The 66,543-nt window shown below is 39.5% G+C and overlaps 2 protein-coding genes and 3 non-coding genes across 7 annotated transcripts; 1 reads left to right on the top strand and 4 right to left on the bottom strand.

Moving 5' to 3' along the window:
• The first annotated feature begins 8,705 nt into the window (after positions 1–8,705).
• LOC130963865 (small nucleolar RNA R71) lies at positions 8,706–8,813 on the top strand. The gene has a single exon (XR_009079982.1). It is a non-coding gene; the product is annotated as a small nucleolar RNA R71 (small nucleolar RNA).
• A 7,954-nt stretch (positions 8,814–16,767) lies between these two features.
• LOC130964818 (small nucleolar RNA R71) lies at positions 16,768–16,875 on the bottom strand. Its single transcript, XR_009080889.1, has one exon. It is a non-coding gene; the product is annotated as a small nucleolar RNA R71 (small nucleolar RNA).
• Positions 16,876–36,199: 19,324 nt separating this feature from the next.
• On the bottom strand, positions 36,200–37,021 carry LOC130962715 (uncharacterized). The gene is made up of 2 exons (XM_057888890.1): positions 36,819–37,021; positions 36,200–36,737 (listed from the first exon to the last, which is right to left on the bottom strand). The coding sequence occupies exons 1-2, from the start codon at positions 37,019–37,021 to the stop codon at positions 36,200–36,202; spliced, it is 741 nt and encodes a 246-aa protein (XP_057744873.1).
• A 7,238-nt stretch (positions 37,022–44,259) lies between these two features.
• LOC130962250 (pentatricopeptide repeat-containing protein At4g28010-like) lies at positions 44,260–49,247 on the bottom strand. Of its 3 annotated transcripts, none has more exons than XR_009079767.1 (3): positions 48,866–49,247; positions 45,060–48,732; positions 44,260–44,841 (listed from the first exon to the last, which is right to left on the bottom strand). XR_009079767.1 is itself a non-coding variant. In XM_057888410.1 (2 exons), exon 2 carries the CDS (start codon positions 48,255–48,257, stop codon positions 46,107–46,109), a length of 2,151 nt encoding a protein of 716 aa, XP_057744393.1. In that variant the 5' UTR covers positions 48,258–48,732; positions 48,866–49,247; the 3' UTR covers positions 44,260–46,106. The 3 variants fall into 3 exon arrangements, 1 of the variants encoding a protein (XP_057744393.1); XR_009079768.1 differs by having other exon boundaries at positions 44,260–45,289; positions 45,924–48,732; XM_057888410.1 differs by having other exon boundaries at positions 44,260–48,732.
• Positions 49,248–53,392: 4,145 nt separating this feature from the next.
• On the bottom strand, positions 53,393–53,496 carry LOC130965036 (small nucleolar RNA R71). Its single transcript, XR_009081094.1, has one exon. It is a non-coding gene; the product is annotated as a small nucleolar RNA R71 (small nucleolar RNA).
• Positions 53,497–66,543: the final 13,047 nt, after the last annotated feature.

Below are 66,543 nucleotides of genomic sequence, written 5' to 3'. Positions count from 1 at the left end.
AATTAACAGAATATTTTATTAAACAAAACAGAATATTCAATCAAGTGTTAGATATATTCGTTTTGTTTAATGGAATATTCCATTAACTCCAATATTTTTGTCACGATAAAGACTTAATTATAAAATCTAATATGGTATAGAGATCCAATTGAAAAGAAAAATATATAAAGATCTAACTAAAAATTCAGTGAAACTTTAGGGACCAATAAAATAATTAAACTTTAATTTTATATTAAGTCGATTCAGTTTAACTCAATTAGTTTTCTGGTCAATTTAAGTTGGATTGAATTATTTAAAAATAGTCAAATAGACCACACGATATATTAAAGTACGTTCAAGTTTAATCAAACCCAGCCCAAACTGACCCATATACACTATCTACATGTACTAGCTAACTTTGACTAAATTATTATTAGAGAAAAATCCTAAACGGCCCTTGACAGTTACCTTGAAAGACAAGGAGACCCTAACAAAAAAAATATTCAACCCGGTCCCTGAGATTTACTTTTATGGGACTTATTAGTCCCTGTGACAGTGTTTTTTTTTTTGTAAAGAGACTAATCAGTCCCATAAAAGTAAAGTTCAGGAGGCGAATTTGGTGTTTTTTTTTGTTGGAGATCTCGTAATCCTTTCGAGGTAATTGTCAAGGCCGGGTTGTGTATTCACTCTTATTACTAGTTATATTTTATAAATTACAAGTAAATTTTTAGATTCACCTTTGAAATTTGTCTCGAGTTTTAAATTTATCTTAAAATTTTTCATTTCTTAATTTGAACTCAAATTTTTTATTTCATGGCTGAATTAATTTTTTGAATAATTTTTTCATTAATATTATACTGATGTGACACGTTAATGTAGACAAATAGTATAAAGTGGTAAAAAATAATTCGATCATGTGTAACGGGATAATGATGTGTAGGCTAGTGACATAAACAGTAGTACAATCTTTTTCTAAATGATTCAATTTAGTATCTAAAATTAGATATTATATATCCAATTAGTCCCTATACCAATCTTTCTAATTTTTTGAAAAATTCAAAATTTTTTAATATTTTTTTAAATTCTTAATTTCTCATCTATTTTTCACAAAAAACTTTAAATAAAATCCTTGTCACATAATAGAAAAACTATTTCAAAAATTTATAATACAATAAATTCTTTTATAAAAAAATAACTTATATATTAAAAAATTATGTCATCCACCATCCACGAATCTTCATTTTCAACCCCACCTTCACAAAAAATCATCAACACAGCAAAAATACAAAATCATCCTTCACTTATTAAAATACGTGACATTGGAATTCGTCCGTCCAATTACTTGAATAAAAGGTTATATAGTGAGCTGTTGTGGAAGTCAGAATACTCATGTCGTCCATGTCTCCCTTACAGTGTTAAGGTGGATTGTTGCAAAAAAAAAAGTGCTAGAAAAAATAGATCCTCATGCTTCAAAACCACATCGTTTTCTGGTGAATCCTAACTCTTCAAATTAACGGAAATTCTAGTGTAGTCGTTATAACTTAGGATGTTGAATTATTTTTCATATGACCAATGAAAGAGGATCATCGATCACAAGACAAGGTGCAGTATCATCGACCATTTATACTGTGCAAGTAGGAGAGGAGAAAGATAACATTACTTCAAAGTGCTTATGGGAATGTATGTCATATTGTACAAATAAAAAATAACTATCAACCCGAACAAATTGTTCTTTGGTTGCCCTTCTATAAGGTGAGATCAGTATGTTACTTATTAAATAAAATTGATTTAAGTATGTGTTTTGTTTTTGTTCATTTTACTACAACCAAAACTTTCATACCACTACAATTTTTTTTTGTGCGGCTTGATAACTACGTTGGCAAAATTGGGGGCATAAAAAGGTCATTCGATGACAATGATAGTGAAGATGTGAAATTGTGAAAAACTATTTTGGCAAGAATCAATTGAAGAAGAGGCTAGCTAATCTGGAGAAAAAGTTGGTATTTTTAGAGACGAAAAGAAACTTTAATGTGTGAGAAATAGTTGTTGGTTTTATTGCTGTACGTGTTGTTGCTTTTGTCGTTAAGGGTTGGAAGGTGAGAAAAAAATTTGATGAGAAAAATAGCCCATTATAAAATTTGTTGTAACGAAAAATGCTTATAATGAATTTGTGACCTACGCGTCAAACCGTTCTACGATGGACACCTCCTGGTATGCGAGTGTAGCATGTTTGACAAAGTTTTTTGGGCTTTTCCGTCATGTGTCGAGGCCTTCAAGCATTGCAAGCCATTTGTATCTGTGGATGGCACGTATGTAACACCCTACCACACAAACCTTTACGCTTAAGTCGTAGAACAGAGGTGGTGTGGTATTATGACCTCTAAAATCAAACGTATACATGTAATAGCAGAAAGATTGTAGTATGATAGGAGCTGGTGCGCGAAATTGTGAACAATACTTTTCACAATTCTCATAATCCCCGGTCATGAACTCCAAAAACTTGGTGGTTCAATTCCATGGCATTACACAACTTCGCACAACTAACCAGCAAGTGCACTGGGTCGTCCAAGTAATACCTTACGTGAGTAAGGGTCGATCCCACGGAGATTGTTGCTATGAAGCAAGCTATGGTCATCTTGTAAATCTTAGTCAGGCAGACTCAAATGGATATGATGATGAACGAAAATAACATAAAGATTAAGATAGAGATACTTATGTATATCATTGGTGAGAGCTTCAGACAAGCGAATGAAGATGCATTCCCTTCCGTCTCTCTGCTTTCCTACTGTCTTCATCCAATCCTTCTTACTCCTTTCCATGGCAAGCTTATGCAAGGGTTTCACCGTTGTCAGTGGCTACCTCCCATCCTCTCATTGGAAATGTTCAATGCACCCTGTCACGGCACGGCTATCCATCTGTCGGTTCTCAATCAGGCCGGAATAGAATCCAGTGATTCTTTTGCGTCTGTCACTAACGCCCCGCCCTCAGGAGTTTGAAGCACGTCATAGTCATTCAATCATTGAATCCTACTCAGAATACCACAGACAAGGTTAGACCTTCCGGATTCTCTTGAATGCCGCCATCTGTTCTCGCCTATACCACGAAGACTCTGATCTCACGGAATGGTTGGCTCGTTTGTCAAGCGAGCACTCGGTTGTCAGGCGATCAACCATGCATCGTGTTATCAGGAATCCAAGAGATATTCACTAGAGCCTCGTATGCTTGTAGAACAAGAATGGTTGTCAGTCACCTTGTTCATGAGTGAGAATGATGATGAGTGTCACGGATCATCACATTCATCAAGTTGAAGAACAAGTGATATCTTGGATAAAGAACAAGCGGAATTGAATAGAAGAACAATAGTAATTGCATTAATACTCGAGGTACAGCAGAGCTCCACACCTTAATCTATGGTGTGTAGAAACTCCACCGTTGAAAATACATAAGAACAAGGTCTAGGCATGGCCGAATGGCCAGCCTCCCAAAGAGGGTTCAATCATAAAAACATGATCAAAAGATTTCTAGACAATAGTAAAAGGTCCTACTTATAGAAAACTAGTAGCCTAGGGTGTACAGAGATGAGTAAATGACATAAAAATCCACTTCCGGGCCCACTAGGTGTGTGCTTGGGCTGAGCAATGAAGCAATTTCGTGTAGAGACTCTTCTTGGAGTTAAACGCCAGCTTTTATGCCAGTTTGGGCGTTTAACTCCCATTTGGGTGCCAGTTCCAGCGTTTAACGCTGGGATTTCTTGAGGTGACTTTGAACGCCGGTTTGGGCCATCAAATCTTGGGCAAAGTATGGACTATCATATATTGCTGGAAAGCCCAGGATGTCTACTTTCCAACGCCGTTGAGAGCGCGCCAATTGGGCTTCTGTAGCTCCAGAAAATCCACTTCGAGTGCAGGGAGGTCAGAATCCAACAGCATCTGCAGTCCTTTTGAGTCTCTGGATCAGATTTTTGCTCAGATCCCTCAATTTCAGCCAGAAAATACCTGAAATCACAGAAAAACACACAAACTCATAGTAAAGTCCAGAAAAGTGAATTTTAACTAAAAACTAATAAAAATATACTAAAAACTCAACTAAAACTACCAAAAACATACTAAAAACAATGCCAAAAAGCGTACAAATTATCCGCTCATCACAACACCAAACTTAAATTGTTGCTTGTCCCCAAGCAACTGAAGATCAAATAAGATAAAAAGAAGAGAATATGCAATGAACTCCAAAAACATCTATGAAGATTAGTATTAATTAGATGAGCGGGGCTTTTAGCTTTTTGCCTCTGAACAGTTTTGGCATCTCACTCTATCCTTTGAAATTCAGAATGATTGGCTTCTTTAGGAACTCAGAATCCAGATAGTGTTATTGATTCTCCTAGTTAAGTATGATGATTCTTGAACACAGCTACTTATTGAGTCTTGGCCGTGGCCCAAAGCACTCTGTCTTCCAGTATTACCACCGGATACATACATGCCACAGACACATAATTGGGTGAACCTTTTCAGATTGTGACTCAGCTTTGCTAAAGTCCCCAATTAGAGGTGTCCAGGGTTCTTAAGCACACTCTTTTTGCCTTGGATCACAACTTTATTTCTTTCTTTTTCTTTCTTTTTCTCTTTTTTTCGGTTTTTTTTTTCGCTTGCTTCCCTTTTTTTTTTGTATTCACTGCTTTTTCTTGCTTCAAGAATCATTTTTATGATTTTTCAGATCCTCAGTAATATGTCTCCTTTTTCATCATTCTTTCAAGAGCCAACATCCATGAATCACAAATTCAAAAGACATATGCACTGTTCATGCATACATTCAGAGAACAAAAGTAATGCCACCACATCAAAATAATTAAACTGCTATAAAATTCAAAATTCATGCAATTCTTTTTCTTTTTCAATTAAGAACATTTTTTTTAAGAAAGGTGATGGATTCATAGGACATTCATAACTTTAAGGCATAGACACTAAGACACTAATGATCACAAGACACAAACATAGATAAACATAAAGCACAATTTTCGAAAAACAGAAGAATAAAGAACAAGGAAATTAAAGAACGGGTCCACCTTAGTGATGGCGGCTCTTTCTTTCTCTTGAAGATCCTATGGAGTGCTTGAGCTCCTCAATGTCTCTTCCTTGTCTTTGTTGCTCCTCCCTCATGATTCTTTGGTCTTCTCTAATTTCATGGAGGATGATGGAGTGTTCTTGGTGCTCCACCCTTAGTTGTCCCATGTTGGAACTCAATTCTCCTAGGGAGGCGTTTACTTGCTCCCAATAGTCTTGTGGAGGAAAGTGCATCCCTTGGGGTATCTCAGGGATCTCATGATGAGAGGGGTCTCTTGTTTGCTCCATCCTTTTCTTGGTGATGGGCTTGTCCTCATCAATGGGGGTATCTCCTTCTATGTCAACTCCAACTGAATAACAGAGGTGACAAATGAGATGAGGAAAGGCTAGCCTTGCCAAGGTGGAAGACTTGTCCGCCACTTTATAGAGTTCTTGGGCTATAACCTCATGAACTTCCACTTCTTCTCCAATCATGATGCTATGAATCATGATGGCCCGGTCTAGAGTAACTTCGGACCGGTTGCTAGTGGGAATGATTGAGCGTTGAATGAACTCCAACCATCCTCTAGCCACGGGTTTGAGGTCATGCCTTCTCAATTGAACCGGCTTGCCTCTTGAATCTCTCTTCCATTGTGCGCCCTCTTCACATATGACTGTGAGGACTTGGTCCAACCTTTTGATCAAAGTTGACCCTTCTTGTGTAAGGATGTTCATCTCCTTGCATCATAGGCAAGTTGAACGCTACCCTCACACTTTCCGGACTGAAATCCAAGTATTTCCCCCGAACCATAGTAAGATAATTCTTTGGATCCGGGTTCATACTTTGATCATGGTTCTTTGTGATCCATGCATTGGCATAGAACTCTTGAACCATCAAGATTCCGACTTGTTGAATGGGGTTGGTAAGTACTTCCCAACCTCTTCTTCGGATCTCATGGCGGATCTCCGGATATTCACCCTTTTTGAGTGAAAAGGGGACCTCGGGGATCACCTTCTTCAAGGCCACAACTTCATAGAAGTGGTCTTGATGCACCCTTGAGATGAATCTATCCATCACCCATGACTCGGAGGTGGAAGCTTTTGCCTTCCTTTTCCTCTTTCTAGAGGTTTCTCTGGCCTTGGATGCCATAAATGGTTATGGAAAACGAAAAAGCAACGCTTTTACCACACCAAACTTAAAATGTTTGCTCGTCCTCGAGCAAAAGAAGAAAGAAGAGAGTAGAAGAAGAAGAAATGAGGGAGAAAGGGATGGCTATGTATTCGGCCAAAGAAGGGGAGAAGTGGTGTTTAGGTTGTGTGAAAATGAAGGAGTGAAGAAGGGTATTTATAGGAGAGAGGGGAGATGGGGTTCGGCCATTATGGGTGGGTTTGGGAGGGAAAGTGGTTTGAATTTGAATGGAAGGTTAGGTGGGGTTTTATGAAGGATGGATGTGAGTGGTGAAGAAAAGATGGGATTTGATAGGTGAAGGGTTGTTGGGGAAGAGGTATTGAGGTGATTGGTGAATGGGAGAAGAAGAGAGAGGGTGGTGGTGGGGTAGGTCGGGGTCCTGTGGGGTCCACAGATCCTGTGGTGTCAAGGAAAAGTCATCCCTGCACCAAATGTTGCTCAAAATCACGTTTTGAGCCATTTCTGGCGTTAAACGCCGGGCTGATGCCCATTCCTGGCGTTTAACGCCAGGTTCTTGCCCTTTTCTGGCGTTTAACGCCAGTCTGGTGCCCCTTTTTGGCGTTAAACGCCCAACAGCTAACCTCACTGGCGTTTAAACGCCAGCAGCATCTTCCTCCAGGGTGTGTTATTTTTCTTCCTGTTTTTCATTTTGTTTTTGCTTTTTTCATTGATTTTGTGACTTCTTATGATCATCAACCTACAAAAAAGATAAAATAACAAAAGGAAATAGTTAATTATAAAACATTGGGTTGCCTCCCAACAAGCGCTTCTTTAATGTCATTAGCTTGACAGAGGACTCTTATGGAGCCTCACAGATACTCAGAGCCATGTTGGAACCTCCCAACACCAAACTTAGAGTTTGAATGTGGGGGTTCAACACCAAACTTAGAGTTTGGTTGTGGCCTCCCAACACCAAACTTAGAGTTTGACTGTGGAGGCTCTGTTTGTCTCTGATTTGAGAGAAGCTCTTTATGCTTCTTCTCCATGGTGACAGAGGGATATCCTTGAGCCTTAAACACCAAGGATTTTTCATTCACTTGAATGATCAGTTCACCTCTATCAACATCAATCACAGCCTTTGCTGTGGCTAGGAAGGGTCTGCCAAGGATGATGGATTCATCCATGCACTTCCCAGTCTCTAGGACTATGAAATCAGTAGGGATGTAATGGTCTTCAACTTTTACCAAAACATTCTCTACAAGTCCATGAGCTTGTTTTCTTGAGTTGTCTGCCATCTCCAATGAGATTCTTGCAGCTTGTACCTCAAAGATCCCTAGCTTCTCCATTACAGAGAGAGGCATGAGGTTCACACTTGACCCTAAGTCACACAGAGCCTTCTTGAAGGTTATGGTGCCTATGGTACAAGGTATGGAAAACTTCCCAGGATCTTGTCTCTTTTGAGGTAATTTCTGCCTAGACAAGTCATCCAGTTCCTTGGTGAGCAAAGGGGGTTCATCCTCCCAAGTCTCATTTCCAAATAACTTGTCATTTAGCTTCATGATTGCTCCAAGGTATTTAGCAACTTGCTCTTCAGTGACATACTCATCCTCTTCAGAGGAAGAATACTCATCAGAGCTCATGAATGGCAGAAGTAATTCCAATGGAATCTCTATGGTCTCATTTTGAGCCTCAGATTCCCATGGTTCCTCATTGGGAAACTCATTGGAGGCCAGTGCACGCCTATTGAGGTCTTCCTCAGTGGCGTTCACTGCCTCTCCTTCCTCCCAGAATTCGGCCATGTTAATAGCTTTGCACTCTCCTTTTGGATTTTCTTCTGTGTTGCTTGGGAGAGTACTACGAGGGAGTTCAGTAATTTTCTTGCTCAGCTGACCCACTTGTCCTTCCAAATTTCTGATGGAGGACCTTGTTTCATTCATGAAACTTTGAGTGGTTTTGATTAGATCAGAGACCATTGTTGCTAAGTCAGAGGTATTCTGCTTAGAACTCTCTGTCTGTTGCTGAGAAGATGATGGAAAAGGCTTGCCATTGCTAAACCTGTTTCTTCCACCATTATTGTTATTGAAACCTTGTTGAGGTTTCTCTTGATTCTTCCATGAGAAATTTGGGTGATTTCTCCATGAAGAATTATAGGTGTTTCCATAGGGTTCTCCCATGTAATTCACCTCTTCCATTGAAGGGTTCTCAGGATCATAGGCTTCTTCCTCAGATGAAGCATCCTTAGTACTGCTTGGTGCATTTTGCATTCCAGGCAGACTTTGAGAAATCAAATTGACTTGTTGAGTCAATATCTTGTTCTGAGCCAATATGGCATTCAGAGTGTCAATCTCAAGAACTCCTTTCTTCTGACTAGTCCCATTGTTCACAGGATTCCTTTCAGAAGTGTACATAAATTGGTTATTTGTAACCATCTCAATTAGTTCCTGAGCCTCTGTAGGCGTCTTCTTCAGATGAAGAGATCCTCCAGCAGAGCTATCCAAAGACATTTTGGATAGTTCAGAGAGACCATCATAGAAAGTACCTATGATGCTCCATTCAGAAAGCATGTCTGAGGGACATTTTCTGATTAATTGTTTGTATCTTTCCCAAGCTTCATAGAGGGATTCTCCATCCTTCTGTCTGAAGGTTTGGACTTCCACTCTAAGCTTACTCCATTTTTGAGGTGGAAAGAACTTTGCCAAGAAGGCATTGACTAGCTTTTCCCAAGAGTCCAGGCTATCTTTAGGTTGTGAGTCCAACCATATTCTAGCTCTGTCTCTCACAGCAAAAGGGAATAGCATCAGTCTATAGACCTCAGGGTCTACCCCATTAGTCTTGACTGTGTCACAGATTTGCAAGAACTCAGCTAAAAACTGATGAGGATCTTCCATTGGAAGTCCATGGAATTTGCAATTCTGTTGCATTAGAGAAACTAATTGAGGCTTAAGCTCAAAGTTGTTTGCTCCAATGGCAGGGATAGAGATGCTTCTCCCATAGAAGTTGGGAGTAGGTGCAGTAAAGTCACCCAGCACCTTCCTTGCATTGTTGGCATTGTTGTTATTTTCGGCTGCCATGTGTTCTTCTTCTTTGAAGAATTCGGTCAGGTCCTCTAAAGAGAGCTGTGCTTTGGCTTCTCTTAGCTTTCGCTTCAAGGTTCTCTCAGGTTCAGGGTCAGCTTCAACAAGAATGCCTTTGTCTCTGCTCCTGCTCATATGAAAGAGAAGAGAAAAAGAAAATGTGGAATCCTCTATGTCACAGTGTAGAGATTCCTTGAGGTGTCAGAGGGAACGAAAAATAGAAGAAGGAAGTAGAAGAATTCGAACTTGATTAGATAGAGTTCGAATTGTGCATTAAGAAGGAGTAGTGCTCCATAAATAGAAGGATGTGGGAAGGAGGGAAGAGAATTTTCGAAAATTAATTAAAAAGATGTCAAAAACATTTTAAAAATTGATTAATAATTTTCGAAAATTGAAAGTGGAAAAGAAATCAAGTGATTTTTGAAAAAGATTTTGAAATTAGAAGTTAAAAAGATTTGATTGAAAACTGATTTTGAAAAAGATGTAATTAAAGAGATATGATTGATTTTTAAAAAAAAAATGTGATTGAGAAGATATGATTTGAAAATAATTTTAAAAAGATTTGATTTGAAAATTAGTAACTTGGCTATCAAGAAAAGATATGATTCAAACATTAAACCTTTCTCAACAGAAAAGGCAACATACTTGAAATGTTGAATCAAATCATTAATTGATAGTTAGTATCTTCAAAAATGGAAAGAAATTGATTTTGAAAAAGATTTGATTGAAAAATTGATTTGAAAAAGATTTGATTTTGAAAAGATTTTGAAAACTAAAAAAAATTGATTTGAAAAACAAAATCTTCCCCCTTGTGCCATCCTGGCGTTAAACGCCCAGAATGGTGCACATTCTGGCGTTTAACGCCCAAAATGCACCCTTTTTGGGCGTTAAACGCCCAACCAGGTACCCTGGCTGGCGTTTAAACGCCAGTCTGTCCTTCTTCACTGGGCATTTTGAACGCCCAGCTTTTTCTGTATAATTCCTCTGCAGCATGTTCTGAATCTTCAATTCTTTGTATTATTGACTTGAAAAGACACAAATTAGAAAATATTTTTGGATTTTTAATAATTAAAATGCAATTAAGAATGAAATAACAATGCATGCAAGACACCAAACTTAGCAGTTTGTATACTACTGACACTATATGAGACACATAAACACTCAAGCCAAAAGAATTCAAAGATCAGAGTAAGAAATCATCAAGAATTACTTGAAGATCCTTAAGACACATGAATATATGCAATTGACACCAAACTTAAGATGAGACTAGTGTCTCAATAAGGAACATAACATATTTTTGGTTTTTATGAAATTTTTTTGATTTTTTTGTGTTTCTCGAAAATTAAGTGGAAAAAGATATCAAAATTCTTAATGAGAATTCCAGGAATCAGTGCAATGCTAGTCTAAGACTCCGGTCCAGGAATTAGACATGGCTTCACAGCCAGCCAAGCTTTCAAAGAAAGCTTCGGTCTAAAACACTAGACATGGCCAAAGGCCAGCCAAGCCTTAGCAGATCACTGCTCCAAAAGCATGATTGATAAAAATCAACAAGCTCTTGTGATGATAAGTTGAAACCTCGGTCCAATGAGATTAGACATGGCTTCTCAGCCAGCCAGATTTCAACAAATCATCATGAAACTCTAGAATTCATCTTCAAGAATTTCGAAAAAAAAATACCTAATCTAAGCAACAAGATGTACCGTCAGTTGTCCAAACTGAACAATCCCTGGCATTGTTACCAAAAGCTTGCTCAAAACTTGAACAATCCCCGGCAACGGCGCCAAAAACTTGGTGCGCGAAATTGTGAACAATACTTTTCACAATTCTCATAATCCCCGGTCATGAACTCCAAAAACTTGGTGGTTCAATTCCATGGCATTACACAACTTCGCACAACTAACCAGCAAGTGCACTGGGTCGTCCAAGTAATACCTTACGTGAGTAAGGGTCGATCCTACGGAGATTGTTGCTATGAAGCAAGCTATGGTCATCTTGTAAATCTTAGTCAGGCAGACTCAAATGGATATGATGATGAATGAAAATAACATAAAGATTAAGATAGAGATACTTATGTATATCATTGGTGAGAGCTTCAGACAAGCGAATGAAGATGCCTTCCCTTCCGTCTCTCTGCTTTCCTACTGTCTTCATCCAATCCTTCTTACTCCTTTCCATGGCAAGCTTATGCAAGGGTTTCACGGTTGTCAGTGGCTACCTCCCATCCTCTCATTGGAAATGTTCAACGCACCCTGTCACGGCACGGCTATCCATCTGTCGGTTCTCAATCAGGCCGGAATAGAATCCAGTGATTCTTTTGCGTCTGTCACTAACGCCCCGCCCTCAGGAGTTTGAAGCACGTCACAGTCATTCAATCATTGAATCCTACTCAGAATACCACAGACAAGGTTAGACCTTCCGGATTCTCTTGAATGCCGCCATCTGTTCTCGCCTATACCACGAAGACTCTGATCTCACGGAATGGTTGGCTCGTTTGTCAGGCGAGCACTCGGTTGTCAGGCGATCAACCATGCATCGTGTTATCAGGAATCCAAGAGATATTCACTAGAGCCTCGTATGCTTGTAGAACAAGAATGGTTGTCAGTCACCTTGTTCATGAGTGAGAATGATGATGAGTGTCACGGATCATCACATTCATCAAGTTGAAGAACAAGTGATATCTTGGATAAAGAACAAGCGGAATTGAATAGAAGAACAATAGTAATTGCATTAATACTCGAGGTACAGCAGAGCTCCACACCTTAATCTATGGTGTGTAGAAACTCCACCGTTGAAAATACATAAGAACAAGGTCTAGGCATGGCCGAATGGCCAGCCTCCCAAAGAGGGTTCAATCATAAAAACATGATCAAAAGATTTCTAGACAATAGTAAAAGGTCCTACTTATAGAAAACTAGTAGCCTAGGGTGTACAGAGATGAGTAAATGACATAAAAATCCACTTCCGGGCCCACTAGGTGTGTGCTTGGGCTGAGCAATGAAGCAATTTCGTGTAGAGACTCTTCTTGGAGTTAAACGCTAGCTTTTATGCCAGTTTGGGCGTTTAACTCCCATTTGGGTGCCAGTTCCAGCGTTTAACGCTGGGATTTCTTGAGGTGACTTTGAACGCCGGTTTGGGCCATCAAATCTTGGGCAAAGTATGGACTATCATATATTGCTGGAAAGCCCAGGATGTTTACTTTCCAACACCGTTGAGAGCGCGCCAATTGGGCTTCTGTAGCTCCAGAAAATCCACTTCGAGTGCAGGGAGGTCAGAATCCAACAGCATCTGCAGTCCTTTTGAGTCTCTGGATCAGATTTTTGCTCAGATCCCTCAATTTCAGCCAGAAAATACCTGAAATCACAGAAAAACACACAAACTCATAGTAAAGTCCAGAAAAGTGAATTTTAACTAAAAACTAATAAAAATATACTAAAAACTCAACTAAAACTACCAAAAACATACTAAAAACAATGCCAAAAAGCGTACAAATCATCCGCTCATCAGGAGCCTTGAAGAATAGGGGAAATAAAAATCGCAAAAATAAAAGCACAACGCTCAAAGAACGAGTTCACTTGCGTGCTAAAAAAACTATAACTATTAAACATAAGATAATAAAAGTAGGAATAGAGTGCCAAAGATACAAAATAGCAAGCTCCTAACTCAGCCCGCGAAGTCAAGACTGGCCAGAGAATATTTACACACACACACACACACACACACACACACACACACACATATATATACATATCCAAAACCCAAAAGTACATAACAAAATCCTGCCTCTTCATAAGCCTCTAAGAGGACCAAAAAGAATAGGTTATGCGGAGAGAAAGAGCTAAGTACATATATATATACATCAATGTACACAAAACAACCCAGTAACCACTTCGCCTCAGGTATCCATATGCCTAGTGAGATGCCTCTCGACCTGCATCTGAAAAATAACAACATAGTATGGGATGAGAACCGAAGGTTCTCAGGATGGTAAAGATACCACACATATAATATATAAGGTCCTGCGAATGTGATGAGCGGATAATTTATACGCTTTTTGGCATTGTTTTTAGTATGTTTTTAGTAGGATTTAGTTAGTTTTTAGTATATTTTTATTAGTTTTTAGTTAAAATTCACTTTTCTGGACTTTACTATGAGTTTGTGTGTTTTTCTGTGATTTCAGGTATTTTCTGGCTGAAATTGAGGGACCTGAGCAAAAATATGATTCAGAGACTGAAAAGGACTGCAGATGCTGTTGGATTCTGACCTCCCTGCACTCGAAGTGGATTTTCTGGAGTTACAGAAGCCCAATTGGCGCTCTCTCAACGGCGTTGGAAAGTAGACATCCTGGGCTTTCCAGAAATATATGATAGTTTATACTTTGCCCAAGATTTGATGGCCCAAATCGGCGTTCAAAGTCACCTTCAGAATTCCCAGCGTTAAACGCCGGAACTGGCACCAAAGTGGGAGTTAAACGCCCAAACTGGCACAAAAGCTGGCGTTTAACTCCAAGAAAAGTCTCTACATGAAAATGCTTCAATGCTCAGCCCAAGCACACACCAAGTGGGCCCGGAAGTGGATTTTTATGTCTTTTACTCATCTTTGTAATTCTTAAGCTACTAGTTCCCTATAAATAGGACCTTTTACTATTGTATTTTCATCTTTTGATCACTTGAGATCTCTAGATCATCTTTGGACGTCCTGTTCTTAGATTACTGGAGGCTGGCCTCACGGCCATGCCTAGACCTTGTTCTTATGTATTTTCAACGGTGGAGTTTCTACACACCATAGATTAAGGTGTGGAGCTCTGCTGTACCTCGAGTATTAATGCAATTACTATTGTTCTTCTATTCAATTCCGCTTCTTGTTCCAAGATATCACTTGTTCTTCAACTTGATGAATGTGATGATCCGTGACACTCATCATCATTCTCACCTATGAACGTGTGACTGACAACCACCTCCGTTCTACCTTAGATTGGGTGAATATCTCTTGGATTCCTGATACACGATGCATGGTTGATCGCCTGACAACCGAGCGCTCGCCTGACAACCGAGCCAGCCATTCCGTGAGATCAGAGTCTTTGTGGTATAGGCTAGAACTGATGGCGGCATTCAAGAGAATCCGGAAGGTCTAACCTTGTCTGTGGTATTCTGAGTAGGATTCAATGATTGAATGACTGTGACGTGCTTCAAACTCGCGATTGTGGGGCGTTAGTGACAGACGCAAAAGAATCACTGGATTCTATTCCGACATGATCGAGAACCGACAGCTGGATAGCCGTGCCGTGACAGGGTGCGTTGAACATTTCCACTGAGAGGATGGGAGGTAGCCACTGACAACGGTGAAACCCTTGCATAAGCTTGCCATGGAAAGGAGTAAGAAGGATTGGATGAAGACAGTAGGAAAGCAGAGAGACGGAAGGGACAAAGCATCTCCATTCGCTTATCTGAAGTTCTTACCAATGAATTGCATAAGTATCTCTATCTTTATCTTTTATTCATATTTCATCTATAACCATTTGAGTCTGCCTGACTAAGATTTACAAGGTGACCATAGCTTGCTTCATACCAACAATCTCCGTGGGATCGACCCTTACTCGCGTAAGGTTTATTACTTGGACGACCCAGTGCACTTGCTAGTTAGTTGTGCGAAGTTGTGTTTATGCCATGGTATTGAGCACCAAGTCTTTGGAGCCATTACTAGGGATTATTTGAGTTGTGAAAAGTAGTGATCACAATTTCTTGCACCAAGTTTTTGGCGCCGTTGCCGGGGATTGTTTCGAGTATGGACAACTGACGGTTCATCTTGTTGCTTAGATTAGGTATTTTTCAGAATTCTTAAGAGTGAATTCTAGTGTTTCAAGGTGATGATCTTACCATCACCAAAGCTGATTGATTCTCATCAATTTAGCTCTTGAATGCAATGTCCTGCTGAAGCTTGGCTATCCATGTCTAAATCCTTTAGACTAAAAGCTTTAGACTAACATTGCATGATTCCTGGAATTCTCATTAAGAATTTTGATACCTTTATTTTCTTTTCCACTTAATTTTCGAAAAATCCAAAAAAATTACAAAAACAAAAAAAACCAAAAATATTTTATGATTCTTGTTTGAGTCTAGTGTCTTATTTTAAGTTTGGTGTCTTGCATGCATTGTTTATTTGATCTTGGTTCTATTTTCAAGTCAATAATACAGAGAACTGAAGATTCAGTACATGCAGCAGAGGAATTATACAGAAAAAGTTGGGCGTTCAAAACGCCCAGTAAAGAAGGCAGACTGGCGTTTAAACGCCAGCCAGGGTGCCTGGTTGGGCGCTTAACGCCCAAAAAGGTAGTGCATTGGGCGTTAAACGCCAGAATGTGCACCATTCTGGGTGTTTAACGCCAGGATGGCACAAGAGGGAAGATTTTGTTTTTAATGCAAATTTTTTTCAGGTTTTCAAAATTTTTCAAAATCAAATCTTTTTCAAATCATATCTTTTCAATCAAATCTTTTTCAAAATCAATTTCTTTCCTTTTTCAAAGATACTTGCTAACAATTAATGATTCGATTCAACATTTCAAGTATGTTGCCTTTTCTGTTGAGAAAGGTTTAATGTTTGAATCATATCTTTTCTTGTTAGCCAAGTCATTAATTTTTAAAATCAAATCTTTTTAAATTGTTTTTCAAATCATATCTTTTCAATCATATCTTTTTAAATTCTAATTTCAAAATCTTTTTCAAAAATTACTTGATTTCTTTCCCACTCTTGGTTTTCGAAAATAAATTAAAGTTTTTCAAAATGTTTTTAAAATCTTTTTAATTTAATTTTCGAAATTTCTTCCCCTCTTCTCACATCCTTCTATATATGGAGTACCACTCCTCCTCAATGCACAATTCGAACTCTATCTGACTAAGTTCGAATTCTTCTACCTCTTCCTTCTAATTTTCTTTTTCTCTGACACCTCAAGGAATCTCTATACTGTGACATAGAGGATTCCATATTTTCTTGTTCTTTTCTCTTTCATATGAGCAGGAGCAAAGACAAAAGCATTCTTGTTGAGGCTGACCCTGAACCTGAAAGGACCTTGAAGCGAAAGCTAAGAGAAGCTAACGCACAACTCTCTGTAGAAGACCTAACAGAAATCTTCAAAGAAGAAGAACCCATGGCAGCCGAAAACAACAACAATGCCAACAATGCAAGTAAGGTGCTGGGTGACTTTACTGCACCTACTCCCGACTTCTATGGGAGAAGCATCTCTATCCCTGCCATTGGAGCAAACAACTTTGAGCTTAAGCCTCAATTAGTTTCTCTAATGCAACAGAATTGCAAGTTCCATGGACTTTCATTGGAAGATCCTCATCAGTTTTTGGCTGAATTCTTGCAAATCTGTGACACTGTCAAGACTAATGGGGTTGACCCTGAGGTCTACAGACTTATGCTATTCCCTTTTGCTGTAAGAGACAGAGCTAGAATATGGTTAGATTCACAACCTAAAGAAAGCCTAAACTCTTGGGAAAAGCTAGTCAATACCTTCTTGGCAAAGTTCTTTCCACCTCAAAAATTGAGTAAGCTTAGAGTGGAAGTCCAAACCTTCAGACAGAAGGATGGAGAATCCCTCTATGAAGCTTGGGAAAGATACAAACAATTGATCAGAAAATGTCCTTCTGACATGCTTTCTGAATGGAGCATCATAGGTATTTTCTATGATGGTCTGTCTGAACTATCCAAGATGTCTTTGGATAGCTCTGCTGGAGGATCTCTTCATCTGAAGAAGATGCCTACAGAAGCTCAAGAGCTAATTGAAATGGTTGCAAATAACCAATTCATGTACACTTCTGAAAGGAATCCTGTGAACAATGGGACAAGTCAGAAGAAAGGAGTTCTTGAGATTGATACTCTGAATGCCATATTGGCTCAGAACAAAATATTGACTCAGCAAGTCAATTTGATTTCTCAAAGTCTGTCTGGAATGCAAAATGCACCTGGCAGTACTAAGGATGCTTCATCTGAAGAAGAAGCTTATGATCCTGAGAACCCTTCAATGGAAGAGGTGAATTACATGGGAGAACCTTATGGAAACACCTATAATTCTTCATGGAGAAATCATCCAAATTTCTCATGGAAGGATCAACAGAGACCTCAACAAGGTTTCAACAACAATAATGGTGGAAGAAACAGGTTTAGCAATGGCAAGCCTTTTCCATCATCTTCTCAGCAACAGACAGAGAATTCTAAGCAGAGCCACTCTGACTTAGCAACCATGGTCTCTGATCTGATCAAAACCACTCAAAGTTTCATGACTGAAACAAGGTCCTCCATTAGAAACTTGGAGGCACAAGTGGGACAGCTGAGCAAGAAAGTTACTGAACTCCCTCCTAGTACTCTTCCAAGCAATACAGAAGAAAATCCAAAAGGAGAGTGCAAGGCCATCAACATGGCCGAATTTGGAGAGGAGGAAGAGGCAGTGAACGCCACTGAGGAAGACCTCAAGGGACGTCCACTGGCCTCCACTGATTTCCCCAATGAGGAACCATGGGAATCTGAGGCTCAAAATGAGACCATAGAGATTCCATTGGACTTACTTCTGCCTTTCATGAGCTCTGATGAGTATTCTTCCTCTGAAGAGGATGAGTATGTCACTGAAGAGCAAGTTGCTAAATACCTTGGAGCAATCATGAAGCTAAATGACAAGTTATTTGGTAATGAGACTTGGGAGGGTGAACCCCCTTTGCTCACCAAAGAACTGGATGGCTTGTCTAGGCAGAAATTACCTCAAAAGAGACAGGATCCTGGGAAGTTTTCAATACCTTGTACCATAGGCACCATGACCTTCAAGAAGGCTCTGTGTGACTTAGGGTCAAGTGTAAACCTCATGCCTCTCTCTGTAATGGAGAAGCTAGGGATCTTTGAGGTACAAGCTGCAAGAATCTCACTAGAGATGGCAGACAATTCAAAGAAACAAGCTTATGGACTTGTAGAGGATGTTCTGGTAAAAGTTGAAGACCATTACATCCCTGCTGATTTCATAGTCCTAGAGACTGGGAAGTACATGGATGAATCCATCATCCTTGGCAGACCCTTCCTAGCCACAGCTAAGGCTGTGATTGATGTTGATAGAGGTGAATTGATCATTCAAGTGAATGAAGAACCCTTTGTGTTTAAGGCTCAAGGATATCCCTCTGTCACCATGGAGAGGAAGCATGAAGAGCTTCTCTCAAAGCAGAGTCAAACAGAGCCCCCACAGTCAAACTCTAAGTTTGGTGTTGGGAGGCCACAACCAAACTCTAAGTTTGGTGTTGAACCCCCACATTCAAACTCTAAGTTTGGTGTTGGGAGGTTCCAACATTGCTCTAAGTATCTGTGAGGCTCCATGAGAGCCCTCTGTCAAGCTACTGACATTAAAGAAGCGCTTGTTGGTAGGCAACCCAATGTTATATTTTATCTATTTTCCTTTGTTATTTTATGTTTTCTGTAGGTTGATGATCATAAGAAGTCACAAAATCAATTGAAAAAGCAAAAACAAAATGAAAAACAGGAAGAAAAATAGCACACCCTGGAAAAAGAACCTACTGGCGTTTAAACGCCAGTAAGGCTAGCAGATGGGCGTTTAACGCCCAGTCTGACACCATTCTGGGCGTTTAACGCCAGAAAGGGGCACCAGACTGGCGTTAAACGCCAGAAAAGGGCAAGCACTTGGTGTTAAACGCCAGAAATGGGCACCAGCCCGGCGTTTAACGCCAGAATTGGCTCAAAACGCATTTTTGCATGCCATTTGGTGCAGGGATGACTTTTCCTTGACACCTCAGGATCTGTGGACCCCACAGGATCCCCACCAACCCCACCACCCTCTTTCTTCTTCACCCATTCACCAATCACCTCAATACCTCTTTCCCAAAAAAACCCTTCACCTATCCAATCCCATCTTTCTCTTCACCACTCACATCCATCCTTCATAAAACCCCACCTACCTCACCATTCAAATTTAAACCACTTTCCCTCCCAAACCCACCCATAATGGCCGAACCCTACCCCTCCCCTCACCCCTATATAAACCCATCTTCACTCCTTCATTTGCACACACCTTAACACTACTTCTTCCCCCTTTGGCCGAAAAATAAGCCTCCTCCATCTCCTCCATTTTCTTCTTCTTCTACTCTATTCTTTCTTCTTTTGCTCGAGGACGAGCAAACCTTTTAAGTTTGGTGTGGTAAAAGCATTGCTTTTTATTTTTCCATAACCATTTATGGCATCTAAGGCTGGAGAAACCTCTAGAAAGAGGAAAGGGAAGGCAAAAGCTTCCACCTCCGAGTCATGGGAGATGGAGAGATTCATCTCAAGGGTGCATCAAGACCACTTCTATGAAGTTGTGGCCTTGAAGAAGGTGATCCCCGAGGTCCCTTTCAAACTCAAAAAAGAGTGAATATCCGGAGATCCGACATGAGATCCGAAGAAGAGGTTGGGAAGTTCTCACCAACCCCATTCAACAAGTCAGAATCTTAATGGTTCAAGAGTTCTATGCCAATGCATGGATCACCAAGAACCATGATCAAAGTGTGAACCCGGACCCAAAGAATTGGCTTACAATGGTTCGGGGGAAATACTTAGATTTTAGTTCGGACAATGTGAGGTTGGCATTCAACTTGCCCATGATGCAAGGAGATGAACATCTTTACACAAGAAGGGTCAACTTTGATCAAAGGTTGGACCAAGTCCTCACTGACATTTGTGAAGAGGGCGCCCATTGGAAGAGAGATTCAAGAGGGAAGCCGGTTCAATTAAGAAGGCACGACCTCAAGCCCGTGGCTAGGGGATGGTTGGAGTTTATCCAACGCTCAATCATTCCCAGTAGCAACCGGTCCGAAGTTACTATAGACCGAGCCATCATGATTCATAGCATCATGATTGGAGAGGAAGTGGAAGTTCATGAGGTTATAGCCCAAGAACTCTATAAGGTGGCGGACAAGTCCTCTACCTTGGCAAGGCTAGCCTTTCCTCATCTCATTTGTCACCTCTGTTATTCAGTAGGAGTTGACATAGAAGGAGACATCCTCATTGATGAGGACAAGCCCATCACTAAGAAAAGGATGGAGCAAACAAGAGACCCCTCTCATCATGAAATCCCTGAGATGCCTCAAGGGATGCACTTTCCTCCACAAAACTATTGGGAGCAAATCAACACCTCCCTAGGAGAACTGAGTTCCAACATGGGACAACTAAGGGTGGAGCACCAAGAACATTCCATCCTCCTTCATGAAATTAGAGAAGATCAAAGAATCATGAGAGAGGAGCAACAAAGACAAGGAAGAGACATTGAGGAGCTCAAGCACTCCATAAGACCTTCAAGAGGAAGAACAAGCCGCCATCACTAAGGTGGACCCGTTCTTTAATCTCCTTGTTCTTTATTTTCTTGTTTTTCGAATTTTCATTCTTATGTTTATCCATGTTTGTGTCTTATGATCATTAGTATCTTAGTGTCTATGCCTTAAAGTTATGAATGTCCTATGAATCCATCACCTTTCTTAAAATGAAAAATGTTCTTAATTGTAAAAGAGAAGAATTGCATGAACTTCAGATTTTATAACAGATTAATTATTTTGATGTGGTGGCAATACTTTTGTCTTCTGAATGTATGCTTAAACAGTGCATATGTCTTTTGAATTTGTGGTTCATGAATGTTAAAATTTTTGGCTCTTGAAAGAATGATGAAAAAGGAGACATGTTACTGAGGATCTGAAAAATCATAAAAATGATTCTTGAAGCAAGAAAAAGCAGTGAATACAAAAAAAAGGGGAGAAAAACGAAAAAAAAAAAGAAAGAGCAAGCAGAAGAAGCCAACAGCCCTTTAAACCAAAAGGCAAGGGTAATAAAAAGGATCCAAGGCTTTGAGCATCAGTGGATAGGAGGGCCTACAGGAATAACATCCTGGCCTAAGCGGCTAAACCAAGTTGTCCCTAACCATGTGCTTGTGGCGTGAAGGTGTCAAGTTAAAACTTGAGACTGAGCGGTTAAAGTCGTGATCCAAAGCTGGACACCTCTAATTGGGGACTCTAGCAAAGCTGAGTCACAATCTGAAAAGGTTCACCCAATTATGTGTCTGTGGCATGTATGTATCCGGTGGTAATACTGGAAGACAGAGTGCTTTGGGCCACGGCCAAGACTCGTAAAGTAGCTGTGTTCAAGAATCATCATACCTAACTAGGAGAATCAATAACATTATCTGGATTCTGAGTTCCTAAAGAAGCCAATCATTCTGAATTTCAAAGGATAGAGTGAGATGCCAAAACTGTTCAGAGGCAAAAAGCTAAAAGCCCCGCTCATCTAATTGATACTGATCTTCATAGATGTTTTTGGAGTTCATTGCATATTCTCTTCTTTTTATCTTATTTGATTTTCAGTTGCTTGAGGACAAGCAACAATTTAAGTTTGGTGTTGTGATGAGCGGATAATTTATACGCTTTTTGGCATTGTTTTTAGTATGTTTTTAGTAGGATTTAGTTAGTTTTTAGTATATTTTTATTATTTTTTAGTTAAAATTCACTTTTCTGGACTTTACTATGAGTTTGTGTGTTTTTCTGTGATTTCAGGTATTTTCTGGCTGAAATTGAGGGACCTGAGCAAAAATCTGATTCAGAGACTGAAAAGGACTGCAGATGCTGTTGGATTCTGACCTCCCTGCACTCGAAGTGGATTTTCTGGAGCTACAGAAACCCAATTGGCGCGCTCTCAACGGCGTTGGAAAGTAGACATCCTGGGCTTTCCAGAAATATATGATAGTTCATACTTTGTCCAAGATTTGATGGCCCAAACCGGCATTCAAAGTCACCTTCAGAATTCCCAGCGTTAAACGCCGGAACTGGCACCAAAGTGGGAGTTAAACGCCCAAACTGGCACAAAAGCTGGCGTTTAACTCCAAGAAAAGTCTCTACACAAAAATGCTTCAATTCTCAGCCCAAGCACACACCAAGTGGGCCCGGAAGTGGATTTTTATGTCTTTTACTCATCTTTGTAATTCTTAAGCTACTAGTTCCCTATAAATAGGACCTTTTACTATTGTATTTTCATCTTTTGATCACTTGAGATCTCTAGATCATCTTTGGACGTCCTGTTCTTAGATTACTGGAGGCTGGCCTCACGGCCATGCCTAGACCTTGTTCTTATGTATTTTCAACGGTGGAGTTTCTACACACCATAGATTAAGGTGTGGAGCTCTGCTGTACCTCGAGTATTAATGCAATTACTATTATTCTTCTATTCAATTCCGCTTGTTCTTGTTCCAAGATATCACTTGTTCTTCAACTTGATGAATGTGATGATCCGTGACACTCATCATCATTCTCACCTATGAACGTGTGACTGACAACCACCTCCGTTCTACCTTAGATTGGGTGAATATCTCTTGGATTCCTGATACACGATGCATGGTTGATCGCCTGACAACCGAGCGCTCGCCTGACAACCGAGCCAGCCATTCCGTGAGATCAGAGTCTTTGTGGTATATGCTAGAACTGATGACGGCATTCAAGAGAATTCGGAAGGTCTAACCTTGTCTGTGGTATTCTGAGTAGGATTCAATGATTGAATGACTGTGACGTGCTTCAAACTCGCGATTGTGGGGCGTTAGTGACAGACGCAAAAGAATCACTGGATTCTATTCCGACATGATCGAGAACCGACAGCTGGATAGCCGTGCCGTGACAGGGTGCGTTGAACATTTCCACTGAGAGGATGGGAGGTAGCCACTGACAACGGTGAAACCCTTGCATAAGCTTGCCATGGAAAGGAGTAAGAAGGATTGGATGAAGACAGTAGGAAAGCAGAGAGACGGAAGGGACAAAGCATCTCCATTCGCTTATCTGAAGTTCTTACCAATGAATTGCATAAGTATCTCTATCTTTATCTTTTATTCATATTTCATCTATAACCATTTGAGTCTGCCTGACTAAGATTTACAAGGTGACCATAGCTTGCTTCATACCAACAATCTCCGTGGGATCGACCCTTACTCGCGTAAGGTTTATTACTTGGACGACCCAGTGCACTTGCTGGTTAGTTGTGCGAAGTTGTGTTTATGCCATGGTATTGAGCACCAAATCTTTGGAGCCATTACTAGGGATTATTTGAGTTGTGAAAAGTAGTGATCACAATTTCGTGCACCAGAATGCAAGAGGCAGTCCTAGAACGCCGACACTCAGATTACAGAGCTTAAAGTATTAAACAGAAGCCATAAAAGGTGGTTTTCTAAGAGTATCTAAACCTAACTTAACTTAACCTTAAATCTAAGTTCCATATTGTAATTCCTCCATCCCTCCATCTCTGTCAGCATTTCACATACAGATAAACAGAAAATGCAAACACAGAAGGTTATACTGCAGATAACAAATATACATATAGTATGGCAAGTACACTTAGACACACCCAGTTAATGCACAAACAAGCAATTCAAGTAATATGCATATGATGCATGCCTGTCCTATGGTTGATGAGGCTCATCTGTCAGTTATCCAGCCAACCCGACAAGTCTGAAAACCTTAGACTGTCCCTCGACGTGCATCCCCAAGAGTATATGCATAGCTTTTTCTCAAATAATCAATATTGCTCAATGGGGGTTACATTCCCGAAAATTTATAGTGTCCGGTCACCCTTACGTCGTATGGTCAATAGAGTATCGAGTTTTCAACCTGGTACACGTGGTGGCAAGTCACGACACTTTATCCAAGGAACCTTGTATATCAGATCATTAAATCATTCAAGCCAAGTTTTATACATAATCATTCATTTGATTATCAAGTCAAGTATCATAAATGATCGTCCATAACATTTCATAATCAATTCATCACTTCTCAGTTTTACTCTATCTCCAAGTCATCCCCATTCCCTAACTTCATCTGATTATCAGGTGTAATACTACTATTCACGACTAAAGGAATGAAAATAGAGGTTTGAAATACAGTTTAAAATGTTAAAAGGCATTTTGCTTAAATAGGGTCCACATGTACGCGTGACTCACGCGTGCGCGTGGAGATGTAAAACTGCAGCTCGCGCGCGGCGTCTCTTTGTCATGCGTACGCGTGGGTGTAAACCTCATGTCACACGTGCGTGTAGGTCACGCGTGGACATGAGAATTGTCAAAAGTGAAGTCCCTGAGGGGAACCATGTCACCAAATCCGGCCTCAGCCGAATACGGGGCGATGACGTTAGGTGGAGGAAGGGTATGACTCACTCGCCGAGGTAGTAGAAGACGAGGCCTCTGAAGAATAAAAAAAATTCATGCTTAAAAAAAAATTCAGCCAGATACTAGTTTTTTTGTTTAGTAATTAGATCAGCTTAACGTGATACACAACACATTGCATATTAACTAAACCCTACTTAAGCACATGCTTCGATGTTTCTTGCCTACACATGTCTCTAAATTACATATTCCATATTAACTAAACCCTAACTAGAACGTTATAAATACTAACAACCTAGCACAAGTAAAACAGAGTTTCAAACTAATAATTATGTCATAACAATCTTGCACAAGCAAATAGAGTTCTAAATTCCTCCTACAGACCTATCCCTAAACCATTTAACTACATTCTGTCTCTTCAGGACTACCCAAACAATGGCCACATAATTAGATTAAACATACAAAACACAACTAACCTTGAATTCGGTCGTCCCGACGTAATGTGATATCTCGTTTAGCCTGTTGATGTCTCCATCGTTCCCCACCTGGCACGTCATCACCGTATTAGTCTAAAATATGGTAAGAAATGGTCAAAAGAAGAGAGAAAGAGGTTGACAAAGTCAAATTGGGGTCCGGAATGAAGCTGTAAACGGATTCTACTTATAGGCACGGACAGTCCTTATCTTGTTTACACTGTAAACGAGATACGTGCAATGTCATCTCGTTTACAGTGTGAACGAGATAAGACTTAAAAATTTAAATCGGTAAATATTTTTTAAATTATTTATTACGATAATTATCATATTTATTTTATTTATTAAAATAAAAAAATCCCTCAATTCAAGTTTACCAATAACTACTACAAACATAAATCTATTTTCAAAATAACAAATTTGTTACATTTGATTACTTTTTTGGATCGCTGGATCTGATCTAAAGTTAGAAATAAACTTAAATAGCCTAGTGCTACCATTGCTAGCTACTACCAAGGTCTTCTTAATTGTTTTTTTTACTCGACCTTGTAGTGACTTGGATTGTTACAGGTGGAACAATTTGAGATTGAGTTATTGTAAAAAATGAAGAAAGAATTGATTGGGCCAGTGGACCTAATGATAAGATGTTGGGTCTAATATGAAGTTTGAATTAGACTTCCATTAATGGAGTTTGTTGTGAAAGCCTAAATGGAGTCTACCTTGTTGTTCTGAGGTTATTTGTTGCTCTCAATTATGGTAAAACTAGTAACTGACCCAAATATTCCCCCTCTAAATTCATATTCTTCATCAAACTCAAGTCAATGGTGTCAAATGCTTTTATTCTTGGATGAGAGAGGATTATGTAGTTCTTCAAATTGGTATTCATGATCAATGTCATTACCATCTGAATCTACCTCACTCACATAGAGCCCAATGGTTGATCTTATATTAGGCTCTACATCAGGCACAAATTTGTAGGCTAATCAGTAGGTCCAATATTCCTTAAAGAACCTTGTCCACTTGTTCCCGTCTTTCTTGACTCAATCATCTTCTCATGCTTCGGGTTTAGGACTTGGCTAGGCCAAGTAATGTATAGAACCCTTAAATATTGTGTGTGGTGTAGGTGAGTTTGTAATGTATAGGATTGAGGATTATCCAATCTATTTGACCAGAAAACAAAACCTCCCTTCTTCCTATGCTTTTATTTTGTCTTTTTCTTTGACTCGCTTTTTTTTTTCTTAGATCCTAGAGACACTTGTTTCCTCTTCTCTTTGTTAGCTCTTTTTCTTTTGTCACTATTATCTTCTTTGTCATTGTGAACTTCCTTATTACTGTCACTTTCATAACAAAGGAAAGGAGGTTTACTCATCTACTAATAATTATACAATTCATCATTTACACTCTCGTATCCATCATTAGTGGATGAGTCAGAATTGTCACATAAGTCCTCAACCTCAACTAGATCAACATCTTCTATTACATTTTCTTATTGAAGGACTTCTTTTTCAGCACCCTTTACTAGTTTAGGATAATCAACATAATTATCAAAATATATGTAGAATTCATTAGTGTCTACATTCTTCATCTTATTTTTTTATATTTAGTTAATCCCTTCATCTCCTTTCAAAATATGCAGTCTAAACTCAATATCACTGCTAATTAGATCATACGAGTAAATTTTCTTATATGATTGATAACCTAATCTTTTGAACAAGGTGCATAAGCATCATAAGCATCATGTGTTAACATAGAATCTAAAAAATGACCGCAAAGAATGTAATGTATGCAATCCTAACCTAATAATTACATTAGTGACTGTTTCCATGGTTTAAATTCGTGACCTTAAAATTACATGAAGACAACTCAAATCGTTGCTTCAAAACTCCCATTCAAAGTGATCAAATTCTTAAAATTAACAAAATTCAAATTGATTTTTAAAAACTTCTCGATTTAACCATGTAGATGCACTAACTCACCACTAGATGTTCTAGCAAAGTTGTCCCTGTGATAGAATACAGAAAGAACATACACATCATCCATCTAAAAAATTTTAAAAGTATGATGTTGAGTATACTAGCCCACAATTTTTAATAGAATTTTTTTTCTCAAACACACTAATAACCCACATTACCAAACCTTCCACAAAAATATAAATTCTAAACAATATTATTTTAACCGTAGCCTCACAAAACCAATTTTTACCCACAAAACATGCAACAATAATGATGACATTCCTTCATTCTCGTAACCCCATAAATGCAAAACAATTACATCAACCAAGCTTACATAAAAAACTCACTTACCTTTGTGCGTGGCAGAAGCAACTACACCAATAAAATTTGCTCCTTCAACCACAAATGAAGAACAATGACAAAACGACAACAAGCATTGTAGTTTTTGTTTGTTTTTTTTAGAAAAGTTATGTGTGTGTCATTTAGTCAAGTCTTAGGGTTTAATGTAACTAGATTGAGCTCTGTGTGATACGCGGTAGTAAATTAACGATAGTATAAAGTATATTTTAATAAGTATTATGTTATTTAAAAATTAATTAAAATATATATAAACTAATATTAAAATTTGATGTATTTTTTGTTTAAAATATTTTGTAATACAAAAATTTTGATATTAAAATTATACAAAACTACATATTCAATTGTTATTTTTATTTTCGTATTTATTTTAATCAATGGACGAAGTTTTTTTATATAGTGTTTATTTTCTTTTTTTATTTTTGGTTGTTGTTGGAGTTATTTTTTTTATTCTTGTCATATGTTCTTGTCATAATTATTAAAATCGAACTGATAATTAACTCGATGAAATTATTGGGTCACTAGGTTAATAGTTCAACTGGTAGATTAGTAATCAAACCGTTTAACTCAAGTACTCAACAATAATTATATAAATATATAAAATTATAATATAATATTTATTAAAAAATAAAAAATAATATAAATATTTTTGGTGTTTAATACTTCATATTATTTAAACTAAATAAGTTACATATAACTTTCATTTAAATAAATTATATATAACTTTCATTGCTTTAATATGATATATATAATTAATATAAATTATTAGCTCTTACTTTAGTGGTCTAATCTGAAAAAAATTGGTAGAAAGTAACATATAGATAAAGTTTGAAGTAATTTTCTAAAGAAAGAATAAAAATAGCTGAAAAAATAAAAAATTGAAATAAAATAAATCGTTGATAAAAAATAAGAAATAATTAAAACTTTAAAAGAAAAGTAAACATAAATTAAATTACATGAATAAACATGACGTTAAATTATTTTAATAAAATCTCATTTACACGTATGAATTTGACCTATAATATATATTATTATTAATCTATAATATATTAAAGTGCATGCTTGGCTTAGTGAAAAGAAGAGGTGCAATCTTAGACAGAGTCCAAGGTTCAACCATATGTATTTTTTTTGTTTTTTAATTTATTTTTGTATATATATTTTTCATTTATAAATGTCTTGAATTCGTTTATTTTTTTTCTTAATCTCTTAGTTGATATGTCATTTAGGTATAATAATATTATTATTAATGAAGTTGGTTTTTATAATTAATAAAAAAATATAAATAAAGAATATAAATGATGTTTTAAATAAAAAAATTTTGTAATATTATCTATTTTATTTGTTGCAATAGAAGTTGAGTTTTGCGAATAAGTTATAATTTAAATGGCATAATCTTTCCATACTCATCTAAGAAGTCGAAAAAAAGTTGAGTTTTAAAATTTTTTGTTGGAACAAATATCGGATTTTTTTATATTTAAATTAAATAAATATAAAATTTACGAAAATACATAAAGTACAATTGGCCACATATTCCAAAAATTAAACACATCTCGGGTACTGAGACTCTAATCAGCGTGAGAAGAGTTAAATGAGGTCTAGTACCCAAGATACATGCAAAAATAGAATATGAGCTCCTGTTCGGTAAGTCAGGTATCGAACGGTTCGAAGTAGTCCTAGCGTGGATAGCTGGGGCTTGATCTGGAGATGGGTCGCGAGGGCGAGACGGGGAAACCGATGTTCCGAACTCTCGACAAGGAGGGGGTGTCACCTGCAATGACACTCCGACGCTTAAGTCAGTCGAATGTGCAGGCGAAAAAGAGGGTAAGATAGTGTGTGACGTACCTTAGGGGAGGGATAGGTCCCTCCCTATTTATACCATGTCAGAGGTGGGCCCTGCAAAGACAAGCCCACCTTCCTCGAAGCTTCCTCGCACAGCTGTAGCAGAGAGCTGTCAAGGACACGTGTCCGGGTCACGAAGTGAGCCGTATGTGCCTGACCGTTCGGGTCGGGTCATCTGTGGGTCGGATTGACCCGCGAGTGGCTTGGGCCAAACCGTAACAGTGCCCCCAACGCGCCGGCAATAGCCGCGCAGGCTGTTGGTGGCGTGTTATCTCCTCATTCGTTGTTGCCAGGTCGGTCGTCCATGGAGGGGACGCGCCTCTTGTGTGCGTGTCTGTTCGTTGTTGGGACGATCATTCGTCGCCTCGTTCCTCGCGCAGAGCATTAAATGCTCATAATGGGTTGGAAAACCCTGTACGCAAAGACCATTTTGCCCCTAGGCCTTTCGCGCTCCCTTTACGGCAGTTGTAAACAGTTTTGCATTGGTTTTCCTTTCCCACTCTTGCTTCTCCAATTTCCTCCTTCTGCATTCTTTATTATCCAAAGACTTTTTCCAGCATTCTTGTGCGTCCCTTTCTTTTCCAAGTTTTCGCAATCGATCCAGGTAATCATCGATCCCTTCTCTCTTCTGCTTCAATGCTTTCTTGCATGTTTGTTGTATGTGCTTGCTGCTTGTTGTTTGGTTTTTGTAAGATAGATACCTTTTTAATGTCAAGTAGGTGCGTTAGGGGGGTTACCATTCCGGAATAGGCTTTGTTTGGTTTTGACTTCAGGCATGCTTAGTTTGAGTTGTAGGATAGGTGAAGTGTAGTTTCTGGGTTTTTTCGGGCTCCCGACCTCATAAACTAATCGAATGGTGCCCCCACTGTAGGTATGTCTCGTGTTGTTGCCCGGGCTTCTACCTCCGACGCGGGTTATGACCCGTATGCTTGGGTGGTTTCCGACCTTAGGGATTCCCCAAACCAGATGGGCGAGGAGGAGCTCACCGAGTTTCGTCAGGCCGAGTACCTATGTAGGGGTACTGACGGGAGGCCAATTATGACGTCTACGTTCCTGCTCCTCATGAGCAGTTATACGAGCTCAACTTCCATGCTCCCCAGGTTGCCGACTGGATTTGGTTCTACAAAGCCATGTTCACCCAGGTGGGGGTTCGCATCCCCTTCACTGCCTTTCAAATGGGGCTTCTTAGTCGGATTTCCATGGCGCCGTCGCAGCTGCATCTGAACAGTTAGGCGTCAATCCGCTGTTTCGAGATGGTATGCGAGCATTTGGAGCTGCCGGTGTCCGTTGACGTCTTCTTTTTCTTCTTGAACCTTACGAACCCTTCCAAGGAAGGGAATACGAGGAAGGGGTTTATGTCCTTCCGATCTGCCCAGGGGCAGAGGATATTCGGCTTGTTCGAGGACTCTTACCATGGGTTCAAGGACAAGTATCTTAAGGTTCGACCGGTTAAGGGTCGTCATCCTTTTTGGTTATCGTTGGAGGGAGAACGCCTCATCCCGACCTATTGGAGTTTCGGGACGGGATCCAATACTTTTATCAAAGTTACTTACAAGGGGATGTCGGCTGCAGACCAAAAAATAGCCGACGTATTGTGGGCTGTTTTCGGGAGAAACCATGTGAATCCCCACCTTCTCATGGGTATTCGGGAGGTCGCCCGGGATTATATTTGTGAGTCGTCTACGTCGCGTTGTTTTTTTTTTTTTGCATGGTTGCTTGTTGTCTCTTAGTGTGCTGATTACTGACTAACTTGTTCATTTCTTATTTGCAGTGGGGATGTCCGCCGAAGTGATCGGTCTTGAGAACTTGTACAAGACTTTTTTGGAGGAAGATGTTGGGGAGAAGGCCGAGGAGCAAACAGTGGGGCCTCCCGGGAACGAGGGGGAGCAAGCGGCGCCCACACCTCCTGACGTTGTCATGTCGGATAAGCTTGTCAGTGCGACGCGTGATTCTCCTGTTCTCGAGGAAGTGGCTGGCACTGGGCACTCGTCTTCCGCTCAACAGGCTGAGGATGAGGAGTTGAGGGTCATTCCGACACCTAAGAGGCAAAGGTCGCACTCTAGTCCTGAGGGGGTCCTTACCATGATGGAAAGGAACTTCGATGCCGGGACGTTTATAGACTCCCAATTGCTTCTGGGCACGGAGGAACATTTCCATGGTACCGATCTGTCGTAGCAAGCATGATGGATGTATCGCACTCTCCTTCGTGGCGCGGCCATAGCCCGGAAGGCTGAGTTCGAATTGTCGGGTATGGTGTCGCTACACCGGAAACTCGAATCCGCCGTCACAGCCAATAATAAATTCAAAGTTCAAGTTGAAACACTCCAAGGGTAGCTGTCCGAGGCGAAGGAGAAGCTTAAGACTGCCGAAGAGAAGGTCGCGACTGCTGGGGAGAAGTTGAAGGTTAATGATGCCTCCGTGTCTCGTTTGACTGAGCAGGAGATGACTCCGGAGAGCCAGCTGAGTGCAGCGCAAGGTCGAGTGGTCGCCTTGGAGAAGGAACGGGATACGGCTGTTGCGGCGGTTAAGACTGCTTGAGATAAGGCTGAGGAATTCAGGAAGAAGCATAAGGAGGTTAGAGAGCAGGGAAAGAGTGCGATCTTCATGACCAAAGAGGCTCTCAAGACTCAGATAAAGATTGTTGCTCCGGATTTTGACACATCGGCAATCGGCGTTTTCAAGACGATTAAGGACGGCAAGGTTGTCGACATGCCGAGGAAGTGATCTCTTGTACCTTGTATTTTTTGTGGGTTTGTTGTAGTACTTTTGAAACTGTCATACTTATTGGCCGTTTGATCGGTTTGTGGATATATTTTCCGTTTATCTAGTATGTTGCTTCTGTTTGCTCATTGCTCGTTTATTCGTTTTACCGTTATATTGGTATCTTTGGCGAGGCCGCGTTGTGCCTTTATTATTATTGGGGCCGTTATGGCTTTCTAACTTGGTTGGCTCCCGGGGTGATCAATCACGGGGTGCCGTGTTGTTGTCCCGCTTATTGTTCGTTATGAGGGACGTGTTGTCGTAAGGTGCATAACAGTGAATGCGCGAAAATAGAAGAATAGATTTGTTAAGTAAACATTAATCGGCATTTAAACAGATATAGTCATGATAAGTGTTTAAATAATAGTGAATGACTAAAGTCACCGAGCTGCCAAGTCGGCGTGCTCAGGCTAGGAATAAAACCTTTTTAAGTTACCTATATTCCAAGTTCTCGGTATCTCCCTACCGTCGAGTTTTTCCAACTTGTATGTGCCTTTGCCTAGCACCTCTTTGACCCTGTAAGGTCCTTCCCAATTCGCCGCGAGCTTTCCTTCCCCTTGAGTCGTAAGCCCTATGTCGTTGCGTTGCAAGACCAGGTCATCTTTTTTGAACTCCCTCTTGAGCACTTTGGCGTTATAACGCAGGGCTATTCTTTGCTTTAGCACTACTTCTGTCAAATGCGCCATCTCTCTTGCCTCATCTATCGGGTCTTTCTCCACTGCTTCTTCTACCCCTTTTAGAAGTAGTCGCGGGCTTGGTTCGCCGATTTCCATGGTATCATTGCGTCTACTCCGTATGTCAGGCAGAAAGGGGTTTCTCCAGTGGTGGACTACTCGGTTGTACGATAGGACCAAAGGATTGAAGCGAGCTCATCGGCCCATGCACCTTTCTTGTCGCCCAGTCGCTTTTTGAGGCCCTGTAAGATCACCTTATTTGCGGATTCGACCTGTCCATTTGTTTGGGGGTGCTCTACTAAAGAGAACTTCCGCTTTATACCCAGGCCATTGAGAAATTCTACGAACTTCTTGTCGGTGAATTGCGTCCCGTTGTCCGAGACAACGACTTCTGGGATGCCAAATCGAGTTATCACCTGCCTCCACATGAACTTCCTACAATTGGCTTGAGGATATTCTGGCTAGTGCTTCGGCCTCTATCCACTTTGTGTAGTAGTCGATGGCGACTATGAGGTATTTAACTTGTCCTGGGCCTACCAGGAAAGGACCGAGGATGTCAACTCCCCACTGGGCGAAAGGTCAGGAGGTCGTGAGTAGGCTTAGCTCAGAAGCTGGTGCTCTGTGAAAGTTGGCGTTCTCTTGACACTTGGTGCACTTCTTCACAAACTCCTTGGAGTCTTTCATCATTGATGGCCAGTAGTATCCCGCTCGGATGAGCTTCCTTGCTAGGGCTTTGCCCCCGATATAGTGGCCGCAGCACCCTTCATGGACCTCCCTGAGTACGTAAATGGTTTGCTCAGGATATAGGCACTTCAACAAGGGCTGGCTGAGTCCTTTTTTGAACAGTTGTCCCTGTACGGTTGTGTACTTGGCTGCCTCCCTTCTCAATGCTTTAGCTGCTTTCTCGTCGTCAGGGAGTCTTCCGCTTTTGATGAACTCAATGATTGGATCTAACCAGGAGGGGTTTGCCTTTATCAGATGGAGGGTAACTGCTGGTTCCTTTAACATGCCTTGGATGAGAGATCGGTTGCCTACTCCTCGTTTTGTACTTGCTAACTTGGATAGGAGATCCGCTCGTGTGTTCCGTTCCCTTGGTACGTGCTGGATCGCGACCTCTTCGAACTGTTTACTTAATTCTCTGACTTTTTCCAGGTACTTTTGCAACAGCGAGTCTCTGGCTTGGTAGCTCCCATTTACTTGCGAGGTGACGACCTGCGAGTCGCTGCACACCTCGAGCTTCGTCGCCTCGACTTCACGGGCCAGGGTCAGGCCTCCCAGGAGGGCCTCGTATTCTGCTTGGTTGTTTAATACCGGGAACTCAAATTTGATCGATTGCTCGTATACGACTCCGGTAGGGCTTTCCAAGATAACTCCAGCTCCCCCGGACTTTTGGTTGGAGGCTCCGTCTACGTAGAGCCTCCACCGTGTGCCCGTTTCCTCGGTGGAGTCCCCTGTTACTTCTACCAAGAAGTCGACCATCGCTTGTGCCTTGATTGCGTGCCGGGGCTCATACCGTAGGTCGTACTGGGAGAGTTCAATGGCCCAACTCATCATTCTTCCTGCTAAATCGGGCTTTTGGAGAACCTAACGGATTCCTTGGTCCGTTCTCACGACGATCTGGTGGCCTTGGAAGTATTGCTTTAGTCTGCGGGAAGAGGTCAAGAGCGCCAGCGCCAGTCTTTTCAATTTGTTGTACCTTGCTTCTGCTCCCTGTAACGCCCTACTCACGAAGTAAATTGGCTGTCGGGTCTTTCCTTCCTCCCGCACTAAGACTGCTGTGAGTGCCCCTTCTACTATGGCCAAGTATAGGTAAAGTGGTTCCCTAACTTTGGGCTTTCTGAGTACGGGGGGTGGTGCTAGGATCTCCTTGAAGTGTTTGAATGCCTCCTCACATACAGGGGTCCACTCGAACGCTATTCCTGTTCTCATCAGATTGAAAAAGGGTAGGGCTTTTGCCGCCAATGCTCCGAGAAAGCGAGACAGCGCAGTGAGCCGTTCTGTTAGTCTCTGGACGTCTTTGATGCAGCCTGGACTCTTCATTTGTAGTATTGCTTGACATTTTTTGGGGTTGGCTTCTACCCCCCTTTGGGTGATCATAAATCCCAAGAATTTCCTGGCCTCCATGGCAAAGGCGAATTTGAGAAGGTTGAGCCTCATGCCATTTTGTCGAAGGGACGTGAATACATTCCTCAGGTCTCCCAGGAGGTCATCTGGTTGGGTGGTCTTTGTAAGAATGTCGTCTACATAGACCTCCACCGTCTTGCCTATGAGATCGCTGAATATCTTATTCATCAATCTCTGGTATGTGGCTCCTGTGTTTTTCAAGCCAAAAGGCATCACCTTGTAATAGTAGATTCCTTTTGGTGTTATGAATGCTATTTTGTCCTCGTCAGGCCGGTGCATCGGTATTTGATTGTAGCCGGAATAGGTGTCCATAAAGCTAAGATACTGGTATCCTGCCGCTGCGTCGATGAGCGCATCAATGTTGGGAAGGGGTAGCTGTCCTTGGGACACGCTTTGTTAAGATCAGAGTAATCCACGCACATTCTCCATCTCCCGTTGTGCTTTTTTACTAGGACTACATTTGACAGTCAGGTCGAGTAGTCTAGCTCTCGGATAAAACCTGCTTCTAGGAGGCTGGCCGTTTGCCTGGCCACCTCCTCTGCTCTTTCTTGTGAAATTTTCCTTCTCCTCTGAGCCACTAGTCAGGCTTTAGGCTTGACGGCCAGGTGGTGTGACATAAGATGAGGGTCTATGCCTGGCATGTCGGTTGGCGTCCAGGCGAACAGGTCGCCGTTGGCCCTGATCATCTCTACCAAAGGCTCTTTCAATTCATGCGGGAGGTTTCTATTTATGAACGTGAACTTTTCCTCTGTGTCCCCAATCCTGAACTTCTCCAAGTCCCCCTCTGGTTCAGGCCTAAGGTTGTCATCGACCCGGGCGTCTAGGTCGGCGAGGAACACTCCCGATGCTTCTTTGGACTTTCTCCTCAGGGAGAGACTGGCATTGTCGCAAGCGACCGCCGTTTCCAACTCTCCTTTTATGGACCCTACAGATCCGTTGTCCGTGACGAACTTCATCACTAGTAGTTTTGTGCTGATCACCGCGCCGACCTCGTTGATGGTCTTCCTTCCTAAGATGATGTTGTAGGCCGTGGAGTCTCGCAGAACTACGAACTCGGCCAAAACCAATCTCCGTCCCTGTTCTCCTCCCAGGGAAATCGGCAGGGAGATTATCCTATCTGGCTTGATGAAGTGATCGCCTAGCCCCACGATACCGTGCTGGTGAGTCGTCAGGTCGGCGTCTCGTAGCCCTAACGCGTCGAAGACGTTGCGAAACATAATGTTCGAGTCTGCTCCTGTATCTATAAGAATCCGTTTGACGAGGCCGGTTCCCACCCGGTCCGTAATGACCATGGGGGACTTTCCAGGATCTCATCGAACCATTGATCTTCTGGTCCGAAAGAAATGGATGGGGCTCTTTTAGAGCTTTGTGAGGGTGAGGAGGAGATCGCCAAGACTTTGGTGTATTTTTTGTGTGCTGATCTTGATCTTGGGGCTGTGTTTCGTGCGGTCACTACGTTTACTATGGTAAGACCATGGTCCTCGTCCCTTGGCTCTTGTCGCCGCTTTGCCGTTCGGGACTTGTCTTCCCCATCTTGGTCACGACCTCGTCTCCTCGGTTCCCTGATGAGGTGGGAAAATTCAGCTAGTTTCCCATCTCTAATTGCTTGTTTAAGCGCATCTTTTAGGTCGAAACAGTCCTGCATTTTGTGTCAGTAGCCTTTGTGGTAATCGCAGTAAAGGCTCTTGTTACCGCCAGTCCGGTCCTTCAGTGGACGGGACTTCGACAAGATTTCCTTCTCAGCTATCTGTTGGTAGACTTCTATGATGGAGAGAGTGAGGGGAGTGTAGTTGGTGAACTTCCCCACACGAGGAAACGGTCTAGGTGTCCTGCTTAGGCCGCCGTCTCTGACGTGCTCCTTCTGTCTTTCTCCGTTGCCATGTTGCCTTGGCTGAGTGTAGGAGGGCTGCCGCTTGTTGGCAGCCACAACTCGGCTGACTTCCTCATCATTAATGTATTCGCGAGCTACCGTTTGGATCTCTTGCATCGTCCAGACTGGCTTAGTGGTGAGATGCTTTCTGAAGTCCTCATTAAGAAGTCCATTCGTCAGACATAGACTCGCCACCGAATCTGTTAACCCCTCGATTTCCAAGCATTCATCATTGAAGCGATCTAGGTATTTTCTGGTCGTCTCATCGGCTTTCTGAGTGACGCCGAGCAGATTAATCGGGTGCTTGGCCTTCACGATTCTGGTGGTGAATTATGCTAAGAAGGTGTGGCTGATGTCCGAGAAACCGGCCACCGAGCCCTGCGGGAGGCTATTGAACCACCGTATCGCAGGGCCTGCCAGGGTGACCGGGAAGGCGCGGCACCTTACTTCGTCTCCCACTCCCTCGAGGTTCATTCGGGCCTCAAAGGCCATAAGGTGCTCCTGCGGGTCTTGTGTCCCGTCATACCTCATGTCCGTCGGTTTGTCAAAGTGCTTTGGCAATCGGACCTCGAGGATAGAACGACGGAATGGAGTGGCGCCCATGATGACGGGTCGTCGTGTTCCCCCAGACCTCTCTTCTCCGTTTTTGCGTTCTCGTCTCATGACGCCCGCCCGTTTGCCCCGGGCGTAAATGATTGTGTCGTTTCGCTTCCTGGGGTGTTCAACGTTCTCCCGGCTACTCCCTAATTTCGTCTCGGGACGGAAGTACGTCGGGAGCGACTACTTCGGTGGGAGGTTCTTCCCCGACTCTCGGGAGACTGAGAGTAGTCGGGGTCGGAGGTCTGCTGACAATGCTCCTGATCTGCTAGTTGGCGTTCCAGGTTCTGCACACTGTGGCACAGCTCCTGCATTATCCTGGAACTGTCGCTACCAGTTCCCCCGAAGGGGCGCCTTTCTTGTGCTCTCGACTGCGGCTCGGTTCGTCATGGAGGGGATCTCAACCGCTCGCGGGGGGAGGCAACGGAGGCCACCCCCGGGGACCGCCGCGCGGCTGTGGTCCCCTGGACCTGGCACAATCTCCATTCAATTGATCCCCACAGACGGCGCCAATGTTCGGTAAGTCGGGTACCAGACGGTTCGGAGTAGTCCTAGCGTGGATAGCTGGGGCTTGATCTGGAGATGGGTCGCGAGGGCGAGACGGGAAAACCGATGTTCTGAGCTCTCGACGAGGAGGGGGGTGTCACCTGCAATAACACTCCGATGCTTAAGTCAGTCGAATGTGCAGGCGAAAAAGAGGGTAAGATAGTGTGTGATGTACCTTGGGGGATGGATAGGTCCCTCCCCATTTATACCATGTCAGAGGTGGGCCCTGCAAAGACAGGTCCACCTTCCTCGAAGCTTCCTCGCACAGCTGCAGCAGAGAGCTGTCAAGGACACATGTCCGGGTCACGAAGTAAGCCGTATGTGCCCGACCGTTCGGGTCGGGTCATCTGTGGGTCGGGTTGACCCGCGAGTGGCTTGGGCCAGACCGTAACAGCTCCGTATCCGAGACATACACAATGGGCGAATGGGTGATTCAGTATCCGAGATATGATCATCCATTTTAATTCAAATAATTTTAAATTTTAAAATTATAAAAATATTTCATTTAAAATTTAGATGATTCTAATTTAAATTAATAATTTAGTTTAATTCAATAAAAACAATATAATTGTATTGTTGTACTAGTTATTTATAAGTAGTGCAAAGTTAATTAAAAAATGACATTATTAAATTAAGTGATATTATTAAATTAAGTCATACACTTATAAAAATAAATTGACTACACTCTAAGCACATACTTAATCTAATAACGCCATCTTCTATGTTAGTACAGTAAAATAGTATTTATATAATATAAAATTATTCTAATAATATCACACAATAATATTTAGGAGATAATAAATTTATTAAATATAATACTCTTTTAAAATAATCATAAATAATATTTATAACAATTCATTCTTCTATATATATACACAAATATATTTAATTAATAATTTAATTTATTTCAATAAAAACAAATATACTTATTCATTATTTATCAAAAATATATTTTTTAATAAAAATTTTATTTTTTAATTTATTTATTAATTAAAATAAAAATTTAAAATTTTTATTTATAAATATATAAATACCATCGAAATTTAAAAAAAATAACAAAGAAGAATTAATTATTATAAATATTACAAAAATATTTTAAAAATATATATTTAAATATATTTTTTTAAAATAAATATTTTAAAAAGTACTCTCAAAATACTCATTAAAAAAATTTGAATTCACCAAAAAAACAGTTATGTAGTGGAATAAGAAACATCATGGCAATTCTATATAATCCAAGACTAGCATATATGTTTTTTTTTTATCCTTATGTACCCTCCTTCGCTCCATTCAGTCTCGTGAGTTTTTAACAATTCAATAATCAGCTTATACCTACATGTTTTATCAAACACCACGCAAATAATTGTTTGATTGGGAGGAGTGGGAGAATTGGCTTTGGCTTTGGCGTCAGCTTGTTTCGGAAAAGCATAAGTTTTTGGCTTGGTTGTGTCTTAAGGAGGCTCTTCCTACTGCAAGTTTTCGCTTTAGAAGAGGGATGTCATCATCAGATAGGTGTCCAAGATATCTTTCTAGCCAGGAATCGGTTTTACATTGTATTCGGGATTGTCCAAAAGCTCAGCTTGTCTGGCATAGGTTGGATATTTCTTGTCATCCTTTGGATTTGAAGAACTGGTTCTTGTATCATAGCAGAGAGCATTCGTTCAAGTTCTTTTCGGGACTTTGGTGGATATGGCGAGTAAGGAATAATGACATATTTAATCCCCATGAAACTTGGCTTCTGGAAAAAGTGATTTGTCTGGCATTAACTTCAGAAAAGGAGCTTAGGAATATTTTTGAATTACAACGTATGTCCCTTCCCTCTACTCTAAATGGTTTTTGGAATCCCCCATCCATTGGTACTTTTAAGATTAATTGTGATGCTAGTTATTTTGGTTCGGGTGATAGTGTTGGTTTTGCTTGTGTTATTAGAGATTGTAATGGGAGTTGGCAAAGGGGATGTTTGGGAATGATTGAGAGTAATAGTATTCTTCAAGGAGAATTATTTGCTATTTGGAGAGGATATCTCTTAGCTTGGGATGTGGGTCAACGAGATGTTATTTGTGAGACGGATTGTGTGGAAGCATTTAATCTTGTTACTCAAGATGGTTTTGGGTTTATTGATCCATTAGTGCTCAAAATAAGAGATATCATGCATTGGAATTGGCGTGTTGACTTTCGTTTGATTATGAGAGATGCAAACACGGTGGCAGATACTATGGCAAAGATGGCGATGAAGTTACAACTTTCGCATGTGGAGCTTCTTTCACCTTGGGAAGAGTTTAAAAGTAGTCTTAAACGGGACTGCCCCTCTATTTAAGCAGTTCCTTGTTTTATTTGTTTTGTTTTTCTTTGTTTAATTTATTTCAGTCACCAAAAAAAACACCACGCAAATAAAAAATGACTATATCTTGGATATTCAATTACTAATTCGCGCATTGTGCATATCTTGGATCCTAAATCTATATTCTATTTTTGTATGTATCTCAAGTATTGAGACTTGTTTAATTCTTCTCATGCTGATTGGGAGGTTTCAGTACCCAAAATGTGTTCAATTTTTGGAATATCCCTTAGTAACGGAAATGCAGTCAATTATGTTTTTATGTAATTATGTTGTACTTTATGTATTTTCATAAATTTTATATTTATTTAATTTAAATATAAAAAAAATTTGACAAATATCTTAGTTACAGTGTATTATTGAGAGCCGTCTTTAAATATAAAATCATTTACATTGACTTTGAATATAAGTGTGAAGTCGTATAAATTTTTCAATTGGAATGGTGCTTGAGTATCATTACTATTTTGGAGTGTAATTAGATTTAAAGTAGTTGTGTCCAATATTTTTTTTGTTTCTCTATCAAATAGTACAAAAATTATTGTAACATTTTGATATGAAACTTTTAATTTTGAATCTATAATAATTATTGAGTTAGTAATTTATAGTTTGATGAAATTTTTTATGATAAGTATAATTTGATGAAATTTGATGGAATTTTTTATAATTTGAATCTATAACAATTTTTTATGTTGTAGCAAAAAAATTTTATTTTTTTGTATTTTTTATGGGGCTTTTTATATTTGTTCTTCTGCTCCTAGTACATATAGTTTTTCAATAACATCTATAATAGTAAGAATAAAAATTTTTAGAATATTTATTTTGTGTGTATATATATATTGAATAAGTTATTTTTTAATAAGAATAGTTTAAATGGCATAAAGTAAAAATAAATATTAATATTTTCTTAACCATTCTGTTAGACAATGTCTCAAATGATACAAATTTAAAATAGTGTTAAAAATGATCAAAATTGATTATTTGATTTAAATAGCATATAAAAATAAATATAATTATAAAGATCTCAAAATATAATTATATGTAAAATATTACAAAATAATAAAAAAAGTATAAATAGTAAAAATAGTAAGTATTTTTCTATAAATTGTTTTAAAACTACAATAACTTTTTTATTTTGTACCTAATCATTTAATAGAATCATTTTTAAGTAGATAAGTTTCTCTTTATTTGTTGATGTAAATATTTTTCATAGACAAATTACAAATTGTGAAATAAAGTGATAATAATAAAAGTCTTATGTATTATATATAAGTAGGTTAAATAAATAGTATGAAATTTGAATTTATAACTTAAAATTTGTTAGGATAATATTATTGTTATTATGACACTTTTAATATAGATATTTATTATATTTAATTAATACTTTATATTTCAATTGAATAATAATATGTAATAAATTAATTAATTATGGGAGTTATGATTTTAATTTTTATTTTTTAAAAATATTTTACTAAAAATTGATGAGTTAATTTTTAAGTTTTGTCAAGTAATCAAAATTGATGATATGACATCATTAGAGAAAGAAACATAGCTTAAATCTAATGTACAAAAAGTTAGTATCAATTTTTATATAATAAAAATAGAAAAATCAATAGATAGATAGATAGATAAATTGTGCGTGTATAATGGACTTAATTTAGCTCTTAAAAGATCAAATGTCTCACATTAGTCCCCAAAAAATATATGAATAAAATTAAGACTAGTCCTTTCATTAGTTAGACAATGACACATGATATCATTATTTTGCAGTATATCATAGTCTAATTAGCAAATAGACTAATTTGATTTTTTTTTTACGGTATCCCCAATCTAACAGGTCAAGGACTAATCCGTCGCGAATCTGAGCTCCATTTAAGGGTTTGTCGCTGGCCAATTGGTTGAAAATTAGCAAATAGACTAATTTGATTTACTACCGTATCTTTTACATATATACCAATTTAAGGTATTTAATCTTTTAAAATTCAAATTCACATATACATGATTCTTTAAGGACCATTTTAATTACTAATCCCAAATGTTTTTCTCTCACCCACATGTACACACAAAGACGAGAAAACAATGATGCAGATGAAGACAACAATCAAACAGAGGAATTAAAGCATATATATGTGATAACACTACCTTCGCCATAAAAGGCTGTCTTACAACAAGAGGGAGCAGATCTAGTTATTGTCTTGCGATAAGAAGGAGCATATAGGCAATGATTACGTGGTCAATAGCAGAAGCAGGCACCGGGTGGAGGAGGGCAAGAAAGGGAGAAAGGTCGAGAGCTTTCGAATTTGAAAATTTGGATAATAAAAAAAATCATATTATCAATTTTGTCAATATGAAAGTTAAAAGGAGTAATCATAGAAGAAAAAAAATTAACGAATCTCCTTTGTGTATCTCTCCTTTTAGAGCGGATATAAAAACACTAATTTAGTGTCTCTGAACAATTGAACAAGATGTCATGTGCATGTCTATAACAATAAATATGATTGTGTGTCTCATTTTATAACGTTCAAACGAGTAATTGGTGAAAAAAGAATAATGGCAAATAAAGGTATCAAGTTTTAATTTTCTCTCTTATAATACCATGTTAGATGAACACAAGCTAATATGAAAAATGATTCTGATTTCTGAATCCTCAATTGTGAAGTCGTACAAGTATATATATATATACACACACAGGGTGTGGTTCAGTCAATTGACTAAAGCTAACTGACTAATACAGTTATGATTAACTGATTAATTTACCTGAACTAATCTGCCACTGATGCATAATGCCTAATAAAAACCCTCAAAATCATAAAAAATAATGAAATCAGCAAGAGTAAATGGTCAAACATATAAATAAGAGTTTGAAATACACAAAAATACACACCAACAAGAATAAAAATACACACCAAAGATTAGTAAAATACACCGTAGAGATTATTTTTGATAGACAAATGTGTCATGTTATTAGTAAGGATTTGATATTTATAAATCTTTAAGCTGTACTTTTGTCCATCAAAAGCAATATCTAAGGTGTATATTGACATTTACAAAACTGTATTTTTATTCACTCGAAAGAGATTTGGAACCATTATATTACTGTAAGCTGCTAAAGAATTAAACTCTAAATCATTTAATATTCTATGCTTCATACTAAAAATATAAAAAACTATGCTAATCACCACTGTTAAGACGAAGCAAATTAAGATGAGAGTTAGCCAAAAGGGACTACTTGGCCAAATCAAGGGAATGAGAAGCTTCTAGATTATCAACTCAAACAAATCAATTAAAGTAGCTAATAGCAGTTACCAAGAAAAGCCTAAGGACTTTCTTCAAACTAGTCTTTAATATCACTAAAGTTTGGAATCCAAATCATTTTAAGAACCATCTCCAACTTCAAAATTCCATTGAAGTTACTCCGCTCTACAAGAACAGATGCCACAAAAAATTATTTCCTAAAATTGGAAAACCCTAATCAATTCCCTTTTTGGGTGGAGAATAATTCCAAAAGTCCAGCCTGCTCCAATAGTCAAATACTTTTTACTTTGAAAGAAGGAGGCAAGACACTTCTTAGCATGCAAGCAAAAAGTCAAATACTTGCTGAGAAGGTAGAAGTGAGGATTACACATAATTCGGGGCTTTCAAGCTAAGTATTCAAAATGAACTGAGTTCATGTTTTGGCATAATGATTGCTAAAACTAAAGGATATATAACATTAGGAATGTAAGATTGGACTATTAAAATCTTACATGTGCTTCTTAGTATTTCTTAAGACCTCAGGCTCAGATGATTGATTCCTTTAAATAAGCAAACAAAAATTCATTGCATAGATAGTAACATGCTTTGACGGAAAAGATGTAATACAACAAAAAGCACAAGAAACCAGAGGAGGATCGCACAATCCTAAGGAAAATTTAAACTATTCTTAATCTATTATTTTTTAATCTTTTTTTTTTTCATTGAAACCACAACCCATCAATTCTCTTTTTCATCTGCATCCTTTTTGGGAGGCCCATCATCAACCGGCATGTTACCTGTATTCACGTTTGATTCGGATTTTGGAATGTTCACATCTATGTGAAGGAAAAAGTGAACATAGTGAAAACAATAAAATCCTGTTTTCTGTTTTTACCTCCTGTTTTCACTTTTTCCTTTACAAAACCGAAAAAACAAAAAGCACTGAAAATGAAACCAGAAATGAAAACACAAACAAAACGCACCCTTACTTTCACACTATGGTAAACTAACAATAATATCTACATTTAACCCTTAAATTATGGCAAACAAGCAACATGAGCAGAATTCAACAACAAATAATATGTATTAATAGCAATTCTACATAACCAATAAAATTTATCATTTTTAGCTAAACACTTGGCTAACAAAGGTATTTTTATCTGTAATATCCAAAGAATACGGTATTGGCTAAACTCTAAATTCTAAACTCTAAACTCTAAATATTAAACTAATCTTTAAACCTTAAATAAGGTATTGGCTCAAAGTGTTGGCTAATATAATAAAAGGTATTGGCCCAACAATTCTCATGTAATAATCCAACAAAGACAGAAAGACACACCTATTCAATGCTGCGGCTGCAACCCTCAACCACTACATTGAGCGAAATCAATATAAAGTCGATCAATATAAAGTGGCTCTGTCAATATATCGTTCTTGACAGGATCAAGAAAAATAGACCAACGGAACAGAACCAAGCGGATGCCTTTGCTGAAAACCGAGAATGAGTTTCGTTGTAACCGTTTCGCACCCTCCATTCTTCTGGATGGAACCCTGCACACAAAAAGATCAAACCAGCCACTGCTCTTCTCTAGCGACAACAACCGACTGAGACATTGAAGAAGGGAAGGGCGTCATCTCAAAAGCCTACGAGTGTGAGTGTGACTCCTCTGCTTCACTCTTTTCCTTTTCTTTTTGGAATTTTTCGTGAACACTGAAAGTTGGGGAAGAGCTTGTAAGTTGTAAGGACATTAAAAACAGTTAACATAGAAGACAACATCAAAACATAATAATCATGTCAATTAACATCTAAGTTATTCCCACAAGAGTGTGTTTTTGAAACAGAGATTAAAATAAAAGCATAATATTAAAACGGAATTACGGTAAAAGAAGTGAAAGAAATTTAGCACATTTCAAAAGTACAGTACATACCTGCCCAACTGCACCATAGTAAAACTAGTATAATGAATCAGCTTGCCCTTGTAAATCATAGTCTCTAAATGAGGTTTCAATTCCCAAGATTAATGGGCTTGGGTTAGCAATGATTTACTACTTGTACCACAAGATACTAGTGCAAACACTCATCATCATCCCTAATAACTGTCATTCTTTATCTAGAAATGAATCAATTTGTGATTCCGGACTTCAAAATTGATGCTTTCCTGCCATTTGAAATAGCAACAATGGAAAAGCAAGGTAGAAAAAAAAACATGAAATTACATATAGCTCATACACAAACCCAAAAGGCATACATATATTTGGAACACAGAGTACAAGAATTGAAGAATTTAAACTAGGAATCTTTCTTACATTTTAGAGTGAAGGGAATTATGAGGACAAATGAAAAAGCCATTGCTCCAAAAGATAACTAATATAAGCTAAATATCATTTTTTGATTAAAAAATGAAAAGAAACGATATAAGCTAAATATTATGACGTAGTATCTCAGTAAAGGCATTAAACACATTCCAATGCTATCATGCAATGCAATTATTACCTAGCATTCAACTCTTATCCAAATCTTTCTGCATGTTCCAGAAATTTCATGTTTATCAAGTCATTGTTTGTTAAAATAATAGAATGTGGATCAACTTTGGTTGATATTTCTCACTATCTATATTTGCATTTACATCATTCAAATGTTCATCCATCTAAGACAAGAAGTTGTCTTTGAATGTCACATACATATGACAAAATATTCACATGATTAACAGAAATATGTACTATTCAAATACCAATGTATTATTCAACGGGAAAGCAACCCACATCTAAGCAGGAAGCATACAAGTTTCTTACCTAACCAAAATTAGAGATTCAGAAAGGTATTATAGTGTAAGTCATACAGAAATCTGAAATGAAACCAAACCTAACCAACAAAATAGATTAATTAACCTGAGAAAGAAAAGCACTTGATTAAAATAATGAAAGACAGTACAGAACTTATTAGTATCATCATCTCATTCTTCATAAAAATACTTATCATGAAACAAATAATTGTAACTCTGGATGAATCATATGAAGTTTTTTCAAGAATTCATTGCATGGAATGCTTGTTTCTTTCGATGTATGTTGAGAGAACTTCGGAAGAATGCTTTTAATATCAAAATCTTTTGACATGTTACAAAGACAATTTAAGATGGTAGAAGTTAATTTCGAGTCCAAAACAACACCCTTATCAGCCATTTGATGAAGCAATGGAATGATGTTTTCTGTCTCTCCCGTTAAACTATAACCCTTTAGCAATGTATCAAATACAATCGCGTCCGGTACATGGCCAAAAGCAATCATTCTCTCGTAGAGTGACTTGACAACATCCAACTGCTCGAGTCTTGCGAACCTGTTAATCAATATCGAAAAGGTAATGGCATCAGGAACCAAATCCATCTTAACCATATCGTATAGCAATTCCTTTGCATATTGAAAGTCTCCTGCTTTGAGAGTTCCATCAATTATAATATTAAAGGATGAAACATCCGGACATTGATTCACATTCCAGATTTCTTGAAATAATCTCTTTGCCTGATCCAAACTACTTTCCTTGCACAATGCAGCCATTACAGCATTATAATCAGTTACCGAGGGTCTAATTCCATGAGCTAATTTTTTATTGAAAAGTCCTTTTGCAATACTAAGCATCTGTATTTTGCACAAACCATTAATCATGACACTATAAGTCAATGCATTGGGGGGAATTCCTAAGTCGATTACACATTTCCAAAGTTCTAGTGCCTTAACAAGTTTTCCAGCATTTAGATAACCACCGATCAAGGAATTATAAGTTACTACATTACCCGCTACCCCCCTTCGAATCATTGTATTATAGATACTTGCAGCATCACCAAGACATCCTGATTTGCAAAGTCCCTGAATTGCAAGATTATACGTGAAGACATCAGGCTTAATATGAGATTTCTTATTCAATAACCACTTGCAAAGGTGCACTGCTTGTTCAATTTCCCCAACTCTAAATAGTCCCTGCAACAATGTGTTGTAGGTAACCGTGTCAGGTTTCTTCCCCTTATCCACCATCATTTCAAGAATCTTGAGTGCATCATCTAACCGACCTTCCTTACAAAGTCCACATATCATGACATTGTAAGTTACAGCACTTGCTTCTTCCCCCTTTTGCATCATCAAATCCAACACTCTCATCGCATCAGACACCCTCCCGTTCTTGGAAAGCCCATCAATGACAACTGTATAAGCAACAACATCAAGCTGGACTCCACGAGACACCATATCGTTCAGCATCTTCGAAGCTTCTTGCCACTGCCCATTCTTGCAAAGGGCATGCATCAAACAGCTATAGGTAACCACGTTCGGCGTAATCCCCTTTCTCAACATCTCATCAAGGAGTTCCTTACCCCTCCCAATGTCACCTTTGTTACAAAATCCACCAATTAGAGAATTATATACAAACACATCAGCATCCAAACCTTCCTTCCCCATCTCCTCCATCAAATTAAAACCCTCATCAACTTCACCATTCTTACAAAGGCCATCAATCAAAGCACCAAAGGTAACTGAATTCGGCTGGCATGCCTCTTCCGCACCCTTCATCACCCGAAAAAATGCCCTAGCCTCCACCAATTTCTTTGCTTTACACAACCCATTCAATAGGGTATTGTAACTAACTCTATCAGGGCACACATAATTCCTCTTCATCTCATGAAACAAGCACATGGCCTTCTCACAATCACCGTTCTTAACAAATCCTTTCAACACAAGGTTCATATTATACACATTGACCCCAAAACCACGCTTGATTATCATCCCCACTACGGCGAAAGCGAAATTCGGCTTCTGGGAATTGACAAAACTCTCAATCAAAGCACTGTAGGAAGTGAACCTTGGCAGAACAGAGACACGGACCATCGCACTATAAACCAACACGACTGAGTCATAGAGCTTCTGCTTCCGCAGGTTATCGATGAGGGTGTTGCAAGCGGATTCATTCGGCACCGAACCGGAATCAACGGCACGGTGGAAGAGGGAAATGGCTTCAGAAAGTGAGTGAGGGTTGGATTTCTCAATAAGAAACCTTAACTGTGATTCTATTGAAGCTGAAGGAGCATGGAAGGTGAGAAATGAAAAGATTGGCGAAGGGTTAAGGAAGGGTTTTGGAGTCATTGTTAATCCACAGAGATAGGAAGCGGAAAATACTAAAAGGTTGATTGTGGTGAGAACTACTGTTGAAATGAAAAGCGTGCTTACTTGAAAACTGTGGTTACCGAAATGAATGTTGTTTGCTGCTGTGAAGGGTTGAGAAGTAATTGCACACTGCAGAGATGGGAATCCCACTTCCTCTCATATTTACATAACCTTTAATATAAAACTATTCACTAGCAGAAGGGGTGGAGCAGCACAGCAGAGCTCAGAGGAAGCGGCAGCGGGGGAACAGAAGCGTGGAGATCAGATAGAATGCAGAAGCAGAGGAGAGGCGAAAACAGATAACACAGGGCGGCAAGTGAGTCACCAGAGGGGGGAAAACAGGTCAACGAAGAAAACACCAGCACTGTAGAGAGCAGAGCGTCAGCGAGACTGAGACAGGATCGAAAAAGTAGGAGGCGAGGTCGCAAGGTAGAGCGAGGAGTAAAGTGGGAAACTGCCCAGAAACTCAAAAAGTCATATAATATAATTGAGATGATCAATTTTAACAAAAACTAAATTAATTAATTAACCAGATGACATTTTTATGAACAGATTAAAAACAAAAAATGTAAGAAAAATTAACTAACCTTCGGTGGTCTTCGAATGAGCAGAGTATGAAGGAGAAGGAGCAAGAATGTGACGCGGAAAAGCTGGCGGCAACGACGAGCACACGATGGACGACGAAGCTGGACCTAGCGACGCAACGGACGACAAAACTGGACCAAGCAAAGAAACTGGCGACGCGACGAACTGGACCTGGCGGCAGACAACAAGGCGTGCTGGACTAGGCGAAGAAGCTGACGACGCGCGAAGAAAAGAAGCTGGCGAAGAATAGCGGGACGGCGGCGGTGAGAAGAACGATGGCGACTATGGAGGCTAGGGTTTGAGTGCAACAACCGGCGGCGCTGTTTCTCACTCCTTGCCGGGGTGGGGAGACTTCTGTGACTGTTTTGGGGGCGAGGAACTGCAGTGTAGAGGAATGGAAGGCGTTCAGGGCTTGAGGTGAGGACCGATAACCAAGGTTATGAGAAACGGACCGGTTATCGAACCGTTCTAGTCACTGGTTTATTGGTTTATTGGTCTCATTAGTTTAATTGTGGTTCAACCGAAAAAAATTATTTTAAAATAAAATAATAGATAAATTATAAATACATTCTAAAATATAATTATAGTCTAATATAAATTTTAAAATATCTTCCAAATTTAAAATACTACATGAAATGTCATCAACCAAAGCTATACGATCTTATCAAAATACAAATACTTTAGTTAATAAATATAGGCAAGCAACTCTACCACAATCAACAAGAGGTGAAAAGGAAGAGAGAGCAGAGAGACAATCAACATATATTACACATTCATATGTACAACAATTGACAAGTAGAGACAGGTACTACATAAACAAATTGGAAGCTTGCTGAAAATGGCATAACCAAAACTGCAGTTTCGAGTTTGCAATCTCCCAATCTAAAAACATGAGAAAGTACCTATGAAAGTTCCCATTTACAATTGTTACCAAATAAAAACCAAAAAATAAAAACACATTGTGTTGTTTGACCATTATATTATCTCAGGGAGGCTGTGCAATTGATACAGTTGGGAACTGATGAGCGGATAATTTATACGCTTTTTTGGCATTGTTTTTAGGTAGTTTTTAGAAGTTCAAGCTACTTTTAGGGATGTTTTCATTAGTTTTTATGCAAAATTCACATTTCTAGACTTTACTATGAGTTTGTGTATTTTTCTGTGATTTCAGGTAATTTCTGGCTGAAATTGAGGGACTTGAGCAAAACTCTGAAAAAGGCTGACAAAAGGACTGCTGATGCTGTTGGAATCTGACCTCCCTGCACTCAAAATGGATTTTCTGGAGCTACAGAACTCCAAATGGCGCGCTCTCAACGGCGTTGGAAAGTAGACATCAAGAGCTTTCCAGCAATATATAATAGTTCATACTTTATTCGGGAATTGACGACGTAAAGTGGCGCTCAACACCAAGTACATGCTGTTGTCTGGAGTCAAACGCCAGAAACACGTCACAACCCGGAGTTGAACGCCAGAAACACGCTATAACTCGGCGTTCAACTCCAAGAAAAGCCTCAGCTCGTGGATAGATCAAGCTCAGCCCAAGCATACACCAAGTGGGCCCCGGAAGTGGATTTATGCATCAATTACTTACTCATATAAACCCTAGTAGCTAGTTTATTATAAATAGAACTTTTTACTAGTGTAATAGACATCTCTGGACGCCTAGTCCTTAGACCATGGGGGCTGGCCATTCGGCCATGCCTGAACCTTTCACTTATGTATTTTCAACGGTGGAGATTCTACACACCATAGATTAAGGGTGTGGAGCTCTGCTGTACCTCAAGTTTCAATACAATTACTATTATTCTCTATTCAATTCTCTTTATTCTTATTCCAAGATATACGTTGAACTTCAACTTGATGAATGTGATGATCCGTGACACTCATCATCATTCTCACCTATGAATACGCGTGACTGACAACCACTTCCGTTCTACCTTAGGCCGGGCGCATATCTCTTAGATTCCCCAACAGAATCTTCGTGGTATAAGCTAGATAGATGGCAGCATTCATGGAAATCCGGAAAGTCTAACCTTGTCTGTGGTATTCCGAGTAGGATTCCGGGAATCCGGAAAGTCTAACCTTATCTGTGGTATTCCGAGTAGGATTCTGGTATTGAATGACTGTGACGAGCTTCAAACTCCTGAAGGTTGGGCGTTAGTGACAGACGCAAAAGAATCAAGGGATTCTATTCCAACCTGATTGAGAACCGACAGATGATTAGCCGTGCTGTGACAGAGCATAGGACCATTTTCACTGAGAGGATGGGATGTAGCCATTGACAACGGTGATGCCCTACATACAGCTTGCCATGGAAAGGAGTAAGAAGGATTGGATGAATGTAATAAGAAAGTAGAGATTCGAGAGGAGCACAGCATCTCCACATGCCTATCTGAAATTCCCACCATGGAATTATATGAGTAACTATTTACTATTTTATTTTCTGTTTATTATTTATTTTCGAACTTATCATAAACCATTTAATCTGCCTAACTGAGATTTACAAGGTGACCATAGCTTGCTTCATACCAACAATCTCTGTGGGATCGACCCTTACTCACGTAAGGTATTACTTGGATGACCCAGTACACTTGCTGGTTAAGTTGAACGGAGTTGTGATCGCACGTGCCATTATCAGGGATTATTAAGATCCCAATTCATCATACCATGATCTCTTTGGGGTATTTTTGATAGAGCCAATATTTAAATTTCATACAAGTACAAAGAGACCAATTTTGAGGATCACAATTTCGTCCACCAAGTTTTTGGCGCCGTTGCTGGGGATTGTTCGAGTTTGGACAACTAACGGTTCATCTTGTTGCTCAGATTAGGTAATTTTCTTTTCAAAAACTTTTTCAAAATTTTTCTTTTCTTTTTCGTTTTTCCAAAAACATTTTCGAAAAAAATTAATAAAAATACAAAAAAATCATAAAATCATAAAAACCAAAAATATTTTGTGTTTCTTGTTTGAGTTTTGAGTCAATTTTTAAGTTTGGTGTCAATTGCATGCTTTAAAAATTTTCTTGCAATTTTTTCGAAAATTTTATGCATTCATAGTGTTCTTCATGATCTTCAAGTTGTTCTTGGTAAGTCTTCTTGTTTGATCTTGATGTTTTCTTGTTTTGTGTTGTTTGTTGTTTTTCATATGCATTTTTCGTTTGTTAGAGTCCATGCATTAAAGATTTCTAAGTCGGGGTGTCTTGCATGTTTTCTTTGCATAAAAAATTTTTCAAAATTATGTTCTTGATGTTCATCATGATCTTCAAAGTGTTCTTGGTGTTCATCTTGACATTCATAGTGTTCTTGCATGCATCATGTGTTTTGATCCGAAATTTTTATGTTGTGGGTCATAATTGTGTTTTTCTATTTCATAATTAAAATATTCAAAAATCAAAAAAATATCTTTTCCTTATTTTTCTCATAATTTTCGAAAATTTGAGTTGACTTAGTCAAAAATTTTCAAAATTAGTTGTTTCTTACAAGTCAAGTCAAATTTTCAATTTTAAAAATCTTATCTTTTCAAAATCTTTTTCAAAAATTTTATCTTTTTCAAAATTTGATTTCAAAATATCTTATCTAACTTCTTATCTTCTAATCTTTTCAAATTTGATTTTAATATCTTTTTCAACTAAATATTTGACTTTTTGTTTGTTTCTTATCTTTTTCAAAACCACCTAACTACTTTTCCCTCTCTAATTTTCAAAAATATCTCATCTCTTTTTCAAAAATTCTTTTTGTTTTAAATTTTAATTTTAATTTTCAAAAATACTAACCCCTTTTCAAAAAAAAAAATTTATTTTTGAATTCTCCCTCTCTTTTCTTATTCTATTTAATTATTTATTTACTAACACTTCTCTTCACCTCTCTTCATCTAAATATCCGAACCCACTCTTCTTCACTCTTCTCCCCTTTCTTTTTCTACTAACATAAAGGAATCTCTATACTGTGACATAGAGGATTCCTTTTTCTTTTCTTGTTTTCTTCTCTTTCATATGAGCAGGAACAAGGACAAAAGCACTCTTGTTGAAGCTGATCCTGAACCTGAAAGGACTTTGAAGAGGAAACTAAGAGATGCTAAATTACAACAATCCAGAAGTAACCTTTCAGAAATTCCCGAACAAGAGAAGGAGATGGCAGCCGAACCCAATAATGATAATGCAAGAAGGATGCTTGGTGACTTTACCAAACCCACATCCAAATTTGATGGAAGAAGCATCTCCATTCCTGCCATTGGAGCCAATAATTTTAAGCTTAAGCCTCAACTAGTTGCTTTAATGCAACAAAACTGCAAGTTTTATGGACTTCCATCTGAAGATCCTTACCAGTTTTTAACTGAGTTCTTGCAGATTTGTGAGACTATTAAGACAAATGGAGTAGATCCTGAAGTCTACAGACTCATGCTTTTCCCTTTTGCTGTAAGAGACAGAGCTAGAATATGGTTGGATTCACAACCTAAGGATAGCATGGACTCCTGGGATAAGCTGGTCACGGCTTTCTTGGATAAATTCTTTCCTCCTCAAAAGCTGAGCAAGCTTAGAGTGGATGTTCAGATCTTCAAACAAAAAGATGGTGAATCCCTCTATGAAGCTTGGGAAAGATACAAGCAGTTGACCAAAAGGTGTCCATCTGACATGTTTTCAGAATGGACCATATTAGATATATTCTATTATGGTCTATCTGAGTTTTCGAAAATGTCAATGGACCATTCTGCAGGTAGATCCATCCACCTAAAGAAAACACCTGCAGAAGCTCAAGAACTCATTGACATGGTTGCAAATAACCAATTCATGTACACTTCTGAGAGGAATTTTGTGAATAATAGGACGCCTCAGAGAAAGGGAGTTCTTGAAATTGATGCTTTGAATGCCATATTGGCTCAGAACAAAGTGTTGACTCAGCAAGTCAACATGATCTCTCAAAGTCTGAATGGATGGCAAAATGCATCCAACAGTACTAAAGAGGCAGCTTCTGAAGAAGCTTATGATCCTGAGAACCCTGCAATGGCAGAGGTTAATTACATGGGTGAACCTTATGGAAACACCTATAATTCATCATGGAGAAATCATCCAAATTTCTCATGGAAGGATCAACAAAAGCCTCAACAAGGCTTTAACAATGGTGGACGCAATAGGCTAAGCAATAGCAAGCCTTTTCCATCATCTTCTCAGCAACAGACAGAGAATTCTGAACAAAACACTTCTAATTTAGCCAATCTAGTCTTTGATCTGTCAAAAGCCACTTTCAGTTTCATGAGTGAAACAAGATCCTCCATCAGAAATCTGGAGGCACAAGTGGGCCAGCTGAGTAAGAAAGTCATTGAAACTCCTCCCAGTATTCTCCCAAGCAATACAGAAGAGAATCCAAAAGGAGAGTGCAAGGCCATTGATGTGATCAATATGGCCGAATGCACAAGGGAGGAGAAGGACGAAAATCCTAGTGAGGAAGACCTCCTGGGACATCTCTCAAGCAAGAGGGAGTTTCCTATTAAGGATCCAAAGGAATCTGAGGCTCATACAGAGACCATAGAGATTCCATTAAATCTCCTTCTGTCATTCATGAGCTCTGAAGACTATTTTTCCTCTGAAGAGGATGAAGATGTGACTGAAGAGCAAGTTACTCAATGGTGGACGAAATTGTGATCACTATTCTTTAAGTTGTACTTTTATGGAATTTGAAATTGGCACGAGTGGACACAACTCCGTTCAACTAACCAGCAAGTGTACTGGGTCGTCCAAGTAATAAACCTTACGTGAGTAAGGGTCGATCCCACAGAGATTGTTGGTATGAAGCAAGATATGGTCACCTTGTAAATCTCAGTTAGGCAGATTAAATTTGTTTATGGTTTCGAAAATTAATAATAAAAAAAGAAATAATAAAAGGGATAGGATACTTATGCAGATTCATTGGTGGGAATTTCAGATAAGCGAATGGAGATACTGTATGGCTCAAGAACGCCTACTTTCCTACTGCTTCAACTCAATCCTTCTTACTCCTTTCCATAGCAAGCTATGTATAGGGGTTCACCGTTCGACGATGGCTACTTTGTATCCTCTCTGGAAAATGGTCCTCTGCGCTGTCACTCGCATGGCTAATCGTCTGGAGGCATCACACTGGCCGAAGGCTACATCCCATCCTCGCAGTGAAAACTACGCTCACGCGCTCTGTCACAGCACGGCTAATCACTGGTTGGTTCCCGCTCCTGCTGGAATAGAATCCCTTGATTCTTTTGCGTCTATCACTAACGCCCAACACTTGCAAGTCTGAAGCACGTCACAGTCATTCATTACCGGAATCCTACTCGGAATACCACAAACAAGGTTAGACTTTCCGGATTCCCAGGATCCTACTCGGAATACCACAGACAAGGTGAGACTTTCCGGATCCTCATGAATGCCGCCATCTATCTAGCTTATGCCACGAAGATTCTATTGGGGAATCTAAGAGATACACATTCAAGCTCGGTTGCATGTAGAACGGAAGTGGTTGTCAATCACGCGCGTTCATAGGTGAGAATGATGATGAGCGTCACATAATCATCACATTCATCATGTTCTTGGGTGCGAATGAATATCTTGGAATAAGAATAAGAGAGAATTGAATGAAAAGTAATAGTAATTGTATTGAAACTTGAGGTACAGCAGAGCTTCACACCCTTAATCTATGGTGTGCAGAAACTCCACCGTTGAAAATACATAAGTGAAAGGTTCAGGCATGGCCGAATGGCCAGCCCCCAAAACGTGATCAATAGCCTCTTGGGATGAAGAATAAAACAAAACTGAGACCAAAGATGTCTAATACATTAGTAAATCATCCTATTTATAATAAACTAGCTCCTAGGGTTTACATGAGTAAGTAATTGATGCATAAATCCACTTCCGGGGCCCACTTGGTGTATGTTTGGGCTGAGCTTGATCAATCCACGAGCTGAGGCTTCTCTTGGAGTTGAACTCCGAGTTATGACGTGTTTTGGGCGTTCAACTCCGGATCATGACGTTTTTCTGGCGTTTAACTCCAGACAGCAGCATGTACTTGGCGTTCAACGCCAAGTTACGTCGTCAATTTCCGAATAAAGTATGGACTATTATATATTGCTGGAAAGCTCTGGATGTCTACTTTCCAACGCCGTTGAGAGCGCGCCAATTGGGGTTCTGTAGCTCCAGAAAATCCATTTTGAGTGCAGGGAGGTCAGATTCCAATAACATCAGCAGTCCTTTTGTCAGCCTTTTTCAGAGTTTTGCTCAAGTCCCTCAATTTCAGCCAAAAATTACCTGAAATCACAGAAAAACACACAAACTCATAGTAAAGTCCAGAAATGTGAATTTAACATAAAAACTAATGAAAACATCCCTAAAAGTAGCTTGAACTTACTAAAAACTACCTAAAAACAATGCCAAAAAGCGTATAAATTATCCGCTCATCACAACACCAAACTTAAATTGTTGCTTGTCCCCAAGCAACTGAAAATCAATTAGGATAAAAAGAAGAGAATATACTATAAATTTCAGAATATCAATGAATATTAATTATAATTAGATGAGCGGGACTTGTAGCTTTTTGCTTCTGAACAGTTTTGGCATCTCACTTTTTCCTTTGAAGTTTAGAATGATTGGCTTCTCTAGGAACTTAGAATTTCGGATAGTGTTATTGACTTTCCTAGTTAAGCATGTTGATTCTTGAACACAGCTACTTATGAGTCTTGGTCGTGGCCCTAAGCACTTTGTTTTCCAGTATTACCACCGGATACATAAATGCCACAGACACATAACTGGGTGAACCTTTTCAGATTGTGACTCAGCTTTGCTAGAGTCCCCAATTAGTGGTGTCCAGAGCTCTTAAGCACACTCTTTTTGCTTTGGATCACGACTTTAACCACTTAGTCTCAAGCTTTTTACTTGGACCTTCATGACACAAGCACATGGTTAGGGACAGCTTGATTTAGCCGCTTCGGCCTGGATTTTATTTCCTTGGGCCCTCCTATCCATTGATGCTCAAAGCCTTGGATCCTTTTTACCCTTGCCTTTTGGTTTTAAGGGCTATTGGCTTTTTCTGCTTGCTTTTTCTTTTTCTTTCTATTTTTTTCGCCAATTTTTTTTTTTCCGCAAGCCTTTACTTTTTCACTGCTTTTTCTTGCTTCAAGAATCAATTTTATGATTTTTCAGATCATCAATAACATTTCTCTTTGTTCATCATTCTTTCAAGAGCCAACAATTTTAACATTCATAAACAACAAGATCAAAAATATGCACTGTTCAAGCATTCATTCAGAAAACAAAAAGTATTGTCACCACATCAATATAATTAAATTAAATTCAAGGATAAATTCGAAATTCATGTACTTCTTGTTCTTTTGAATTAAAACATTTTTCTTTTAAGAGAGGTGAAGGATTAATGGAATTTATTCATAGCTTTAAGGCATGGTTACTACATACTAATGATCATGAAATAAAGACACAAAACATAGATAAACACAATATTAAAAACCGAAAAGCAGAAAGAAATAAGAACAAGGAATGAATCCACCTGAGTGAGGGTGGCGCCTTCTTGAAGGTCCAATGGTGCTCTTTGAACTCCTCTATGTCTCTTCCTTGCTTCTGTTGAATGATTCCTAGTAATTTTGGTGTTTCTACCCTTAGTTGCTTCCAATATTTGTGTGGAGGACAATTTATCCCCTGAGGTATCTCAGGGATCTCTTGATTTGCAGCCACATGTTCTACCACTGAGCTATGACGGCTTTATATGAGTCTTTCCATCTCCCAAGACTCAGAGGTGGAAGCTTTTATCTTCCCTTTGAGGTTTCTCTGGCCTTAGGTGCCATTAATGGTAATAAAAAAGCAAAAAGCTATGCTTTTACCACACCAAACTTAGAAAATTGCTCGCCCTCGAGCAAGAGAAGAAAGAAAAGATGAAGAAGAAGAAGAAGAGATGGAGGGATGTGTGTATTCGGCTATATGGGTAGGTTTGGGTGGGAAAGAGTTTTGAATTTTGAAGGTGAGTGGGGAAGAGTGGATAGAAGTGAGTGGTGAATGAAAAACAGAAGGGATGACCATGAATGGAGAGAGAGAGGGCGAGGTAGGTGGGGATCCTGTGAGGTCCACAGATCCTGAGGTGATCCTGTGGGGGTCCACAGATCCTGAGGTGTCAAGGAATTCCATCCCTGCACCAAATAGGCATGTAAAATGCCTTTGCACACCATTCTGGCATTTAAACGCCGTGTGGTGCACATTCTGGGCGTTCAACGCCCATGTAAAGCATGTTTCTGGCGTTGAACGCCAGTTTCATGCTTGTTACTGGCGTTCAGCGCCAGTTTTTCCTCTTTGGGCACATTCCTGGCGTTCAGCGCCAGAATGTTGCTTGTTTCTGGCGTTCAGCGCCAGAATGGTGCTCTGTTCTGGCGTTGAACGCCGGCCAGATGCACCTTACTGGCGTTGAACGCCAGCCTGTGCGTCCTCCAGGGTGAAATTTTTTTCTTCTGCTGTTTTTGATTCTGTTTTTAATTTTTATGATTTTTTTCGTGACTCCTCATGATCATGTACCTAATAAAACATAAAATAACAATAAAATAAAAATTAGATAAATAAAATTGGGTTGCCTCCCAACAAGCGCTTCTTTAATGTCAATAGCTTGACAGTGGCTCTCATGGAGCCACAAGGTGATCAGGTCAATGTTGTATAGTTGCCCACACCAAACTTAGAGTTTGGATATGGGATCTTAACACCAAACTTAGAGTTTGGTTGTGGCCTCACAACACCAAACTTAGAGTTTGACTGTGAGGGCTCTTCTTGACCCTGAACTGAGAGAAGCTCTTCATGCTTACTCTTTTTTGTCACAGAGGGATGGCCATGTGCTTTAAACACAAGGTAGTCCCCATTCAATTGAAGGACTAATTCACCTCTGTTGACATCTATCACAGCTTCTGCTGTGGCTAGGAAAGGTCTTCCAAGGATGACGCAATCATCCTCTTCCTTCCTAGTATCTAAGATTATGAAATCAGCAGGGATGTGAAGGCCTTCAACCTTTACTAGCACGTCCTCTAATAATCCATAAGCTTGTCTCACTGACTTGTTTGCCAATTGTAATGAGAACAAGGCAGGCTGTTGATGAGCGGATAATTTATACGCTTTTTGGCATTGTTTTTAGTATGTTTTTAGTATGATTTAGTTAGTTTTTAGTATATTTTTATTAGTTTTTAGTTAAAATTCACTTTCCTGGACTTTACTATGAGTTTGTGTGTTTTTCTGTGATTTCAGGTATTTTTCTGGCTGAAATTGAGGGATCTGAGCAAAAATCTTATTCAGAGGCTGAAAAGGACTGCAGATGCTGTTGGATTCTGACCTCCCTGCACTCGAAGTGGATTTTCTGGAGCTACAGAAGCCCAATTGGCGCGCTCTTAACGGCATTGGAAAGTAGACATCCTGGGCTTTCCAGCAATGTATAATAGTCCATACTTTGCCCGAGATTTGATGGCCCAAACCGGCGTTGCAAATCAGCTTCAGAATTCCCAGCGTTTAACGCTGGAACTGGCATAAAACTTGGAGTTAAACGTCCAAACTGGCATAAAAGCTGGCGTTTAACTCCAGATAGAGTCTCTACACGAAAATGCTTCAATGCTCAGCCCAAGCACACACCAAGTGGGCCCGGAAGTGGATTTTTCTGTCATTTACTCAATTCTGTAAACCCTAGGTTACTAGTTCACTATTAATAGGATCTTTTGACATTGTATCTGTACCTCATGACACTTTACACGTTTCTTTGTGTACCTTCCACGGCATGAGTCTCTAAACCCCATGGTTGGGGGTGAGGAGCTCTGCTGTGTCTTGATGGATTAATGTAATTACTACTGTTTCTTATTCAGTCATGCTTGCTTCCGTTCTAAGATATCACTTGTTCTTAACTCGGATGAATGTGATGATCCGTGACACTCATCATATTCTCAACTATGAACGCGTGCCTGACAACCACCTCCGTTCTACCTTAGATTGAGTAGATATCTCTTGGATTCTTTAACCGGAATCTTCGTGGTATAAGCTAGAACTGATGGCGGCATTCGAGAGAATCCGGAAGGTCTAAACCTTGTCTGTGGTATTCTGAGTAGGATTCAATGATTGAATGACTGTGACGAGCTTCAAACTCCTGAAGGCGGGGCGTTAGTGACAGACGCAAAAGAATCACTAGATTCTATTCCGGCCTGATTGAGAACCGACAGATGGATAGCCGTGCCGTGACAGGGTGCGTTGAACATTTCCACTGAGAGGATGGGAGGTAGCCACTGACAACGGTGAAACCCTACATACAGCTTGCCATGGAAGGAGCCTTGCGTGCTTGAAGAAGGAGACAGTAGGAAAGTAGAGATTCAGAAGATGGAGCATCTCCAAAACCTCAACCTGTTCCCCATTACTGCAAAACAAGTACTTAGTTCACGTTCTTTTGCTTTTCACAATCAATCCTGATCATTTCTGATATCCTGACTAAGATTTACAAGATAACCATAGCTTGCTTCAAGCCGACAATCTCCGTGGGATCAACCCTTACTCACGTAAGGTATTACTTGGACGACCCAGTGCACTTGCTGGTTAGTTGTGCGGGATTGCAAAAGTGTGATTGCAATTTCGTGCACCAAATTTTTGGCGCCGTTGCCGGGGATTGTTCGAGTTTGGACAACTGACGGCTTATCTTGTTGCTTAGATTAGGACTGTTTTATTTTAATTGGTTTAGAGTCTTTTTAGTTGAGTCTAGTTCATATTTAAGTTTGGTGTCAATTGCATGCTTTTGTTTTTCCTTCTAATTTTCGAATTTGCATGTCTTTAGTCCCTTTTTGATCCGTAAAAATTCTAAGTTTGGTGTCCTCTTTGTGTTTTTCCTTTAAAATTTTCGAAAAAATTGTGTTTGATTTTCTAAAATTTTAAGTTTGGTGTCATTTTGTTGTTTTTCTCTTTCCTCTTTTCAAAAATCAAATCTTTTTCATAAAATTTTTGTTCAATCATATCTTTCTAATTGATAATCTCAAAATCTTTTTGATTAACTAATTGATCCAGTTTTCAATTTGCTTTGATCTTATTTTCTTTTAATTTTTGAATTTTTATTTTATTTTCTTTTTATTTTATTTTATTTTATTTTTTATTTTTTTCGGTTAATTCAAAAAAAAAAATTTTTCTACTTGCAATCCATATCATTCCCTATGTCCATCATGGACCTAAGTGGGATTGATCAGTCCAGAAGGACTCTGGGGTCATATGCTAACCCCATTACAGCTGCATATGGGAGTAGCATCTGTACACCTCCCATCAAAGCAAGCAGCTTTGAGCTAAACCCTCAACTCATTATCATAGTGCAGCAAAATTGCCAGTATTCCGGTCTTCCTCAGGAAGAGCCTACTGAGTTTCTGGCACAGTTCTTACAAATTGCTGACACAGTACATGATAAAGAGGTGGATCAGGATGTCTATAGACTATTACTGTTTCCATTTGCTGTAAAAGATCAAGCTAAAAGGTGGTTGAATAACCAACCTACAGCAAGCATAAAGACATGGAAACAGTTATCAGACAAATTCCTGAATCACTTTTACCCTCCAAAGAGGATGACACAGCTAAGGCTGGACATCCAAGGTTTAAACAAGAGGATAATGAATCCCTTTACAATGCCTGGGAGAGGTATAGAGGTATGCTAAGAAAATGCCCCTCTGAAATGTTTTCAGAGTGGGTACAGTTAGACATCTTCTACTATGGGCTTACAGAAAAAGCTCAGATGTCTTTAGACCACTCAGCTGGTGGATCTATACACATGAGGAAGACTATTGAAGAGGCTCAAGAGCTTATAGACACTGTTGCTAGAAACCAATATTTGTACTCTAGCAATGAGTTCTCTCCAAAAGAGGAAGTCATGGCAGTAGTCACTGATCCTAATCCTCAAGAACAGATAACTGAGCTTAATCAACAGTTGCTCCTAATGACAGAACAGTTAGCAGAATTTAAAGAAATGCTCCATGAAACTAAAGTTGCTAACAAGAACATAGAACTGCAGTTGAATCAAGCAAAACAGCAGATATCTAAACAGATAACAGAAGAATGTCAAGCAGTTCAACTGAGGAGTGGGAAGACATTGAATAACACTGCTCAAAGTAGCAAAAAACCAAACAAGGAACAATTGACAGAGGATAGCCAAACCACTATCCAAAATCCCTCTGAGGACAGTAAGAGCCCAGAGAGGAATACTATTGGCGTTCAAACGCCAGAAAAGGGGGAAAAGCTGGCGTTAAACGCCCATTCCCTACCCAGTTCTGGCGTTCAAACGCCAGAAAAGGGAGAAAAGTTGGCGTTAAACGCCCAATGGGTAGCCAAGTCTGGCGTTCAAACGCCACAAAGGGGTCAGACACTTGCAAGTGCTGATAACAACCCCCTTAAGCAGGCTTCTCCAACCTCTTCTGTAGGAAATAAACCTGCAACAACTAAGGTTGAAGAATATAAAGCCAAGATGCCTTATCCTCAGAAACTCCGCCAAGCGGAACAGGATAAGCAATTTGCCCGCTTTGCAGACTATCTAAGGACTCTTGAAATAAAGATTCCGTTTGCAGAGGCACTTGAGCAAATACCCTCTTATGCTATGTTCATGAAAGAGATCTTAAGTCATAAGAAGGATTGGAGAGAAACTGAAAAAGTTTTTCTCACTGAAGAATGCAGTGCAGTCATATTGAAAAGCTTACCAGAAAAGCTTCAAGATCCAGGAAGCTTTATGATACCATGCACATTAGAGGGTAGTTGTACCAAGAAAGCTCTATGTGATCTTGGGACAAGTATCAACCTAATACCTGCATCCACTATCAGAAAGCTCGGCTTGACTGAAGAGGTCAAACCAACGCGGATATGTCTTCAACTTACTGATGGCTCCATTAAATACCCATCAGGCATAATTGAGGACATTATTGTCAAGGTTGGGCCATTTGCCTTTCCCACTGACTTTGTAGTGCTGGAAATGGAGGAGCAGAAGAGTGCAACTCTCATTCTAGGAAGACCTTTCCTAGCAACTGGACGAACTCTCATTGATGTACAAAAAGGGGAAATAACCCTGAGAGTCAATGAGGATGAGTTCAAGTTGAATGTTGTCAAAGCTATGCAGCATCCAGACACATCAAATGACTGCATGAGCACTGATATTATTGACTCTTTGGTGGAGGAGGTCAATATGGCTGAAAGTCTTGAATCAGAGCTAGAGGACATCTTTAAAGATGTTCAGCCTGATCTGGAGGAACTAAAGGAAATAAAAGAAATTCTGAAAATTCCTCAAGAAGAGATAAGCCTCCTAAACCGGAGCTCAAGCCACTACCACCATCCCTGAATATGCATTTCTGGGAGAAGGTGACACTTTTCCAGTGATCATAAGCTCTGCTTTAAATCCACAGGAAGAGGAAGCACTAATTCAAGTGCTAAGGACACACAAGACAGCTCTTGGGGTGGTCCATAAGTGATCTTAAGGGCATTAGCCCAGCAAGATGCATGCACAAGATCCTATTGGAGGATGATGCTAAGCCAGTGGTTCACCACAAAGGCGGCTAAATCCAGCCATGAAGGAGGTGGTGCCAGAAAGAGGTCACTAAGTTACTAGAGGCTGGGATTATTATCCTATTTCTGATAGCCCATGGGTGAGCCCTGTCCACGTGTCCCTAAGAAGGGAGGCATGACAGTGGTTCATAATGAAAAGAATGAACTGGTTCCTACAAGAACAGTTACAGGGTGGCGCATGTGTATTGATTACAGAAGGCTCAATACAGTCACCAGAAAGGATCATTTTCCTTTACCATTCATAGACCAGATGCTAGAGAGACTAGCAGGTCATGAATACTACTGCTTTTTGGACGGCTACTCAGGTTACAACCAAATTGCAGTAGATCCTCAGGACCAAGAGAAAACAGCATTTACATGCCCTTCTGGAGTATTTGCCTACAGAAGGATGCCTTTTGGTCTGTGCAATGCACCTGCAACCTTTCAGAGGTGCATGCTCTCTATCTTCTCAGATATGGTAGAAAAATTTCTGGAAGTCTTCATGGATGACTTTTCAGTGTTTGGAGACTCATTCAGCTCCTGCCTTAACCATCTAGCACTTGTTCTGAAAAGATGCCAAGAGACCAACCTAGTTTTAAACTGGGAAAAATGTCACTTTATGGTGACTGAAGGAATTGTCCTTGGGCATAAAATTTCAAACAAGGGAATAGAGGTGGATCAAGCTAAAGTTGAAGTAATTGAAAAATTACCACCACCTACCAATGTTAAGGCAATCAGAAGCTTTCTGGGGCATGCAGGATTCTACAGAAGGTTTATAAGGGATTTTTCAAAAATTGCCAAACCTCTGAGTAATCTGCTAGCTGCTGACACTCCATTTATTTTTGATAATGAGTGTCTGCAGGCGTTTGAGACTTTGAAAGCTAAACTGGTCACAGCACCAGTCATCTCTGCACCAGACTGGACATTACCATTTGAACTAATGTGTGATGCCAGTGACCATGCCATTGGTGCAGTATTGGGACAAAGGCATGGTAAGCTTCTGCACGTCATTTATTATGGCAGCCGTATTCTAAATGATGCACAAAGAACTACACAACCACAGAAAAGGAGTTACTTGCAGTGGTTTATGCCCTTGACAAGTTCAGATCTTATTTAGTAGATCAAAAGTGATTGTGTACACTGACCATGCTGCTCTTAAATATCTACTCACAAGCAGGATTCAAAACCCAGGCTCATAAGATGGGTGTTGCTTCTGCAGGAGTTTGATATAGAAATAAGAGACAGAAAGGGACAGAGAATCAGTAGCTGATCACCTGTCCCGGATAGAACCAGTAGCAGAGCATCTCTCCCTCCTACTGAGATCTCTGAAGCCTTTTCCGGATGAGCAATTATTTGCTATTCAGGAAGCTCCGTGGCTTGCAGACAGTGCAAACTATAAGACTCAAGGTCTCCTTCTGTAACCATGGGAGGAAGCATGAAGAGCTTCTCTCAAAACAGAGTCAAATAGAGCCCCCACAGTCAAACTCTAAGTTTGGTGTTGGGAGGTCACAACCAACTATAATTTTGGTGTTGGATAGGTTCCAACATTGCTCTGAACACTGTGAGGCTCCATGAGAGCCCACTGTCAAGCTACTGACATTAAGGAGCGCTTGTTGGGAGGCAACCCAATGTTATATTTATTATTTTCCTTTGTTATTTTATGTTTTCTATAGGTTGATGATCATGGGAAGTCACAAATTCAATTGAAAAAGCAGAAAACAGAATGAAAAAAGAAAGAAAAATAGCACCCCTGGAGGAAAACCTTGCTGGCGTTTAAACGCCAGTAAGGGCAGCAAATGGGCGTTTAACGCCAAGTCTGGCACCATTCTGGGTGTTTAACGCCAGAAAGGGGCACCAGACTGGCGTTAAACGCCAGAAATGGGCACCAAGCTGGCGTTAAACGCCAGAAATGGGCACCAGCCTGGCGTTTAACGCCAGGATTGGCAGAAGGAGCATTTTTTTCGCCACTTGGTGCAGGGATGAATTATCCTTGACACCTCAGGATCTGTGGACCCCACAGGATCCCCACCTACCCCACCACTCTCTCTCTTCTTTCTTATTTTGCTCGAGGACGAGCAAACCTTCTAAGTTTGGTGTGGTAAAAGCGTTGCTTTTTGTTTCTCCATAACCATTTTTGGCACCTAAGGCCGGAGAAACCTCTAGAAAGAGGAAAGGGAAGGCAAAAGCTTCCACCTCAGAGCCATGGGAGATGGAAAGATTCATCTCAAGAGATGCACTTTCCTCCACAAAACTATTGGGAGCAAATCAACACCTCCCTAGGAGAATTGAGTTCCAACATGGGACAACTAAGGGTGGAGCACCAAGAACATTTCATCCTCCTCCATGAAATTAAAGAAGATCATAGAATCTGAGAGTAGCACAAAGGCAAGGAAGAGACATTGAGGAGCTCAAACACTCCATAAGATCTTCAAGAGGAAGAACAAGCCGCCATCACTAAGGTGGACCCGTTCTTTAATTTCCTTGTTCTTTATTTTTCTGTTTTTCGAATTTTCATGCTTATGTTTATCCATGTTTGTGTCTTATGATCATTAGTGTCTTAGTGTCTATGCCTTAAAGTTATGAATGTCCTATGAATCCATCACCTCTCTTAAATAAAAAAATGTTCTTAATTGAAAAAGAAAAGAATTGCATGAATTTTTGAATTTTATAACAGTTTAATTAGTTTGATGTGGTGGCAATACTTTTTGTTTTCTGAATGTATGCTTGAACAGTGCATATGTCTTTTGAATTTGAGGTTCATGATTGGTTGGCTCTTGAAAGAATGATGAAAAAGGAGACATGTTACTGAGGATCTGAAAAATCATAAAAATGATTCTTGAAGCAAGAAAAAGCAGCGAAAAAAAAAAGAGAAAAAAAATAATAAAAAAAAACGAAAAAAAAGGGAGAAAAAAAAAGGGGAAGAAAAAGAAAGAAATAAAGTTGTGATCCAAGGCAAAAAGAGTGTGCTTAAGAACCCTGGACACCTCTAATTGGGGACTTTAGCAAAGCTGAGTCACAATCTGAAAAGGTTTACCCAATTATGTGTCTGTGGCATGTATGTATCCGGTGGTAATATCCGGTGGTAATACTGGAAGACAGAGTGCTTTGGGCCACGGCCAAGACTCAATAAGTAGCTGTGTTCAAGAATC

This window comes from Arachis stenosperma, chromosome 2 (genome assembly GCF_014773155.1).
Source record: "Arachis stenosperma cultivar V10309 chromosome 2, arast.V10309.gnm1.PFL2, whole genome shotgun sequence".
NCBI classification, from domain to species: domain Eukaryota; kingdom Viridiplantae; phylum Streptophyta; class Magnoliopsida; order Fabales; family Fabaceae; genus Arachis; species Arachis stenosperma.
Note: the sequence above shows the minus strand (reverse complement) of the source record. Positions and strands in the feature narration are given on the sequence as shown.

Excerpts from the sequence above, each read along its gene's own strand:
- LOC130962250 (XM_057888410.1), bottom strand. The coding sequence starts at position 48,257 with ATGACTCCAAAACCCTTCCTTAACCCTTCGCCAATCTTTTCATTTCTC.
- LOC130962715 (XM_057888890.1), bottom strand. The coding sequence starts at position 37,021 with ATGGGCGCCACTCCATTCCGTCGTTCTATCCTCGAGGTCCGATTGCCA. Across the intron at positions 36,738-36,818 it reads CTGGCAGGCCCTGCGATACG|AATCGTGAAGGCCAAGCACC; the intron begins GTGGTTCAATAG and ends ATTCACCACCAG.